The sequence below is a fragment of the Nothoprocta perdicaria genome, unplaced genomic scaffold (genome assembly GCF_003342845.1).
Source record: "Nothoprocta perdicaria isolate Ctin4 unplaced genomic scaffold, notPer1 scaffold_4, whole genome shotgun sequence".
NCBI lineage: Eukaryota > Metazoa > Chordata > Aves > Tinamiformes > Tinamidae > Nothoprocta > Nothoprocta perdicaria.
The window spans coordinates 7,567,033-7,639,121 of record NW_020455643.1 but is presented as its reverse complement, the minus strand read 5'-3'; the positions used below and the strand labels follow the sequence as shown (position 1 = coordinate 7,639,121).

The window sequence follows — 72,089 nt, the reverse complement described above, 5'->3', positions numbered from 1 at the left end:
TGCAAAAGCATAACTTATCAGAACAACTATGATTGCAAATATGTACAGTGAAACCCTGATTAACAGGCACACTTAACTCTTAAACAGCACATTTAATTCCAGAATTATATATCATGTTTTGTAACCAGCATGTCAAGAGCTTCCAGCAGTATATAACTCTATGGAAACTGCTAGGTTCCTTCAGTAGGCAAGATAAGTAAGGAAGGATCAGGCTAGAAATCTTTTTTCCTCCATTGGTCAGGTTTATAAACCACATGGATAGATACAAGTCATGCTCAGCACGTGTAAGAAGCCTACAGCATGGACTTGTAGTGATGGAGAGGGGAGATGAATCCTTCCCTCCCACCCCAGGCTCCTTGAATGGTGTCTTAGAGGAAGCTCTCCTGGCTGATAAATACTTGGGCTTGAGGGCCACACTAACAGAGCACTTTTGTTTTTACAGCCCACTTGACCAAGGGAAGAGCTGCTTCGAGTAACAGCAGTCCCAGCTCTTCGAGCTTAGCATGAAAGAGGTGCTTGCTTTCCAAGTCAAGCATGAGAACAAACTCAGCTGGGGAGGTTCAAGTCCAGGCTTGCAACCAACAAAAGACTCCAGCTTTTTGCTAGATGGAGACTATTTTGAATGAAGGAAAGGTCAGGCTTTTGGGTACAAGATAGAAGTTGAGAGAACTGGCATCTGTCCCTGTGCCCATCCCCAACAGAGACACCATTTAATATCCTTTTCAATAGTGCTGTTGCTCTGGGAGGGGAAAAAAAAAGTATTTTTCTTTAAAAAGAAAAAAGGTATTTGTGAAACAGTTCTGCATTGCTAAGGAGATGGCTTGGCAAGCTGTAATTCATATTCCCTGTCTCTAAGCAGCTCTGATTTCAACTCCTCAAAGCCAAACACAAGGTACGATGCATTACACACCGCAGTCCACTAAAGGGAGCTCCAGGCTCAGAGCTCAACAGTTGCTCCTTAAGCAAATGACACCAAAAACATTTATTTTTTTTCCCCGTCTTGCTACGTACCCGGGCACATATCCATAGAATTACTGGTGTGTTTACAGGGACATTTGCAAAATGCAAAACTGCTCCTTAACTTTGGGGTTTGTAGTTTTGGAAGCAGCCACCAACTCTCTGGGGAGCTTGGCACTCCTTGAGGATGCCTGAGGCTTATATAACCTTTCACTTGGTATTTCCTGGAATTCAGGATGCATTTTACTTTGGAGCCAAGCACAGCTGAATGTAGAAGTTGTAGAAAACACACTCCAGCTTGCCAGCATATAGTTAACCCCTGCCCCAAGCCCCATTCATTTAATCTTAAAGAATATTTTCAAAACAGTGCTGTGCAGCAGATGCAGCAATGCTTAAAATAGAGACAGGCAAAACTGAAATAAAGCGTCTTTCTACTGATTTGATCTGAAAAGTCTTTTAAGAGGTGGCATGGAACAGCTGAATATTTGAAAAATAAAAATTGATCAGTGCTCTTTAATACTGAAGGGCAAATAGCCCTTGCCTGCACAAAGCAATCCTGGATGCCTGACCACTGTCAGTGCCTGCTGGATTGGTACAAATATATTGCAACAGGTAAGGAGAACAGTGCCAGGAGAAGCATCCACTGGACACTTGTGTGACCAAGGAAAAAAAAAAACCCAAACAAAACAATAAATTAAAAAAAATGACCTGATTGGCCTTTTGCAACAGCCAAGTGATTTAAAAACCAAGCAGTTAAAAGCCCCAGGGAGCAACAGCGGCTACATGTGGCAAACGCAGCCTCATAATTTAGCTGGCCCCGAGGTAAAAATCAAAATCTGTTGAACAGCCGAAAAGCATCTCTGCAGCCAGAGTGATAGGTGGGAAGGGCCACTCCTGGGGCCAGGGAATGGAGCACAGAGTATTTCTCATTTTGTTTAAGTGTTTGTAGTGGGTGATGGAGCTATAGAATGAGCTGTTCTCCTGTTAGGAGCAGCAGAGCCCTCCCCAGGCTCCCTAGGCCCCTGAGGGAACTCTGATTAGCCAGTTTTGTTCAGTCTCTGCTGGAGTCAGCTGTTTATTAATAAATGAAACCCCGTTTTCTATATCCTCTTCAAAAAATAATTTTAAAGTCCCTGGACTTTTTGGAGGCTGGTTGAAAGAGGTGACTTGCAAGTATTTTGTGCTCTTTCTTTGTCTAAAGCAGACTAATGAGTGTATTGTACTTTTATTAACATTTTTATTCTAGTCCAAAGCAGCACATATAGAGGAGGAAGTCATCAGAGCAGGCCAGCAGCCTCAGCAAGAGCTGAGCAGCATCAGAGAGAAAGGAAATTCCCACCACCAGCTTGCCCACCACGTCAAGCCAATGTCCGTACAGATACAAAGTTGTGCGTGTGCCAGAATTTATGATTCACTTGCTTTCTTAGCACAGAAGAAGGAAAACAAGGGTTTTTTTTTCTTAATTTCACTGTTGTCTAACAGATATTGATGAGGTTGAGCTGAACTCTGATGCTACGATTTGCTGAAGCAAGGGCGATTGCTGTCCTGCTCCTCACACCAGAGGTTTGACCTGGAAACTTATTTTTACTCCCTTTTCCTGAGGAAAAGATGAGGAGGCAGTGGGGGGAAAGGAGCCACTTTGCCCTTGCATGTCCAAAACGACCTTTTTCCCAATCCCAAAATCTGCTTTAATTGGGAGGCAAGGCACCAAGAAGGTTTCTGTGCCACCCTGGGGAAAAGGGAAACTGCCCTCACCTCCTCTCACTTTGACTTCACACTGGAGCAATGGCAGTGTTGGGGACACTTCTTCATGCACATCCCTTTGCAGAAAGGCTGGCACAACAGCCGTGGAGACCCAAAGGCAGGTGTTAGGTGTCACAGGAGAGGTCACCATGGGGAAGCCTGCTCAGCTGCAAGGCTGAGCGCCTCCCATGGAAGGCTCTCATGGAAAGGGGTGACCACAGACCAGCCTGCTGCATGGGATGCTGCCTCGCAGCCTGGTCCTGCACCACTGCAGGGTCTTTGCCCAGACTCACGTTACACTTAGCACCTCCAACCAAACTGAATAAAATAAATAAATAAAACCAGACTGTGCATTTAATAAGACAGTTATCCTCTGCTGCTAACCCTGGCTGACTGCTCTCTGCAGGGCACAGGTAGATGCACCAGAGGGAGGGGATGTGGGGAAAGAAAAAACCCTTAGTTCACACTAGCGAAGCAGAGCTCATTACGTGCCCTGCTACCTATTGCTGCGAGAGGTTAAAAATGCTTCTCTTTCTCTCAGCTGCCCTAAATGCACTTGCTGCCTTTCCCATTCTGTTTATTTTGTGCCACCAAAGCGGTAGCAAATCAGGCATTATTCTCTAGCTGCCCTTCTCCGAGGTGAGCACGTTCCTGAAAATAACAGTGGCAACTTCCAAAATAAAAAAAAAAAAGTTATTGCCACATCAATTTCTATTCAAATTGACAGATTTCTCTAGTTCCTTTGCTGGAGACCAAGGTTCACTTCCAACTCCCAAGCCTTCAGTAAGTGCTGGCACAAACTGAAACCTGCTGACCTTCCTTTGAGAATATTAAGTCTTGCTGGAGTTTGCGAGGTTAATCGATTCTGCTCAGGCTGCTTTCATGAAATCCTTGGACAGGAAAGAATAAGAAGAGAAAAAGCCAAAGGAGATTTTCATGCAATTTTTGTAACTGCAAGATTGCTTCAATTTACAGTGGTATTTGTCTCAATCTCACCTCTCCTGGGTAATATTCATATTATTACTTAAAAAAAAATACACACAAACACGCACACACATAACAACCACCAAAATGTATCTTTAATTTTCCAACTGCCTTGAGGTTATGCTACCTTTGAAACACTAAATAGCAAGACATAAAGCAACTTCATAACATTATGAGAATATTATCAGCTTTTCTAGTGCTTCACAAACTCAGGAAAGAGATTTGCCTTATGTACAGTGGCATCCAAAGAGTCTCAAGCAGGGCAACTAGTTCAACTTGCTGCAGTCACAGCAAGATTGTTGCATCAAACACTGACCCATAGAGCCGTCCAGGCAACAAGCCCAATGAACTCGACAAATACTTTCCTCCATATTGCAGTTGCCAACACAACCATTTACATTGACCGCACGCTTGTAAACATCATTTTGTTACCAGAAAGCCACACTATCTATTTCTACCATTAAAGCAGCTAGAGTCCATCTTTACCTTTGTATGTAGGACCTTTCTCTACTCCTGCCAAGAGCCACTTACTGCCTTCCAGGCTTTCCTCATACTCTCCCTCCCAGTGATGTGGTGCCCACCTGCAAGCAGAGAGGGGCACCTTTATCTAACATCCCTGCTCTACATGCTGCCAGAGTGAACAGCCAAAACACCGAGCTAATATCCCCCCTAGCTTCTCTAACTGAACCAACATAAGACATCGAGATAAGCTGCAACATACCTGCAAAAGGCTTATTGAGGGCACAAGCTGCCTGGTTTGTGGGTCCAAAGTCCATCCAGAAGGCTGGGCTGTAGATCCACACACTTACAGCATAGCCAGGGCAAAGGCTGAAGGACTGCTGACCCCAGGACACACTGATATAGCACTCCTAGGCCCTGGGCAGACGTAGATGGAGATCGCAGGTGAGACTGCTCAGGGTCATTAAAGCCTACTGGGCTCAGGACCCTCAGGGCCCTGACAAATACTGAGCTGCAGAAGATGGGGCCCCATTAAAAGCAGGAGATCTGACCAAAAGGCTTTTTCTGCTGTCAAGACATCACTATCTCAGTGTCTGACTTCCTTCTATGGTCAACCCTGCATTCAGTTTGATCATGATCAAACTGAACAGGTCCCCAAAACAGTTGACTACTTTGAGTAGTATTCTTTTTATACATTCAACTTAAAAATCTTAATTTTTCCCCTGTCTTACAGACACTAATCAGGAGTGCTATATAATCTTTGGATTCATTTGTCTGACAATCATCTAATTAATTAATCATCTGATAATTAAAATGACCTCCTTTTGACTGATACCTGATCTCGGGATGGCTCAAAAGAAACTTGACACATCATGTTGTGTCATGTTCCAGCATAGCCTACTACAGATATGTTATCATGTTATGCCACATCTGCTTTTCTGAGAACAAAGTGAACAAGGGGACAAATTAAAGAAGGAACCAGTTGTGCAAGTATCTAATTTAGCCAGGGCAACTTATGAGAGCAGGAGAGCTTCCAGAGCACTTCTAAGACTATCATTAAGCCTGGGAATGGAATTATTTTAGGATATATCCAAGCAAAGGGGTTTGATTCACAGTCACCTTGCACCCTTGATATACTGGAGAGCTAAAAGCACACTTATAAAGAAAATCAGACTAAAATCTCAGCTAAATTGACTCAGGCATAGAGTGTTCCCCACAGGCAACAAAAGTCCATTTCCACTGAGTCTGAGTCATGTGGACTACAGAGGAAGAATGAGAGGGACCATTCATAGATGTGTCATGTATTTTTCTTATTCCTCTTTAATCTGGGAGCTGCAGACCGTCCAACAACTCCTCTGATGCCCTTTTGATTCGTTTTGAAGTGGTGGGAAGAGATTCAGGCTCCCAGGTGCAAGACAGCTGCCTTCCAAGAAGCCTCATCACAAAGGCTATGGCCAAGTATGTCATGAATCTCAGTTCTCCAACTACGATGGGTTTTCCAATTCAGGGGAAAGCTGCTACCCCATCCAGGGCACTTCAAACATCATGTTGTGGAAACACATGACTCAAAGATACAAAGTACTCAGTTATCATTTGCATTTTCTAAACAGCTGCTCTTCAGTAGCATCAACGTAGAAAAATAACTTGCATCACTGACTTCGCTATGAAAATCCACTAACTGGTAGTGACAACACCTTTCATGACTGACAAGCTTGCATGTTCTCATCAGGATATTTAATAAAAACAGGAAATAGAAGGCACAGGGGATGATGGCAAGTACCAATTCCACCGTGTCCTATCACTGAAGATGGCCAAGGACAAGTCTCAGCAGCTTTACTAGCAGATGTGTTACCTGCAGATTTGTTAGAAGAGGTGGAGATTAACTGGGGATTTTAGGTTTGGTCTTTTGACAGCATCCCCTTCTCTCTAGACTTTCTATCCATCACAGGGTTTCCAAGGCAATACTTCTCACTTCATGGAGATTTTGTCAGTTTGGGGAGGAAATAATTTTTTTGGAAACAGTATCAATTACAGAGTTGGTATCCTACTCTTCTCTCACAGCGGACTCATGCAGGAATATTTGTATTGAACTTGGAAAAGTTGGCTGGTGAAAGAAGAAACAAGCATTTACATTTATTTTATGCTGACGCTAAGCAGAAACTCCTTTTTTTTTTCTAAAAAAAATTAAAAATTATATAAAAAAGCTAAGGAGGCAAGGTTTAAGGGCAAAAGATCTATGGAACTATAATAAGTTGTGGGTCTCCTCCCAATGGGATATTGGTTTTCAGTATATAATTAATAAGAAGAAAACTGTATCCTGACTTTGGGGTCTGCATGAGCATCCTGGAACAAAAAGGGCCATAAATTAACATCAATTATGTATTAAAGTTCCAATTAACCTGGCTGACACTGATATACTTTAACAAGGTACACTTAGATAAAAGAAGCAACTCTCTAATTACTTGGAACGGGACCTCCTGACCCATTCTGCTCTTTTATCCCAATGCCAACCTAATGAGGAAGGAAGTGAGAGGTAGGAAACTGCGCATAAGGCAGGACTGTAGCACCACAGGATGCCCCTTGGGAAATGCTTTTACCTTCTTAAAACTGTCAATGATTAATATTTTATTGCTCTCGGTGCCTTTTAACTCTTTTCAAAAGTGTTTTTAAGGCTGAAATCGCTAATGCTCACTTTAATGTGGAATCCTGCCGCCTAATGAACATCTTGGTCACCTGTTCCTAGTCTGTAACACACAGTATTTGTGGTGAGGGTACCCAGGGTTCCTGTACACATATTTATATACTCAAAAGTATATGCTCCTTGACGTGAAAAATCTCAGTCCAGAAAAGAGAAAGAAAACCACAATTATTTTTATATATTAGTGGGAAGAATTGGTATAAATGCATTCTGCGTTCTCAAAATTTTGTGGAAAACAACAAAGTTGATAAAGGTAGGTCTGCATCAAATGTGTGCACTAGCTAGAGAGAGCTAAAACAGTCAGGGAAGTACATACAGAGTATCTAACAGGGCACATCATTTTTCCATTTTTCCTCTCCTTCCCCACTCCCCCCTGCACTCTTTTTTACTATTTTATTAAATGTTGGTTATAATCACATAAGCCAGGATGTATAGCGTGGCTGGTATAAGGGGAAATAAAACCACATGCATCTCCTGTCCCTTAAAAAAAATTGCAGAGCTTTTACAGCCTGGAAGCCAACCACGTCTTGTTCAGTAGCATCCAGGGATCACATCTTTTACCCTTTTCCTCCTGAATAGACTTTGAGCATATGCAATTATACAATGGAGAGAGTGGGCAGGGTTTTTTTTTTTCTAGTGTTCATTTTCTTTTTACAAATCACTTGAAACTGTTGTACTCTACTGTTGAATGAAAGTCCATCCGAGCAAAAGAACTCCTGTAATGGGAATGATGGGCAGACTGGCTTGTCCCTGCAGAACAGTCTTTTGTCATTTCCATATTGGCCACATTACAAACAGTTTCAAATTCATGATGACACTGTCCCCTTCTTTATGGTTTTCCAATGCAAATCCTTCAGCTTGGCTGTAGTTGGAGTCTCTTGGCTTTCACAGTCCATCTCCCACTAGCCACAAGTCTGACTTCTGTCCTCTAGGAGGAAAGGTGTTAGTGGATCCCATCAAAGGCACCTCCTAATTAAGGTCCCAGTCTTCAAAACTCAGAGGGAAGCAAGCTGAACTCTGGGATTTCAGCTGGATGACTCCTGCAGCGAGCACTTTCCTGGGTCTTCACAGCCAAAGGTTATCTTTCATGGGAAACACAAGCCATGTCAGAGTTTAAACTTAAACGCTTTGGGTCATGCTCTTGCCCAGATGGAATTTCCCTGCAGAGAGAGGAAGATTTTCTGCAGCACTGGGGAAACACGCAGCGCCGGGGCCCAAATCATCATTTCTCTCTGGGGCTAGAGCTGCTGGAAATAACATGCTGTACAGCAAAAGCAATCATCAAACAGTAGCCCAAATTATAGACACTCTAGCAAGATTTTCAATATTTCTTTGCTTTAGTTGGGAATTTTTCCTTTATAGCCTTCCCCATAACTTTGAGCCTCTCTGCAAAAGCCAGCCAAGAATGAAGACAGAAACGTAAAAGCAGCATTCAAGTCTTTCGTCTCGAGGGGTCAGAGCCGGGTCACTTGTAAGATTTGAACAGTTCATCATCCTCTGGAGCTCACGTTGCCACATACATTATTCTCCTCTCCTGCGTTTTCTGGAGGAATATATCCAGATCATTCAAATGGCTGGAAAGCGAGCTAATACAATCAATTTCTGCCTTATGTGACATCCTCAGATACTTCAGTAAGCCCTCATGGAAAGAAAGACACATCCGTATTTCATACACAATACACAGCCCCTTGATCCATCTCCCCTTAAACTAGGGCCTAGTTTAAACCCCCATGGGAATTGGATCAGGCCAGCGGACTATTACACAGACCAGAGGGTACTCGCTAGAAGTCTTTTGTGGAAAACACGCTACTTATGCAGTATCCCATTCAGCTAAGTGACCTACTTATTGGAGGCACGTTGTAAGCTGTTATGACGAGGGGAATGTGATCCTTGCTGTTCTGCTTTGAGTAAACTTTAGCCGTTGGGTCTGAGAAGAGGGAAGTTTGACATCCATGTAAGAGAGGATGGCCATTCGGAGAGGGATTTTTAGACTCATTCAGCTCTGGCCTGTAATCCAACATTGATAGGGTACCAGTGATCCCTTTAAAATAATAATAATTTTAAAATCCTGTCCAAGGTGTAAAACAATTTGTTGCAGAGCACTTTGGGGATCTGTGTAGCAAAAGAGTTGCCAGAAAGTGAGAAGCAAAGTCATGACTGCACATCTCTACCTCCACCCAAACACCCATCTTGCCATTACCAGAACCATATTTCACACACTACACATCATTTCAACTTGCTCTTTTTTCTGCTACATACACATCATTACTACATTGCTTTATCAAACCCATCAATAATGTTGGAAATATTTCTCTTACAACTGGATAGCGTTTCCAGAACATTATAAACATAAAGGGTGCTAAAGAGCAATAAGGAAAGTCTTCAGGCAGAATTAAGAGGGTGACTTGCAGCATGCAGCACCTAAGGGCTTATGCATATGCAATAGCGGTGCTGTGCAATAGTAGCATCAGAAAATGAGAGAAAAAATATCAATCTCTCATGCTTAAAGGGAAGCAGTTACTTAATAAATATCTTTATCATCTATTGTATTGATAAAAAATGTGCCATTTTTCTAGGAAAATACACCAAGTGCTCAGTCACAAGTAAGTATTAGAGGGCACTGCCACTTTCATTGGTTTCTGTTTGGACAGAAAAAGTCCAGCCTCTACTGGACCATCAGTGGTGTGAACAGGCAGGGAAGCACAGGGCTACAACGTTTTGCCACCAGTTTCCCTGTTGATGAATTAGATCCATCACCCTCTCTGTAAGAGACTTCACTGCAAAGCAAAAAGCACATTCAAATAATTAAAATATAAAATCATCTTTTGTAAAGACACAGAAGGAAAAAGATAGAGTCCTCCTTGAGATCTTATCTCTTTTCCTTCCAGCTTTACTTTTCCATAGTATCATTCTGAGGGAAGCATTACCAGATTGCAGGAAGGGCTCTCCTTATCTGCCTGGGCAGTTGTGCTATGCATCCCTCCATACAATTCATACACACACACATGCACCTGGTTCACATGGCCCTGTGCAATGGTAAGGAATATGCAAAACCCCTTCAAAGCTCTTCAGGGAGCCGAGCCTGACAGTTTACTCAATCTTTTGTAACTCCTCTGACCCTGCCTTGTTCAAAGGAAAGCATTTTTTAATTCCCCCACTGCCTCTGTTAGAGGGATGAGAGAAAATTTAAGTGCCCTGCTTTGACACTCAGCTTGCTGCTTGCACGCAGTCAGCCCAGCTGCCTCCCCAGATCTCCACTGCATTGTCGATGTGGTTCTTCTTGTGCCAAGACAAAATTTATAAATAGATTTGCCCAGTCAGTAAGCCCTTTCTCTTTAGAAATACAGGGATTCAGCCAAAAAGAGGATTATTGATAACATGCAATATCTTTATTATGGCAGAGACTGCTACTGCTACTATAGTTAAGGACCTGTCAGCATTTCCATTGTAAGATTTTTTTTTTTTTTGTGCAGGGGTTTAACTTGGCAGTAAAAATTTAAATATACTTGAGGCTAGACTTTTTTCTTGCAGGAGCTCAGCATAAGGGAGTCAGACACAGGGCTCTCTCCTCCACCTCTTCCTAATTAAGAATTAATTCAATGAGTTTTAGAGTTTCTCACACAGATAAACCATTTCTGTTATCTGAACGTACCTATCCAAACATGCCTACCCTACTATCTGTGGGGAATAATACCTGACCCAACATCAGGCAACACAAATCTTGCTCTCATTATTAATGATACTGGAGTAACATTTGGCCATTACGGGAATATATAGGCTTGGCTAACATCCCTTAATTTCTTCTGCTAAATAAAACAGCTGAGGAAGATGCTAGAGAGAGGGGAAAAAAAAAAAGAGTACTTAAAAAAAATAAAAGGAAATCAGGTAGCTGGTTAATTTTCCTTGCAGCACATCCTGGTGGGACAGGACTATCTGTCAACTGATGGCTACATCTTGGGAGTCACCATCCCTCCCACTCTATCCCCATGCTTTCTGATCAGCCTTTGGTAAATTGCTTATCTGCCTCAGTTTCAGTATTTGAGGATAAAAGAAAAAGAGGAACAAAAAAACTCATGCAAATAATTTTGCATGCAGAATTCATTCTACTTCAGCTCAAGCACTTCCTGGCAGGAAATAATCCGCCTTTCTTTGATTTCGGCGGTAATTAGCCTGAGTCCAGAGCCACGACTTGTTGTTGGAGAGCTGCTAGCATCTCTAGACATTCTTAACTCCAGGGAGTTGATAGTCTGAGGACAGAGCTACTGAAATACTGCTGTGGCGCCTACATAAGCTTCATCAAAATGGGGCCACCATTGCTTTCAGCTGTACTCCCAAACATACAGAAATAAGCACTGCTGTGATAAATTTTCTGCTGTCTTTCAGGCTAAAAAGGTCTATGTGGGTTTATTTTTTGCAAATAAACTCATAAGTAGGTTGGAAGATAAACACCTTTTTTGCATAGGCTTTTTTAAAATCATAGGTGCTAAATTTGCAGGGAAGAGACAAAAAGGGGGACTGAAAAGGTAGATGCCGTAGTGGTATGATTTCTTCTTCTCCATGTGTCCCCATGGGTACCGCGTATGCTTTTGGGCAGCTGACAACAGAACAAGCATTTTGCTTTCCAATTCTGCTTTCTGACTGAACTCATACCCTTAATATTAAAGGAACACAGGCCTTTTTTAGGGATGCTTTAAGTCCACTTTAAAGTATTGAAGGACCTTTACACAAATTGTATAAAATATTCCTTATCTATTGCATCTCAACATTTGTATTTGCGGTTAAGTGAGTAGTATATCTTGTTTTCTGTATTTTCTATTTTCTCTGTTGACATGATCTTCAAATCCTATTGTCCCTCTGACCCACAGTCAAAATTTAAAAGAGTATGTTTCTGTCTAGTTTTATTACTTTTTTTTATGATACAAGGATTTAGCTAAGACTTTGACACCATGGAAACTAGAAGCAGGATATGATCCTGTTCCACCTAAATATATCCCCCGACTTTCAATCTCACTCACCTCTTTTATATTTCATGAAAACTGCTCTTTGGCTTCCTCCATCTCTGCACCTTTTTTGGCCAGCCGGATCACCTTGTGCCATTCCTTGGCTTCCATCACCAGCCATTACCTCTTCAAGGGAGAACCACATGCATGAGTGCAGAGGAGGCAACTCAAGAAGCTAGGCCCTTATGAAACTTGGATGTAGAAGAGCAGTAGGGTAATTCTCAAAAAAAATTAAATGTTAAGTGGAATGCATTTTTTAACCCTCTCAACTCTGTGCTGAATGAATGCACATTTGACAAGAAAAGCAGATTGGATTTTTTCTTCTTATTTTAAGAGGGATAAGCTGCACATTTCCCAAAGCATCAACCTCACCATAGATCTTTGCTTGAGACTTGCTTACTGCCGTCCTTGGGCTTTAGGTTTCACAGCTTCTTATAGCAAGCAACTGTAACACTTATCTGCAAGGTTAGGGTATTACCATGTTTTTTAACCAAACTACTCCTTGCTTCCAGTTCATGCAAAATTTGCTTGAGGAAAGGTCAAGCCTGAAACACAGCGTGATGAAAACAAAAATCTCTCCTATAAGTGCGGATCTAGATAGGTTTTTGTCGTTAGAGATGTAGCTATTTCTATCTTTTAAAAAGAAATTTTGTCTTTAGAGAGATAGCTATTTCTGTTTGGCAAACTGAAATTCGTGGTAGGACTGATTTGATTTTTCATATTATGAGTATGAAAACAGGACAAAAATTGAGCCTGAAATTACAAGACTTAATACAGTTATCAGGCAGCACTGGTGCTAGTGTGGATACACGCTGTGATCAGTCTAAAAGACAGGGCTGCCTTTTCCCCTACAAGAGGCAGCAAATACAGCTCTAGCAAAGGAAAAAAAAAAAAAAACCCTCTCAAAATGAGCAAAATTTCTGCCCGCCATAGCCTGAAAGGCTATTTTTAAACAGCTTGTTTTAAGTGCCAACATGTGTTATTTTGCCTGCACGAGGCCACAGAGCTGAAAGCTTAATGAAGTAGGCAAAGACGTTCAGGAGGAGTTGGAACAAATGTCTTAAATTTTTGAACCTGTCTGTTTTGCCAGTGACCCATGTAGTGAGTGGCTGTGTCAGCTAATCACTTAGCTGGCCACTGCTGACAGACAAATACCTCGTGGTGACATCTGATGGAGTTGTTACAGAGCACCAGCCCTCACAGGGGCCCACAGGCTTTCAGCAGCTGTGCAGATTGTGCACGTTGGATGCAAGAACCTGGCGCTTGCCTATAGAGATATACCACAGCTCAGCCACACGCAGCAAACTCAGAAGAATTCGGATGAATTTTTTAAAAAGGAGGCGTTTGTGTTGACTTGGACATTTTTATTTTAATTGTGTGATGATAATTAACTGATTAATAATATCACATGCATCGAAAGAGATAGCATGCGTTCAAGGAGCACACAATAGCTAGTCCCTTTATGCTTTTAATCGTGAAAGCAAATAATTGCATTCTTTTCAAGCCTTGAGGAGAATTGCTTTCAACTATAAACACAAACTACTGAAAGGAAAATTCTCCAACACAATATCCATTTTTAAACGGCCACTTTTCCTAAAAAAGCTTGCAACAGTTGTGTTTCAGGTGCATATTTAGGAACTAATTACAGACCTAGAAGACACTCAGACTATCAGATGAGGCTAGGATAATTATCAGGGTATTTTTACTTATGGAACAATTCAGTCCATGTCATTATTATTATTATTACTATTATTTTAAAGTGCAATAGTGACCACACTAGGAAGAATGCAGAAAGCCTTGGGATTGAGACAATGCCCCTGCCATGATTCTGCAGAATGCTGCAATGCTGATTCATTTTGCATCTCTCCAAATCTACTGCCAGCAGTTTACAAATCATCTCACATTCTTTATGCTTAGTGAAATTGGGATTCATTGAGAATCCAGCACTGTCATTTAATACACAAAACTGTTATTTATATTCTGATAGAATCTATCCATGTATATGCTCTTAAAAGCATAATACAAATAGGTCAACAAGGACTGCTCAATAAACAAACCTTATTACCTTTACCTTCCACTTGACCTGCGCAATCAGCAGGGTTTTTATTTCTGCTTTATTCTGTCTTGCCTATTCTAGTATCCAACCAAATCTCCCCAAAATGACAGCAGAACTACCGGACTCAACTGGACAAGAGCTGGGAAGAGCTTTCTACAAGAATTGATACCCCATTAAAGAAATGAAATTAAATCTCAAAACACCAGTGCTGTGTAAGCTCACATTCAGTTGCTCACACAGAAATAGGTTTACCAGCTTATATATGAAGTATGAAGTGTATGCTAAGTGTGGTAGTAGACCAAAAGTCCCTTTCACATCAACAGTCTTGAGCATTCAGCACTGAACATTGTTGCTGTGAATGTTTCCAGCTCCTGAAGCAATTCCATGCAGACACACGGACAAAAGAATAATTTTTGCAGCATATGGCTGATCATAGCATCCAATTCCACCAGTATGAAATGGTCCCATAGTGCACACTAGCATTTCTGCATACAAGTGGAACAGATGCTGTAGAGATCAACGTATTAACAGTTTAATTAATTTTAGTGTCGAAGTCAAATGCTTCCTAATTTGCAGTTGACACATCCCTAATTTCAAGGTTGGCTCTGTAAATTCAGATGAACAAGGGGATAAATTTTATACCAGAGTGAAATACTGCAGAAATCCTGATGAAATGCAAAAGAAACTTTTCCATTTTCCTAATCTGCATAATCTTGAAGTCATAATAACGGCCACTATCCATACTTTGGATACCCTTTAACCCCTACCACGAACAGCCCTATTGCGTAAAAGCGTAATACAGTCATGAGCTCCAACTGAAGAACAAGGTCCCATTCTCCATGGGATACTGGTCCAGAAGTCAAGAGACTCACCTCTTGTCCTTGTTCTGCAACTGATGTTCTCTATGAAGAAAAAATACAGATAACAATGATCCCGTCTGTAAATTGATCAACCACTAAGAAAACCTCACTTCATTACAGCCTGCAGTTTGTCATAAACACTATACATCGCACAGATCCTGCTCCAGGTTACTGCAAGTGTTCAACAAATAAGCTGGAGCAGTTCTCCTCTGGAACGGGGAGAGAACAAGCCAACAAACAAAAAGCAAGACCTGCCAGAGCCATATTGCAGCTCACTGGCATCACCAAGCACTGTGTGCATGACTTGTTACTGAAGAGATTACATCCTGCATCTCCCATTACCACCCTTTACTCCATCTTCAGAGAAGATATAGGAAAAACAGGACAGTAAAACCAAATATATTTAATAGGCAAGGAATGCACCCTAACTTCTGGTGAAAGAAAGTGAAGTCAAGCATTTTATTAAAACACTTCCTTGGAGAGGTTAACATATTTATAATCTGGGTAGAATTGGGGTTGTCACAACAGCGAGAAGAGGCAGAGGGTGGCGAGTGATTGCTTGCTGTGGAAAGTGTTATTATGTTGAATTGTGTTCAGCAAATGTTTATTCCACAGGCAGGAACTAGTAGTACTTGTAGTGGTCACTTAGACCTGAAACCCAAGACCTCAGTGATTTCATCCGAATGCATTTGCTGAGCACTGGGTGACATTCACCGGTACAGGCAGCGTCTCAGGTTTCAACAGGAACAAATCTACCATCCTCCTGCATCTATCACTTCAAATGACCCAAACTAAAGAGCATCATGCACACCCCACCTACTCTGACACTCAGTGGGGTATCACCTCACAATTAGGACTCTTCATCCTGATGTATTTCATCCAGCAAGAAGAGACTGTGACCAGGACTCCACACATGTCATCAAACAAAGAGGGCGCAGATCACAACAGCCACAGGCATGAAAACCCCCCACCTCTCCAGCAATCACCTCCACTCCTGAAATGAAGACAGCTTGAGGGGAGAAGTGATGGGCAAGGGAAGGAAGGGACCCTTAGCAATGCTTAAGCAAACACACTGGAATGAGGCTTAGATTACCACACATGTCAAGGTGAGTTTTTCCTTCTCCCCCTCATCTTATTGGCAAACTGTTGATGACCATAGGCAAGGAGGCCTCCTCACAGGGGACCAGCAGAGGACAGAGGCAAAAGGAAGGGAGAGGGGTAAGGGTCATTTCACAAGGCACATTTGGCATGTGTGTTTTTACATCCCCTTGGGCTCCTTTTGTTTTACGGCTATGGTCGACTTGCAGATCCTGTTGCACTAAGATTGCAGGCTGCAGATATCCTGACAAAAACAAAACTGGAGCACTGCCTGCACATCCGAATGATCCCAGGGGCGAGCTGTTAACAGCAGGGTACCAAAACACCACGATCCTTAAGCTTCTGTGTGTGCAAGTCTGAAGCAACTCCTTGCACTAGGATATTGCACAAAGAATCCCACAAATCAAACATAGTAATACCAAGTGCGTGTATAGCATGTTTTACCTGCAGCTTTTGGAGCAATTACAAAGAGAAATGAAGAAGAAAGGCTCATTACCACCATTTCAGAGATAAGGAAACTGTGGCACAGAAAGGAAGTGATTTGTCCTGCAGACCAGTGGAAGAACAGGGCAGTCAAGTCAAACCTCTTAAGTCCCAGTCCGATGCCCTCTCCCCTGAACTATTGTAGCTGCCTCTGACCCTGCGGGAACTTCACATTTGTCATTATGCTTTACACCTTGATCATGAGGCTGGGTGTCTTCAAAGCACTGCCCTCAGCTCCTTGGCCAGGAGAGGAAAAAGCTCCCATGTACCTAATCAAATATAATTGCCATTCCTGGAGAAAAGAGATTCCTTCTCAACTCCTCTGGATGATAATTCACCCTGTGTTCAGGTATAAATGTAATGCTATCTGTGAACCAAGATAAAAGTAACTCCTCCAATCACTTTTAACTCAACATCCCTTATGCAGTAAATTTCATACATGCCTATTGAAATAGCACCAGGAAAAGGCTGTAATTTTGTTGTCTATTAGCACAACTTCACGTAGCAACTTTAGCATTTTCTTACCAAAATATATAGCCAAGGAACATCTCCTTAACGATAAGAGCCCTTCAAATTTAAACACACAGGTAGCAGAGGCTTAGCTTTGCTGTTGAGCTGCAGCTGAGTGCCCAGGCCTAGAGGATGAAGGGCTGGAAGGACACCAGTCCCCCACAGCTCCTGGGTACTTGGAGATGCAGACAACCACCCCGTCCCATTACAGCTCGGGATGTAACACATGGCAACAGGGAAGCTGTCAGGGCAGGAATATGGGTCAAAATTGGCACTTTAAAGTTAACCTGGAAAAGAATAAATTGCTGTGGAAATTTAAGAGCATGAGCACAGAGTGTGTGAAAACAGGGATGATGAACAAGATGTCAGCAGAGTATTGCTCCAGCTGTAAGCGATGCAGATTTAGGACATGAACAGAGTGGCACAGGAGGGATGACAGCATGCTGGTGGGTAGATGGAAGGTTTCCTTCCTGCGTTACTACTCAAAGGTTGTAACCATAACCAAGTCAGGCAGTCCACGTATCACACGTAGGAACAGTCAAGAAACAGGATCAGGAAGGAATGGCTGTTCTCCCTTAGACACCTTGTGTAAACTTGCAGCAAGCTCGGCACTAAAGGTGGCCATAGGTGAATTGTAATCCAGGCCAAAAGCCGAAAATCACAGGATTAAAAGTGGGTGGTCAGATCATTCATTTGACTTGTAGAAGGGGGGAAAAAGAAAAAGAAAGCAATACCCACTCGCAGACAACAAGCCGTTTTGCAGGGAACAAAGAAATCTCTCGCACACAGACAAAATTGGTCTGCCAAGAACTGAGCCCATCTAGCTCCCCACCTCCCCACCACCCTCCCCATATCTTCCCCTCTAAAAGAATCTTTTCTGGGATTCGGGGAATGTGTGTTTATAAAATAGTTCCATTCAATTAGGGCACAGAGTACAGCAGCTTTATATCAGAGGCAACCCAGAGCGCGAGCTCCGTGGAAGTGCAGGTACACGGTAATGATGACAACCCTGCACTGGTTGTAGTGTCATCACCTCTTATTCTTAATCAAAAGGCTTCCAATCCCTTCTCGACGTGTGCACTCGGAAATGAAGGGACTGCTGGAGAATCATTTGAATGTGGCAGCCCTAGATAATGATGAAACGAATGAAAGGCTTCACTTTTTTGTTTAGGCTGGAGGAAGAATTCAGGGTTCCTCTCGTGAAAAGGCAGCAGCTTAATAGCAGCGAGGCAGAAGGGCTTCTCGTTAGCTGCAGAGGCTGCTGCTGGCGCGGCGCTAATGGCCCCAGCACGGGCTTCCCCGGATGCTCCGCGGTGCCCTGAGGAAGGGGCTGCTTCGAGGGACTCTGCACGGGACCCCTGTGCTCCAGCACAGGGGCTGTGCTGGGGGGCAAAGGCAGGGAACAGCCTCCCTCAGCTCCCACAAGCGCCCCGAGCTCTGCAAACCCACAGCGGGGCACACGGACACCCAGGCTCCCAGCACGGTGGAGCAATTGGGATGCTCCATGCAGTGGGAGGACAACACGAGTTGTCCTAAGCTCCCTAGCAAGAGCCAATTCCATGGAATAAAGGCCTCAGGCACATAACATCCTGGAAACAGTGCCTGCATTTCAAAATTTCACCAAGCCCTACATTTCAACACACTGACCCTTAAAGACAATTTTGACATTGGATTTTGGCAAGAAGGATGCCAAGCTGCTGAGCTTTCTCACTAGCTCACATGCACCTCACAAGACAAACTTGTTTTAAAATCTCACACGGTCTTTTTGCGACATCTTTCAGATGCTCTAGGAACCAAGCACTAACTCATAGGTCCCTTTGGCTCCGGGAGGTCAAGGGCTGGGTTATGTTAAATAGGTGTTAAACCACCTATTTGATATCTATTTGTTTGATTCAGTGATTACCTTACCATTGCCAAACCATGCAGGAGAAATGGTAAAAATTTTTCAATTTTTTTAAATCAACATTTTTATTATTTACAAGCAGCATTTAGCTGCTTTTATTTCATTACTAGCCTCTTTGTCCAAAATTGAACTTTTCACTCACACCAGTTCCTGACATTTGCAGAACCGCGACCCACTTTAGTTCTTCACCAAGCCCTTGTTAGGCACTCACATTTACCTATGCCAAAACAAAACACAAGGAACAAATAAAGCCCAAACAACTGCTGCTTAATGCTTGTTAAAGTACTTGTCTATTTGCTGCAGTAACATTTGCCCCAAATGCAGAGCTAGCAAGGTCAATAGTTTCACTTTTCATGCTTGAGCTACATTAATATAATAGTTTGCCATTCCAGGCTATTACTCTATACGTTCAAAGCCTCGTAAGCCATCATGCGCAGCCTGATCTCTGACACACAAGACATGTTAACAACAGCTTTTGCCATTCAGAAAGCCAGCAAGAAAGAGAAGTCATACCTTTCAAAGTATGTTAAGTAACAAATATAAGATCTCCATGATGTCCTGCATGATGAAATACCTTACAGCAGGTTAGAAAAGGAAGTATGTGGAATCAATACATTTCTTCTCACAGTTGCATAGCTGCATACATCACTACTTTTAACTTCACTGTCTTCAATCTAGCCTACTGTGTCCACAAGTAATATCATAGGGACAAGGCTATAGAAAAGCCAAGGACATTATAAACGAACAATGTGGTTATTCAGCACGTACATCTAGGGTTAGGGCAGAATGACCAGTGATCTATATCTATACATATATATATAAAAAAAAAAAAAAAATACAAAACCCCCAGAACATTGTAGCAACATTTCTCTGCCTATCAATCTCTGTTAGTTTAAACATCCAAAAATAAGAAAAAAAAAAAAAAAAGAAGAAAAGTTTACAAAGAGAATGCAATAAACAGGCAGAAATGCAGAACAGAAATGTGCATTTTGAAATTTCCCCTTTCTCCACCATCCACGATACCCAAATGTTTCAATGAAGACAATAGAGTTTCCTACCTGATAAAGGACAAAAAGCTCCCCACAGTTCTCAAGAAATCAGAACAAAAGAAGTAAAACCATAGTGAAAATAAATTACAGATGAGAAGTCATATACTAATTTCTTTTTTCATTGCTAACAAATTAATTAAATCCTCCCATACTACAACTTTTACCAAATTTTCCTTTTTTTTTTCTCCTCTTCCCCTTTTCTTCCCCCCCCCCCCTTTTTTTTTTTCCTTTTCTCTTACCACTACCTGCTTCTTTTCCTCCTTTTATAGCTTCTCCTCCATCTTGGTGGGATGAAAGTTACTTCACCTGTGGGATAATAAACCCAGCAGAAAAGTGGTTTTACTATTGCTTGTTTTTTCCACAGTTGCTTAAAGCTCAGCCATATCAAGGTATTCTCTACCTGTGAAATATGCAGCAAGCAAGAATCAGGAGCTGTGTGTACATTTAAACTACATATTTTACAATCTACAAATCTGAGAAAATCTTTTAATTAAAAAAAAATTTTTTTTTTTTTTGGGTTGAACTTTTTCCTCAACTTTTTCCGTTGAGGAATACTTACCCGGGCAGAAGAAAACAATATTTCCCCATTTTTGAATACATTAACTCCAGTGAGCCCAGAAAATAGAAGAGAAAAACAACATCTACACTCCTATAGAGCATGATAAAGTCCTTCTTTTATAAAGTTGCTGTATGGGAGTATATCTTACCCAGGATTAATTAGCAACCTCGTTAACTCTAAATTATTTTAACAGTATACTCTTAAACAGCCTGCTTAGCGGTGACTCTCTCTTCATATTAATAAATCGCTCTGTTAATTGTGGCATTTGGATTGCTAATGACTGAACTGTAGTGTATTATACTTAGCCTGAATATGCACCCTGTAATTAGTGCTCAGCCACCTGGCTGCAACACAGTCACCTGCGGATGCCATGGGCTGGGGCTGGATGACAGTGGCATCGCAGGGCTGCCCTTATATCCACTTCGGTGGAAATTCCATTTCCTGGCTGTCTGAGCTTTCAGATCCATGGAAAGCCACTAGGCAGTATAAAGCGAAAGACATGTGAATATGTTTTATTGGAAGATAAATAAACTTGTTTACCCATCCAATATGCTCTTGGTGCAAGGATGTTAGAGGTATTTGTAATACCTCCAGATAAATGGCTGTTGATTTATTCTCCACTCAGGCCCAACATCTGGCCACCTCTGCCCTCCGATGCCCGTTAGTGCCTTTAATCTGCTCCTTTCTGCTTGCTTTCTGCTCAAGTGAAATGCAAGAATGCAGCAGCACGGGGAGAAGGCACCTAAGGGGTGGCCGTGTCACAGCTGAGCCCTAGGAAAGCCCGGCTGTCCAGCACAGGCTGTGAAACCCAAAGCCTGAAACCTCCTCCAAAGAGGCCAAAGGAATGAAAACAAGACATGCCACCTTCCACAGAGCACAGGGGCCTTAATGGCTCTATGAGGCCCAAGTGAAATTAAGCAAGCAGAAGTTTACAGGCTGATTTTTTTTTTAGCATACATTATTGGCATAATTGAACATGGGCATGGCTGACACTGTTCAAATGCACAGTGTTAGGGGAATGGATCTGCAGAAACAAAATGGAGTGAGGAAGAGCTTTGTATTCCCAGGGATGTTCCCATCAGGGCCACATTAAGAACAAGCAGGGGTCCACTATGGACAGAGAGTAGAGCCATGGGAAGCAGCTCTTCTGGTGAAGGTGTGGGACTCTGCAGAAGTGGCCTTAACATTTAGTTCCATCCCCAAAGGCCCAAACGTAGGCAAGACACCTACTCCCTCGGTTTCCCGTCCATGAGAAGTAGAGATATAACAATATCTCTTCCTCCCAACCTTTTTGTCTTCAATGTTTAGGTTGCAAAGTCCTTCAGGGGACAAATGCTGGGGAGGGGCCTCACAGTCTCAGCAAGGGGACATCACTGTCACTGGAATATAAATAACCAAATAATTTTGGTTGCAATGTTGTGCTGCTAGCAGTGTACACTAGAAGATTTTCAGTGTATTGTGCTTATAGTTTAGACTCAGACCTCAGAAAATGTCTCAGCTAAGGCAAAGTAGGGATGGAACATGCTCTGTTTTGCACCTCTGTATCAGTAGCTAGAAGAACGAGGGAAAAGGAGAAAGAAAAATAATCATCTTTGTGTAACTCCAAACTTCTCAGTGGGACTTGTTTAGCGTGAAAGAATGATTAGTAATTTTTAGTGATTAGCAATTTTCTCCCTCAGGGGGCTTTTCTGCGTGCCTGTAGAGCTCCCATACACAACAGACCTGCCAAATGGAAAGAAAAAGCTGAGGCTGAGAACAGCACATTGCAGTGAAAGTCTAGAGGGTGTTTAAAACAGATATATTTTATTCTTTTCAAGCAACAGGCCTAATCATCATAAGGAATAAAATCCCTGTTTCTGAAGCACTTTGTGTTTGTGCAAAATTCCTCCTAAAGCTCTCTAGGTCTAATACCAGTACCATGGCCAACTTGGGAAGCACAGATATCTATCTATATAGATATATTTATGATTTCTCCTCTTTCCTGTATTGTTTAGAACAGAGAAGAGATGAAAGAGACCCCTTGGTTAGGCCAATCTTTTTTTGCTCCATGACATGCTGAGGAAATTGTACTCTGGTGTCTAGAAAGACGGTTTTATCTGCCCCATTGTGCAACCAGAACTGATTTTTAATCTGCGTTGGAAGGGAGCTTTTTTCCCCTTCTCTTTTTTCCAATTGATTCTGCTGCAGGAAGGATCTTGTATTTTATGAGCAGGGAACATGGGGCCAGATTCACACGGGGGTAATTTTTACTGAAGCTGGTTGAGTTATACCAGGGATGGATTGACCCATGATCTATTATTTTTTTCCCCTAACTGCAGCTCTTCTGCAAAACCTCAGTCATTACACCTGGTTAGACTACAAACTTGACCACCTGTGTGGCCTCAGCATTTCCTTTTATGAATCATCCCCTATCTCAGATAAAGAAATCCAAGACAAGCTGAACATGACTGCTTAGTTTGATGACAATCACACACCTTGCCCAGCTCAGGGTTTTGAGTCTAACCCTTTCCAGGAGCTGGGAAAATATTCTTGGCTTAAAGCATCCCATTTAATGCTACCTTTAAAACATGAAGAAGAATACCCACTACATTTATTGTGAAGAAAAGTGCTGGAATGAAACCACTGCAGACTGAATTGCTACGTTTATAGAAGAGCTGCCACCCTTCACTTGGTTGCCTCATTAACGTGCAACCTTGGCAGTTTACAACAAAGAACAAAACAACGAGCAAATTAAGGTCTATATCCAGCCAGTCGTAAACCAATATCCAGTAAACCCCCCAGCTATGGGGAGCATTGCCATTTCATGTGAAAATGATTTGAGATTTACTAACATTGTGAAGATCCATTGATTGCTTCTGCTTCAGAGTCAGCTCCCAATCCTGTCTGTCTTTCTCTTCTGATTCCCTGAGGATCTTGACCATGTAGAGAGTGAACATAAGTGATATCAACACATCCTTCATTATCATCTCTGTGGAAGGATCAACAGAAGTCTGGAGCCTTAACAATGGTCAGATCCAAGTATCACAGAGGAGAGGCAGCCAGGAGTTACATTACTGAGGCTGACACTTCTCCCAGGAGAAAGGTGGGAAAGCAGACATGCTCCTGGCAGCAGGATTCATTGAATCAACCTGAACTGGAGCAGCTTGGACAAGGTTGGATGTACTGATCAGTCTTGATGAGGACTTTCACCTTCCTTGCTGAGCTGACACCTGAGAAGTGCAAAAATCCCTATTTTCTTCCTTAGAGAGGAGAGGGTTTAAGACACACTAGTCACTGGCAGAGGACATGCAAATCTGCATGAAGTGGACTTGGCAATTTTTTCCTCCAGGTCCTTCCCAGATGTTTTCCCATAGAGAAGTGTGGACTGCTTCAGGGCTGTATTTGAACTGCTGGCCTAGAGATGAAAATTTTCATATCACCCTTGAAAAATCTAAGTGTGGAGCTAGTGGGAAGGCTGAGCAAGTACAGAGTCTTTCACACTTCACTCCAAGCTCTCCCTTCAACAACAAATGGGTGTAGTCATTTTAAGAAAAAGTATTTGTTTAAAAGCAAGCACCCAAACTGACATTTTTCTAACATTTTTTATGCAGCTGAGAAATAGAACAAGTTGTCTAGGAACATAATTTTACCATTAAAAAAGACAACTTCAGTGAATGTTTTTGCTCATTCCAAAAACCCATTTCACATTAAAAGAGAACAGCAATGGAAAGTTTCCAAACCAGTTGTCATGTCTGTGTGCACATAGACAGAGTCTAGCTCCTCAGCTTGCTGCCTGTCCTAGGTCTGCATTCACCCAAGCAGCCCAATGGATGGATGTTAATGGGATTAAATGCTTGAATGTCTTTTCCTGGGCTGCCAGAGGTTGCTCATATACCTGGGCAATGCAATTTGCCTTTTTGGCACTGGCATTTGCTCATGAATTCCTCTTCCCCACCATTTGGCAAATGCATAGAAAAACAAGTCCAATGAGGGTCAGGAGCACCGGCATGTCTTGCTGTTGCACTGAGAAGGGAATTTCGTTCTCAGGCAATGGCACCCAGAGCTTTAGGTGGGCTGCAACCTTGAGCTCAGTCTCCTGCTGCCAGAGCCCACACGCACCGGAGCAGAGTGCTGCAAGGCCACACAAGAGCATCTCAGGGGGTGCGGATGGCCGGAATCCAACCTATAAATGTTGTTGTTTGAGCTGTCATTACATGTGGTTATGGGCATGTGCTAGCCCTTCTTGGACTGCACACCAGGTGTCCTTGACTGGAGAAATGATTTCTTTTCCTGTTGGAACAAGACTTCCTTTTTTTTTTTCTTCTCTTTCTTCTCTTTCTTTCTCCTCTCTCCCCCTTTCCTATGGTTAAAAATAAGACCCAGATTTTATCTCAACTGAAAAGTGAATTTTCATTTGATTAATATTGGACCTACAAGTTTTTTAAAGGGGAGGAGGCTTTACCTGTCAGCAATCCTTCCCTGTTGGGCATTTTACCCTTGCTCAAGCATATTATGCCCCTAATCTCTAACAGCTGCTTGCAAATAAGAAGGCACTTCAAGCCCTGTTCTAACTTTTGCTCTCTCTAGGCACCATTTCTCATAGATCTCCTGTCACATTATCCCATGATAGGGATAGGATGAAGGATTTTGCCATCCTCCATGGAATTTATTATATTCTTTTCCTCAGCATTCAGATACTTTCTGCCAAATTGCTCACCTTGTTGCTTTGCAGTTTTTATACTCCCTGCCCAGGAGCCTCATCTCACCACACAAATAAGCTGTTCTCTGTCATTCACTTATTTTTTATGCTGAGATGGGTGCAGCCAAGGGTACAGTAGGTGACTGTGGGACCAGCTGCACCTTTATAGATCCAGGCACTAAGTATTTCATGTTGTGCTGCTTTAACCTTTCACAATTCAGCCGCAGAGTGGAGAATCTGATCTTCCCTTTTGTGTCCACAGATGCAACTGGAGTCATGCCCGTGCACATTACTTGCATATTCCAGCTCAGTGCTGGCCATTGCACTGCTCATCTTCAGTTTTACAGCAAATTGGAGAAAATGCCATTCCTCAGGACAGTACTCTTTCCCATCTGAAATAACATTTTTCTAGGACAAAATGGAAAAAACACACAAACTTCTTTAACAGTTAGGAAAAATTGAGGCAATTTATCCACTAGGTGACACTGTTTACCTGCAGATTCTGTTCAGTTTGTGAGAAACCCCACAAATCTTTCAAAAGTAAAATACAATATGTTTTGCTCTTAAAGAAAAAGGAGAATGGTTGCAGAGAAGAAGGAAAATGGGCTGTCAGTGAGGCACAATTAAGGGCAAACCTACAGTTACGAGACTTTATGGTCTGGTTTCAAACTATTTACTAAAATGAATTTTTAGAAGCTGCTTTTTATCAGGCCCATTTCAATGCTTTAGGAAACTTTCTTATTTAAAGAAAAAAAAAGGAAAAAAGGCACTCACCATTAGCACAAATCTCAGCTGGGCTCGGATTTTGTCTTGGAGAGTGGCATGAAGAGAACTGCGTGGTAAAAGAACCAGGGAAGAAGGAGAAAACAGAAGAGAATTTCTGCAATCTCATCTGAGGACAGCTTGGTGGGAAATTGTTTTCCACTCTAAGAGGTTTCAGAATTTCACTCCCCTGTCTCAATATGAAATATGGCTGGAAATGGTTATCTCAATTTCTGAAGACTAGTAATCTGTAAGAAACAAAACCTGCTTGGTTGTTATTGCTATTATTTCACATTTAAATATCAATTTCTGACTACTTATTTTTTAATATAGAACTACATGGTTTTATTTGAAAATGTTTTTTTACATAATGCTTATAATGCTGGCCACATTAAAACATTTTAAAGCGAAAGTGAGATTTTTCCAAAATAAAGACTATCCCACAAAATATTGCATTTTTCATTAATATTTTCTAATTAGAAAAAAAAAATCCTTAATTGGGAAATTCCTAAGCTTCTTCTTAGGAATTAAGCTTCCTGCTTCTGAGGACCACTCAGCAAGGGCTCAATGCAGAAATGATGTGATTGGCAAGGGTGTTAGGGACGTCTGTTTGGCTTTGCTATGGCAGGGACTCACACTTGCAAGGAAAGGGGATGCATCCCTCCGAACTGGGCGTGCACCTTGGAAAAACTTGTACAGCAATTTTTGCATGCTACAAACAGGCCAAAAGAAACAACGCTCATTTGAAGCCCTTTACCCAGTGCATCAGAAATAGGAAACACTCACTGTGCCAAGTGAAACATACGGGCCTAAGCAATTTCTGGGTGCTTGGTAGCTCTAGGAACAGGCTAGACCTCTCTAAAGAGCTGGGAGAACTGCATGGAAACGTGCCCACCCAATCTTCTCCCACTGTGAGTCAGCCTTTTTTTTTTTTTTGTAACCACAACCCATAAGAGGCTTACAGCCCAGTTCTTGTTTAAACATGGCCATGGTTTTCAGAGAACACCTTTAATTTCAAGTAGAAACCAATTAACTATCCATATTCAAGTATAGCGTTTGGCTATGACTCCAAACGCTGCATAAAAATATCATTTTGGGGAATGTTTCTATACACTACTATTCACATTTGTATGGAAAGATCCTCTTCTCTATGGCGTGGTCATTTCGCACCTTGGCTCTAAAATAAACGGCTAGCTGAGACTTTGTTTTCTGAAGCCCTCTTCTCCATTTGATCCTCCATCCCAAAACGCAAGGCTCAGCATCAGCTCACCTTAATGGAGCAGAACATGAAGTCCCTGAGAGGCAAAGCACCCCTCCCACACCACCAATAACTTACCACTCTCCCTATTAAAGCTGGAAGACTGTCCACAGGTCCAACCAAAGTGAGATGTTCTTCATGCTCCCCGCTGAGCTCCAGTATGAGGCTCTCTCTCCTTTTCTAAATATTTGTTCAGGGGTTTTCTAGATGTCTGCAGTCATCTGGAGTTTCACAAGGGTGCACAGATGGAGACCAGCAAGCGCTTGACCACAGGTTTGGGATTGTTAAGCAGCAGCAACACATCTACCAGGGAATCTGCAGGGGTCTACTAAAAGGAAAAGATTGAATAGCACCAGCCATAGCTGGGAACATTCAGCCTGCTTGTTGTAATGATAAAGTGAGAAGAAAGACTTGCTTCAAAGCCCCTGCAATCAAAGAGCAGAAGACAGGAGAGCAATGGAGGTGCAGAGACACTCTGGGAATTTCTACCTCTGGCCAAGGGAGCTTGTGGCAGAGCCAAGCAGTGCACGGGGGTCACCCATAGAGCTGGATGAGAAGGAGCAACCAGGTTTCTGCTGGTGCTTCTGCCACCCACAACGTGGCCTGTGTTTCAGTCCCCGCCTTTCCTGAAATCCACACAGCATAATTGATAATTGTATGAAAAGACTTGGGGGCTGGACAAGATAATAGCAGTTTTACAAGAGCCTAAAAGACACTGAAAACTTCTATGGTGTTTTTAATGTAAAATTATTATTTTTCCCCACTGTTCAATGCACACAGTAGTAGCTGGAACAGATTCAATGGTTAGGTGGATAACACGTTATTTCTACTCATTTGAAGCAGTTTTTCAGCCCCTCTTGCACATATTTTGGGGAGAAAAGGAGATGCAGGGGCTTTTTAAAGAACCAGCTAAGTCCCTGCTTTGTCTTGTAAGGTGGACAGGACCAACCTGCGCTTAGGTTGTCACTCCAGATTAAACTACACCTATATGCTGTGCAAGCTTGTAACCATGTCACTCCTCCAGAAACGTTCATACAGTGAGGGGAAAGGCTCACACTGCCTTTGATGGCACTTTTCCATCTTCAGCTTTTATGACTCAACGATGAGGTTAAGGGCCCTGGTTTAAGAAGGCACAGAGCAAACTGGCACAGCAGAACCTTCTCCCACCACTGTTACACCAAATATTCAAGGTTGGAAGGGACCTCTAGAGATCACCTAGTCCTACCTTTCTGCTGTTCTTCAGTTCAAAATATTTCATGTATTCCAGCCTCGCTTAGGGCTCTCATTAGTCATGAGTGCGAAAGACAGCAAATGCACTGAACAACATGACAGTTTTGAGAGGCACACCAGAAAGAAGAAATCATGAAAAAGAAAATAGTTCTCCAGAGAGCTGGGTCTAACAAACTCATTTCACTTGTGACACAATCCAGATTTGAGACCGCACCTTTAGAAGCGAAGGGAAGGAGCTGGTTTGTTTAATTTTGGATATTTGCATATCTCTTTCTCTCGCTGCATTGATATCAGATCTGCAACAATCTATTAAAGCTTTCATTTGAATAGCCATTATATGCCTGAGAATGGAGACCAGGCTCCTTGGGGGTACTTAGGAATAAACAAATCATTTGTGGCACATGTGTTGTTCAAGCTTCAAGCAAGGTAAATGGAAAACACAGATTATGGTGCCTCGAGTCCTCTCCATTTTCCCCTCTTGTCAAACATTCTCACATTCTTCAAAAGGAGAATCTGGCCATATTATTAGCAATAAAATGGCTTATAGCTGAAATTTTGAAAAGATTTAACAATGTTCTTTGCAGGAATTGTGTTTCTCATTACATAAATCTCCAGGCTCTCGGACAAACGACCACCACAGCAAGCCATTATGTCCTGCTGTGGCGGTGTCTCCACTTTATAAAGGTAAAGATTCGGGGCTTTTTGACTTGTTTTTCAATTCTTCTTCTTTTTGAAGAAAACTAAATAAAACAAAAACCAAACAAACAAAAACCAACAAACCAAACACTATATTCAGCATAGAAAAGTCCCTTCAAGTCCATCTGCACTATGGCAGATTCAGTCCCTATTTACACCAGTGACCCACGAACCACTAGGGAAAGAGTTTAGAGAGGACACAGATGGATGGGGAACACGGAGGCACCAGGCTGCCTTTGACAAAACAGCCAGGCTCCTTCCTCACCTGCCCCAAAGGCGCTGCAGCTGCAAGGAAGGTGGCAAGAAAGGATGGGGTCCACAGTGTTTATCCCTGATCCTGGGGTCTACTGTGTTTTGACCAGGCATCTGACTTCTGGTGCATGGGTGTCTGCACCCGAGATGCACCTGGTGGATGGAGGACAGAGAAGCTTTCATTTTGGAAAGCAAATATTACACAGATTCACAGAATATTTAAGGTTGGAAGGGACCTCTACAGATCATCTAGTCCAACCTTCCTGCTCAAGCAGGCACACCTACAGCATGTGGCACAGGGTGGCATTAGGAACAAAATAAAATCAGGTAAGGTGAAACCCCAGCCAGCAGATCCTGGAGCTGATGAAACAAAATTTTTAAGTCTTCTATTGAAAAATACGCTGTCAACTGCTAGGCAAATTTCTCAGGTTGATATGGCAACTGCAAACACTGGAAATCAAAAAGCTGAGTGAATGTTCTTAAAGGAGAAAAATAGTCTCATTCCTGATAAGCAGGCATTTCCATGCTCACTTCCTGAACCTGCCCTATAAATTCACAGCCTATGGGAACAGCAGCATCATGAGATGATGCTGATCCTCTCTCCACTGTCAGAAGCCATCACTTGGAGGTGGCAGTTACATTGCTGGGCCTTTGTGTAACAGCTGGACAGCCACAGCTTATATCTTAGCCCTGCTGCAGCAGTAGCATCCATCTGCTATCAAGGACCAGCGTGTTTCCTCCCTGCGGGAGTGGCCCTTTGGGCAGAAAGCCCTTGGGACCAACCTCAATATTTAAGATCATGCTTCACATTAAATCAGTCAGTAGTCCCAACACCACTTTTGAATTTAAATCTGAGCAAGTTTTGCTGGACTTCTTAAGGTTTCTTCAAAAACATACGCATACACATATATATTATGACACTAAACCAATACTTCTGACTGGCATCAGAGACTAGACAGAACTCCTGGTTATCCAGCTTCTTGTCTGTATTATAACTCTATCATGTATCATTTTTCCTGATAGGAAGCTAGTAGGGTTGCAGGAGTGCTGATCTCTCCTGCACACATGTCCTGTGGCATGGCTCAGTGGGAATGGGTCAGTAGCCCACGCGAAGGAAATGGCTCAAACTGGGCAGAAGAATAGCCAGCTGGCAGGTTGGCTGGGAACAAAAGAATTAATGACCCGTAGGTGTCCAAAGAGCCTGCTACAGGAAGAACATAAACAGTATTTGCTTCGTATAGGCACTGCGTCTCCCAGGCCTAGCCAATTTGTACGAAACAGAAGAGGGAAATGGGCATTAAGTACCCAGCATAGCCACTTGAGGAGAAGGACTAAACGGGACATTCACATTCCTATGCCAGCTACTTACTCCAGAAAGGTTTAAGGTGGGGAATGTAGACGAAAGGAAAAGAGAAAGATAAGTTGAGAGATGCATATGCTCAGAATGGGTGTTTATATGAAATCTGATAATTGCAGTTCTGGCAGCTGTTATACAAAGAGGGGCCCCCTGGATAAAAATAGATGAGACAATTGGGAAGATACTAAGATTTAAAGCTAGACTAGCACTATACTATTTGTTTTTAAGTTCTCACTTTCAACCTCTTAATAAAAAAATTGTTTGTTTTACCGACAAACGTAGAAGTGACCGGTTCATGATGTACTCATACCAAGAAAAGCACTGAGTGCAGGTGCCCAAGATGGTGGCCAAAGGAAGAAGCTACTAGCTGTAAAATGCCTCAGATCCCACTGACTGCATCTTCTTAAACCAAAGTCTCACAAATTACACAGCCAACCAATATTTAGCAATTCAAGGGGGACATGAGGACCTTAAAAAACCCACCTCAGAAAACCAGAGGGGGTAATCAACTGTTATTTTATTTTTATTTTATCTTTCCTTTAAGCAAAAGGTTGCTATTCTTTTCTCTTTCCACAATGAAGCTAACAGATTTATGCATCAAGTTTTCCAAATATAGACATCAAACTGATGTTATTCTCCCACTGCTAATTTTATTCTTAGCAGCACTTACATAAAGGAAAGTATTGCAAGATATGACAAAAATATAAACCTCTCCTGACCTGGAATGTACTGGTAGGTAAAGTAGAGGGGAAAGTACAGGCAACTTCTCCACTAAGCTCTCCAAAACATTAAGTTTTAAAATGAGACTTTATTTTATTTTTTTTTTTTAATCTCTCTACAGAGGTGGAGAGACCATATCCAAATCTTGAGATCAATGGCTAATGCTCATCCTGATGCAGGGAGCTGGGGTTCTGGGGTTCATGGTCTCCTGGCCATGTCTACACCATCATCCTCTTCGTAACCGCTGATCTTCCTCCCAGCCTATTGCTCTATTAGACGTTGGCAGGAAGGAGGCTGCCTGATGAAGCCTCCAAAGTGCACGCATGCCCACACTGCAGTGCACACATGGGAGAGGGCACCCAGACAAACTTCAAAACATGTATTTTGGAGCAGCAGTAAACACCAAAGGCAGTTTCAAACCCTCCTAGGCACGTGACACACGCTTCCATGTCACCGTGCACTTTGCAGGGACATCCCCCAAGTTTGCTGGGCCAAACACACCCCGTCCCCCAGTAAGTACTGCAGGTTTTCACCCGCTCCTGCAAGCCGGGTGGGTTCCCATTGGCCCCGGCAGGGCCTCATTAGTTTAGCTTAATCAAGTGGCGACCGCAGCCCGAGCCTGGGGAAGGGCGCAGTCAATGGGGTCTATTCTCCACCGAGCAGACACATGTCACCCCCATTAGCATCAATGGGAGCGACAAACCCGCGGCGGGCGGGGAGAAAGGCCCCAATGTGTCTAACGCGCATTAGAGAGGAACAGAGGGGCCGATTCAGCTGCGGGGCAAGCGCCTGCAGCTCCGCGCACGCCAGCGCCATGGAGCAGAGCTGAAATCCAACTCACTTTCCTCCCAATGACAGGGCGACTGGGGGAAAAACAAAACAGGGAGAAGGAAAAAAAAAAAATCACCATCACCCGCTCCTCGGCTGAGTCCTGTGTCAAAAAATGCCAAACAGGCTAAGCATCCGCTCTGGGTACAGGGCACAGGTGCCCAAATATGAAATCCCATTCCCGTCCCAGTGCTGAACGGCATCAGGGCTGAAGTCTTTTGTCAAGGCAGTGCCAGGAAAATTCCCATTTCTGTGATGCCTCTGCGGGAGGGACAAAAAGCCCTAAGTTTTCAGGGTTGTCGGTGTGAGGCTTTCAGCAGGCCTGAAGGTCAATGGGGAGAGGAATGGCCTGGGAGCCCTAAGGGAGCAGCTGGAGGAATGGCCAAAGCAGGACACACGTGACAGAGGGGCAAGGGCTTCTTTAACACGTGTTTTCAGACCTGATCCTGACTAATGGGTAACTCTTCACCAAAACTAGCTCTGCCTTGCAGGGGATTTGGCCTTGTGTGAACTATGTCTGAGACAAAGCAGCGAAAATCATCTTCCCAAGCCTCAGCTTTAGAGCTTTATTAGCTACCCTTTTTCTTTTCTTCCCTACCTACCATCGAGTTCAGGTTGATGCTTTTCCCGTCTTTTAAAAAAAAAAAAAAAAAAAAAATCAATCTTAGATGCTTGGAACAAGTGTTTTCCCCTAAATTATCCTAGACCAGAGACTTCTCACCCATGCTCATACCGCAAGAGACATGCCAAATAAACACGTGTGCCATGACATGTTATTCAGTGGTGCACATACCAAAAATGTCAAGCAGTCACTGTAAACAGGTTTTAAAAATTTGCTTTTCAATTTGGGTTTAAATGAGCATCTGCCAGTGTTGAACGCAGCCCCATAAATATTATCATTGAACACTTGGGTCGTATTTATTCCTTGCAACACAGTTTCATATGTCACTGCATTACCTAGACACCAGGCACAGCTCTCCTTGCATCTGCTCTCCTTGCATCTGCTCTTTTCCCAAAGAAATTTCCCTTCTATCTTCAGCAGTGTTGGCCTTGACTTAACCCTTTGTGAAATGAGAACTTAGTCTTAAATTTGTAGTGTATATTAGAATATTACATAGCACCGGTACTCTTAGAGTTAATAGCCATAATATATATGCCAACAAATTGTCTTTAGCTTTCTCCATATGTTAATGTCCTCTAATCCTGTTATCAGTACAGCTAGTTGGACAAACAGTATGATAATAAAACAGTATTTATTATACATGTCCTTCAGTCCCAGATTAACCACAAGATTCCCCAAGCATCTAGGGATTTGATTTACCTACTGTGCACAAATTGCCAGTAAAAAGAAAAATATCCATGAAAAGATAGTTTTCTCCATACTGTACTGTTTACCATCCCCTTTCCTCTTGATCTATATGTGTGTCTCATCTATATAGCTTACTTATTCTAACCTTTGATGATAGTTTAATGCAAAGTTTGGGACCCTATCAATGCACTAGAGCTGTTTTCTGTAAGAACAAACATGCTTCTTTGTGTCCCCCCAGTGCTGCCCCCTTCATCATAACCAGAATTTTTTAAAAAAAAAAAAAGCTAGGAAATAAAAATAAGATCTCTTCCTGATGACTGCTACAGGTGCTTACTTAGTTCTAGATAAATACAACCCCCTTCCGCACAGCCCACCACTTTTTTTTTTTTTAATTCCTCTCAACGTGTCGTAGCTTTATATGAGGCTAATGGAGCAAGGCAATGCTCAAACGTCAAATTAAACTGCACAGCTCTGTAATCACTCAGACTGACATGGCATAAAAGGATAATTAGTAGTTCATTACATGGAACATTGTTTGTTCAGCTAAATTGATTTCTCTCAGCTGCCCATGTTTTCTGTTTACTTAGCGAGTGCTCCACTGCACATTCTTATTTGTGAACTAGGAAATCCCTTCCCCTGAACTTCCCCCCCGCCCCAATCAGCATTGGGTTTTTAAATATAGTTTGCTTGAGGTAGATGAACCTCCAAAATTACAGACAGGTGCATGGCAACAAAGGCCTGCGTGGAGTGATATGTCACACAAAACAAGCTGTGGTTAAGGAGAGCTACCCAAGTAGCCCTAGAAAGGGCCATGTGCATCCATCTGTTTTGTACATACAAGTTCCTAGCCTGGCTGTTTGCTTTTCAACTTACAGTGAAATTCTTTTCTCTCATAGTTGGAAAGAGAAAAAAAAGAAAAAAGAAAAATTGGGACTATGATCCTTCAACTTGGGGAGTGGAAAACTTGCAAAAAAATTCTTTGGTTCACTGGATCCCAGAGAAAAGCAAAGGTTGTTGTTTTGCACCTGGTTTTCTTTCCACTTGCAGTCAGGGTGGAGGCACAACTACACAGCTTCAAGTGTTTCTAAACTAGCTCCTCCGAGAAACCCATCAACTCACCCTGATTTCAAAACTTCTCAGTAGCTACAAGTAAATGAGTTGGAGCTAACATCCCCCACACTGTTACTCTCAGGCTCAATATACTTATATTTTTCTTAAAAACCTAAGTTCAGGGGCCATTTGGATTACCTTTTTTTAAAAAGTGGTCTTGTTTAAGCAGGAAATGTGAGTCCTAAAGAATCAAGAAACAGAAGAGAAGCAAATAACTAAGTGTTTTTTTTTTGAGGCCTAGTTACAGCCTCTTGGCTCAACGCTGCCTCCACTGTGCCCAGTTACCAGCAGATTCCCACAAAGTCCCACTTTCTCTGGACCCTACACATATCATATCCTGGTGTATGACTCCTCAAAGAGTTTTTTCAATTTGATTTCTAGAAGTGGTACTAAATTTGAGTTTTATTAACTCTAAATTCAATGACACCGAAGGACAAGTTTCTACTGTGGATGGCAATATCAAAACAAAATATTCCCATGCCCTGCTGCTTGTCCCTGCTTCCAAGGCTCACTTTGGTTTGTTGCCACAACAGCACGAAGTGGATCATAGAGCTGAAGCAGCTGAGAAAGGAAATCTTCCTTCATGCCAGGTTATTTTCCAGGAGGATCAGGCACCTTAGCCAATACACAACATGGATCCACATGGATCAGTGGGTGGGAGCTGCTAAGACTCAGTGTCATGAGCAAATGAGCACAGAGCTGTGGGTAAATCCACCCCTTGCAACATTTCTCCTCTTAAACAAAGAATAACAGCAGAACACCACCACCACCCCAGCAACAGCCACTGCCTCTCTGGACCCTAAAGCAGTGCCATGGCCAAGAGCACCTTACCAACCAAAAACTAACCAATTCTGCTCAAGTCATCCAAGTTTCTCTACATTTTGTTTTCCCCTCCTGTTTACTTTCAGGCACATAGAAGGAGTCCCTAAGAAACAGGTCCATTTTCTTTAGTAATTTTTTTTTTTCCTATCCATTGATGATCACCACCAGCATCCTTTGGTTGGTTTCTATCATCTCAACTCCAATCATATTCAAACATCATTTTTTTCCCCCTAGTATGATCCAACCATTTCCAAACTCATATTGAGGTTTCCACTTTGGGAATCACTTAGGTGCTCTGAACATTTGCTTGCTCAGTTAGGGCAGATACGCAATTAGCCTCTCAAAGAATAAGTCTGCACAGGGCCACACCATTATTGTGCACATGCTGTGACGTGCCTGGCCCCATGGCACCGGAGCACCACGCTCATTCCAGCCCCATAGCAAGCTCCCCCCAGCACATGTCACCCGGGAGAGCCACCCCAGAGACACTTGCTTTATACTGGCTGGGCCAGCAGCTGATTCTGCAGTTTGGCTGCTGAATTAAAACCTGTTTAGGAAAGGATGTTTGGGCAGAAGAGAGCGTATTCCTTTTCTCTTGAGAAAATGAAAAGCAAAGACATGAAGCTCAGCCTTCTGTGCTCCACAAGTTATATGGCTACTTCTGCCCCCAAACATAAAGAAATAAAAATATTGAGTAGTTGTAAGAAAAACAAAAGATGAAGAGATATCCCATAAGCAGTATCCTCCTTTAGTCTGCCAGCCCAATGACAGAGCCTGAACCAAAGGCATCAGCTACTCCGCTCCAATTCTTTCCTCAACTGAAACTATTTGAAAAAATGACTTAACAAATTTGTTTTCCACTTATGATTGCATTCAGTGTGATGGAATTTCATTTTTTGAAAGGAGCCATCTACTAAAAGAAAATCCTTCCAGGCTGAATCTCAACTGCAAACGTGAACAACAGTGACAAGGCTTCCCACAAGAGTGACAGCGCTTGAAGACCAATTCCAACAGCACCTCCTGAGATCTAACTCAGAAAAAGAAAGCGGAGTTCTCTCTGCAGTAAACCATCACTGTCTCAGGATGCTATATAATATTTGTGCTATTGCCAGCCCTACAGCACACACACTTTGGTGTAACTGTCTTGACCTACCTACAAATATGGAAGGAAACCACAGGCTATGCTGAGGGCTCTGTTTTGCCTCTCAAACACATTGCATCAATGGCCAGGACACGGTTTTCTTTTCCAGCAGCTGAACTCCAGAGAGGGAGCTTACTGTAGGGCTGGCTTCTGTGATGTTATTTTGGTTTGAGTCCTGCCCTGCCCCTGCTCAGAGCGGAGCCAGCAGCCGCTGAGCCACACTATCACAGCCTGATCTAACGTACCTTGCTCCTCAGCATGACCTGCTAGTTTCTCCCACACTAATGAAGCTTCTCGCCTGGAGCTGCCCAGCTCAGAGCAGGGGTGAATCACTGCCTGGGCCAAGCTGTGCTTCTCAAGATGGTTTTGCTGCTCCCCAGCTGTGGATACAGCTCTGCCCCAGATCCCACTAGAGCTATCACCATATCCTCCATGGAAGTTTTCTCTTGTTTCTGTGGGTCTCTTGCTGCTCATCTGAAATGTGGATTTGGAAAGTGGGCAGGATTTATTTTTGCTTCAGACCAATGAGAGTTTGTGCAGCTAAAATCCTCAGCAAATTGCTTGATCTCCAAATAGCTTTTAGTCATTCCTATGTTTTCTTTGCTGGAAAGCTCCCATAGCATGCAACTGTTATTACCCTCTCTGTCCCTGGGCAATTTGTTCACAGCAAACTAATTGCCTGCAAATCATTTGTTTTTATCCCAGACACATCTTTAAAGGGAGTTTCCACAGAGTGTTCCTGGCATTTAATACAAAGTTACCAGTCATAATGAAATCCAAACCAATCATTAGCTCATCTGCTATCTCAGCTATCCCAGACTTTTTCTTCCAGGGATCCAGATTTCCAAGTATTTGGATGGTTGCACCTTCCTCAGCAACTGTCTCCATTTAAGGGCAACTAGGTCATTTGGTTTTGGACATCTCACTGCATAGACTTCTTAATATGCCTGGCTCTGCTTGAGCCAGCAGCCACTGTCCCACGCATTTCCCAGATTCCATTGCCCATTCAGTATCCAAACTCCTTCTATGGTTATTTAGCTACCTAAAGCTGAACAAACATTTCTGCAGACTAACAAAGTTAATGAAGCCTCGTTTCCTACACAGTTACCTCTCATCATTGCCTTTGATGTCTGAGGATGAAGCTCCAGCTGAAGCATTTGACATAATTGGGCATTTATATGTTCTTTTTTCCCCTCTTTTTTTTTTCTCTCTCTCCTTTCCTATATTGATTTTCTAGAGTTTGGGCCTCTACCTCAGGGCTAATTGGACACCTCTTGAAGCCTGTAGGAAATTACTGATCTTTGAGATCTTTATATCCTTATCAAGTTGAAATATCAGCAAATGAATTCAAAAGTCATTAGCAGGGGCCACACAGATGGATGCAAAGAACACATCTGTATTAGTCTTTGGTCCCATGTGAAAACAGGAGAGCGGTGACCCTATGTTGAACAGAGGAACTCTTGCTATTGCATCTCATGCTGGTGGAAACTCTACCAGACTGGAAGAGGGATACTCACAGATACTAGTGACAATCCATCCAGACCTACCTTGAACAATCTTTTATATAGCACCTCTCACAATGCTGGCTTTTACTCCCAGGAAAGTGAGTTACTTCCCTGAGATATCACACTACTAATTGCTTCCATTTTACTAATAGAATTAATTTTTTCCTCCATTCTTTAAAAAAATACCTCAGCAGACCAGAATCCCCTTTCTCTTCACATGCACTTGACACAGATACACGTACTGCGCTCTTTGTAGTCATCTTCCATAAGGGTTGCTCTCGTCTGGTGCCTTTGTTGGAAGGAGACGTTGAAATTCCAGATTTTCTTGTGGTGCTTTTGGCCTCCTTTTCCTTATCTTGGTCTGCAAGCACAAGTCAAGCTAAGCATCAGTAGACCAGTGTTGCTTTATCCTACAACCTTTGCTATATCCCAGCAATACAAGTTTCTGCAAATCTTCTGCCAAGTCAGATAGAAAAGCCTCCATCTCTATTAATTTTCATCTGTCTACAATGCAAATTGATAACTGGCTTCATACCATCTATTTAGGACAACTAACTCAGACACTTTTTTGACGCTAAGTAGATAGGTATGTTAGTTCTGCAATTCCATCTTCTCCTTACAGATGGTGGATTTTTTTTAATAACACATTCAAACAACAGTGATATTTCTTAACTAGAATATAACAATCCCTTAAGAGTAATTCTACCACATAAATATTGACTGACTCAAGACATTTTGCCTGCAAATAGATGACAAGCTAACAAAACAGAGATCCAGATGCTGCTTGGACATCAGTGGAGCCAACCACCAGAAGACTCATGAGGTGGAATTAATCTATGCTAGAGTGTTCTCATAATAAAGAGTTGATTTTTGACACCTCTGCCAGACTTTAGCTTAACTGAAGAGATGCAAAAAAATATATATATAAAGCTTACTAATGAGTAGGTATTAAGCAACAAATGACTTCCCTCTCCATGGCATCCACATCTGTCCACTCATATGGAGCGTACTGCACTGAACAGCAATGCTGCTATGAACTATTTTTCCTGCGGAAGTGAACACATAATTTGAAAATAAGTGCAACTGAATCTTTGAGTGTTGCCATCTACCGTACGCAATGAAGCCTAGGTTTGTTAGTTAGGTACTTATTAGATAGATACTAATTCATCTGTTCTTTTTCTCAGTCCTTGTTACTTAGTTTGTTAGAAAACACAGCCAGAACTCCAGCAATATGTCCACACCATTTGTTCCTGTGAAAAAACTTCCCAAACTAAGACCTGTGAGGAAGCTACTCTTTCCCACTTCTTGTCCAGCTTACTGACGTGAGAGAACATGACTTCTGCCATGGCACAATGACTAATGAGGTGCTAGGGAGACAGCTCGCACTTGTGCGTCTGCTGGGGAGGCTGCACGAGGAGAAGCAAGTCTGGTGACAGAGCCAAACGAGCAACCGCCTCCGAGGACAGGGCAGTGGAAACTTGAGTCACACACCAAGGCTTGTTGGTTCTTTAGGCGTATTACAAGCTCATGCAAAGACTCTCACTGCTTAATGCCGTGAATGAAAATGGTCTCTCTGAAGCCAAGCAAGCTTCCCATGTGTATAGATTTTTTTAAAAAAATATGCAAGGACTCACAGACACAGAGCTTGAAATTCTTGTCTCTACAGATCTTCCTATGGACCTGTACAGTGCCAATTATATTCAAGAAATACCATCATTTTAATGAAGTCAATGCAAAATGCCAAAAAATTTGGAGGAGATGAGATTTGGGGGTCTTGTTATTTGGCCAACATAACACAAGTGGATTAAGCTTCAAATGAGCCAGATCACAATTGAAAGCTATGAAGGTTAGTGATCCTTACTTTCTGGATGGGGAAAATAGGTGTCTCTTGACAGAAGCTGATTTCAGCTTCTGACCATGGACAGTTTTAGCCACTGTATTTATTTTGGTCCAGGCCCAATATATAAAAGATGTTTGTTCCTATTCAGATTGCAACACAAGACTTTCATCCCTGATTTTACAAATAGCTCTCTAGGAGAGCGGGAGGGACTAATTGTTTCTCATTGTACTGTGTTTAGCCACAGACTAATTCAAGGTTACAATCTCTGGAAACTTAGAGAATAAGATATCAAAAGTACCCCAACAGACACAGTATCAACAATGGATTGAATAAATACACTTCCCCCTCTTGCAACAAGCCTAGCTTGGAAATGACCCAAGGATTAACTCTTTGTGCTCCCACCTGATTTCACAGTGCTTCACCTCTAGATCTTTTCTGCATTAATCACTGCAGGGCCACCGGGCCTCAGACAAGCCAATGGCTTTTGGGGGATGCTCTGCTGCTCCCCAAGCAACAGAGCCACAGCCAAAGGTTTGGATACAGCCCAGGTAGACAATAAACTGCAGTTGGGTCATCCCCAAAGTTTCCTTGTTTCTTGCTACATGAAAAATTCACTACAACCACTTCAAATAGGCAATTTAAAAAATGGCTCAGGTTTGAATTAATAAAATTAAAGCCTGCTAAAATTTAAGAGGAAAGGAAATGCCACTATAAATCAATGCACACTTGTAGAAGTGCTCTTTTTGGTCATGGAGAGAAAGATTAATGTTCTCTCCCTTTCTTCCACTGTGAGGGAAGTGTTTTCTTGGGCCCCGGATTCCTGGCGAGAAGATCTAAGGGAGGCGAGAGACAGGGCCATGGGAGAGCGGAGAAGGCACACAGGGTGCAGACTCCAGGAGTTAGGAAATGGGAGTTACGGAGCAAGATGGCCTATTTTCTATACTCTTTAATGTGAAGCCTGTTTTTTTTTTTTTTTTTTTTTTTTTTTTTTTAAAACCTCTCAGCAGGAATAGCAAAATTTTCCAAGTCATCACCTAGCAACAAAACCCAGAAAAACATTTGCAAAGCAGTTTTGCACCACTGCCATCCCTGGAAGAACTAACTTGAAGGCTGAATTTGCTATGGAGAGGAATTGAATGCTCTGTTCTCATTCAGAGTGCTGAGACATGCAGTCTTCTTTCACTGAGAACAGAAATTCATTAATGCGCACACACACATTTGGAGGTGGTCTCAGGCAGATTTTGTTGGACCATAGGGGTGTGGTTTCTGCTGAAAGCCAGTTGAAAACAAATGGGAACAATTTCTTTTTCTCAAGCAGGTCTTTTACAGCCTATCATCCAAATTACAGATTATGTTTATACATACTGTCACCACAGGGGATAACAGGCTCAATATTTCATCTCAGTCTATTTATAAAAATAGACAAATTTTAAAAATTTCAATTAAAAAAAATCCCTGGGTAGCAGAGCACTCCACCTTTGCTAGGTAACAGTTTCAAGTCAGAGCTAGCAGCCTACCTTATTACACCATACATTTCATGAGGTTAAATCATTTTTGTCAATACCTTTAGAAAGGCAGGAATCTGATTAAAGAGCATCTTTTTCTGATAAAGCTCCTCTCTTTCCTTGCCAATATACACATGGAATTTAATTTACAAACTGTGGATAATATGGTAGGCACGAAGCATCAGGCACTTTGGCACACCCTTTTCTGTCTTACTTCCAATAAAATGACATTCTGCATTCAGAAATCCTTCTGCTGGTAAGTTTTCAAGATCACTGAGCACTTTAACTGTCATGATAGATGACGGGAGCAAGAACCTACACGATCTGCTACAAAGGGTCTATGTGCCTAATGCAGACCTGTACCTTCTCAAAGGTACTCAGGTTTGCTCAGAGCATCATTAACAGCAATTTCCTCGCAGGACAGAGACACGACAGTTCAGAGTCCTATAATACTATAACTTTGTCAGCACAGAATTACACTATATTGATCAATGTAGGCTCTTGGTAAAGTTGATCAGTCCTGCTGTATCACTGTGCTGACTTGTGCTTCTAGTTTTGGTCAGCATCACCTCAAGTGTTTCTGCACCACTTAGCACTGCAAAGTGAAGGCAGATTTTTTTTAATTCTCCCTCCATACTTAGAAAGACTAGATATATTATTGGTTAAGGAAAAATCAGTCAATAGCTTAGCTGCTTAGTGATCATACTACTTATACTTAGATGGTTATCCTTCCTTGTCTATTACAATAGAACACTGTTAATGGACCAGCTCCTAGACTAGCATGTATACTGAGTGCAGAGCTGAGCAAAAGTTATGCATAGTTCAACATGACAATTAACCTCCAAATATCCCCAAACCAAGCTGTAGCACATTTCTGAGAGGCTCCAATTGTTATCCATAATCACGTTAGTCCAAGACTGTGAAGAGAAGAAGAAACTACCTGAGGATCTAGGTTTGATCCCACATTGGTTGTACATAGCCTTACAGTCTTCCTCTTGAAGGGCTGGCTACGTTCCCCCTCCTTGAAGAGGTTTTACCACAGCTTCTAACTATCCCTTGTCATATTTTCTGCTACTATGACTTTGCCTGTTTTCCCAGCTATCTTCCAACAGTGAGAAGCACATGGAACTCCACAGGGGTGGCAGTGAAAACAAAATCATACAGAAACCTGCCCATCTTCTTGAGGAATGTTTGCAAAGACAGAGTTCCTCTACTCACCCACCTCTTCTTTTTATGCAGCAAAATATATGGTTAATGCTGAGGTCTCAAAAATCTTCCCAAAGTGTTCCTAGGCCTTGGGGAGCAACAACATAATCGCCGGTTTGTGACCAACCCAGCAGGGGTTAAGTACTCCTACACAGTTTGTTCAGAGGACTTGCTGCTCGCTTGCTCCCAGCTTTATGCACTGAAGCCAGGGGGGTAACAACCATGCAAAGCTGGTGTAATGGAGGGAAGAATCAGGCCCTTCATCCCCACGTCGTTCAACAGATCCTGCTTTGTCAACTGTGGTTCCTTGCACAGCCAATGCCTGAACTTGCAAGCACAAGAGGGAGGACTGACCCTTAGAGTCCTCATTTCTCTCATTTGATCTCAGCAAACCTTTCATCCTGCCACTGCTTCCTCTCGTGTTGTGTCTCATCTTTTTAACATCTCTGTGTAACCTTGACTTAGCCACCATTCACAAGGCTAGCAAGGGCAAATGCAATCTATGGAGGGGTTGCTTTCCCCTCCCAAATCATCTTCGGCATTACCCTTCTCTGTTCTTCTTGCTCTGATTTCTTATATCCATTTTTTCTTCAAACCTGTTACCAGGTGGACAGTGGTTGTTAGCTTAAGATGAGAAGATGGGCCTCTTTCAGGAATTGACATTGCTGTGGAATACATGGCCCTGTCATTCGTGGACTGCAAATTTAGGGTTGAATGAGTTATGCTATCAATAAAATTCTGATAACTGCCAAGCTGTAGAGAAAACAAGAAGCATACAACAAACATCACACATAACCCTGTAATTGTGTTTTCTACCAGACTATTAACATAAAAGCATATGTCAGCATTTCAATAATGTGGTGCAGACTGTGGCTCCTGAATATATGGCCTTCACACGTAATAATAGTGACTGCAGCAAGATGCTATGTTCAGAAGAGCACGCTAGAGAAGCTAAAGCTATCTAATAACTATAACAACAGCCTGGAAATCAAGATGTTTGGCTATTTCTTGTCCAAGTCTACCTCTGCTCTTCATCTATTTGCTTGGTTTAGTCTTTAGATACTTCCTCATATTGACAATTTCTTCTGAATTTCTTTTATGAGAATATATTCAGAATGACAGTTTATACAGCTTCCTGGTCCTTCAAACTAGAGTAGGACAGAGCAGGAAGCATTTGTGGGCCATATTAATAACTTCTCACAATAAAGATGCTATCTCAGAGTCTCCGTTAACAGGGCTGCTGAATGTGCTTGCATAAACATAGATAAAACGTTTGTATGCAAAGGAAGGACACAGCATAAGGCAAAATAAAATCTATAAGCAAAAATATGTAGTCAACTATTTACTTAAGTCGAGAGAATTCCTCAAATGCTTGTGTTCTAAAGAGCAAAGGAAAGCTCTGAAAGGAAAACTTACTAATAATAACTTACTAATAAAAACTTTGGATCATGCATGGGACCATTACTAACCCCAGGCAGAGAGATGGTAAATTGTTTGTTTGGTATTTTAGTACTAGATGATCAGTGTCAAAGATATTCTTATTTGTTAGTGTTTTTGACATGCAGGAGGAATTGGTGGGCGAGGTATTTTGGGGTTGGGGAATAAATGAAAGGATTATGGGGCCAGTTGAAAAGAATTTATTGCCATAGGTTTCTTGAAATTCTGAGTTAAAAAATTCGGTTAAAGGAAATCTACAGTATATATTCTGAAGCTGGCTTTCTGACAGGTGAACTTTGAAGGGGGAACCACCAGCTAGCAGGACACTTTTAAAGAGATGCATGGAAAAGCAACAAGGTATTCCATTATGGTCCAGTAGTACTTAAAGATTTTTACCAACAACCTGGATGATCATATACTTTATCTTGCTGCTAAAGTTTCAGCAGACATCACCAAGACAAGTTACTATTACAGTGTGATTCGAATCTCCAGGTCAAATGATTGCAATTCAGTTTGGCTGCATTTAATACAGTCAAATGCAAGGTGATACAGCTGGGAACCAGGAGGGCAGATTACAGCTGTAAGGTGGAAAACTCTGTCTTGGAAAAAAAAAAGTGACCCTGAGTGGGACTGTGAAATCAATGAAGATAACAGCTTCAATATGAGCTCTCAATGCAAAGCTGCAGCTAAAAGGGCAAGTGTGTTGTCTCAGTGTATGAAGAGGGAAATATCAAGCTAAAGGCAGGGAAGAAATCCTGCCTCTGCAGGGAGCCACACCAAGCTCACAAGCCTACCTCTAATTTGGAGGTCCATGTAAGCACCTCGAAATAGCAGAAAAGCGTTCAGCAGGGAACCAAACAAACAGTATAATCTTGTTTTCCAGAGACCAATGTGGCAAGGTCTACAGAAATCCAAATATTCAGCTCTTTAAGAAGGAATCTGCGATGAGACTTGGTCACTGCAAAATGGGTGTAAAGAATGGGAAGACTTACTCTAGTCTTACTACTAGAGGCAAAAGAACCAGTAACTCAACATCAGAGCTAAACTGAGTGAATCTTGAAAAGAATGCTAAAAAACAACACCAATGCATTTGACTTGCTGTGGGAACACTTAAATGTATAAAAGCTTTTTTTTTTTTTTAACAGGCAGTAAGCTATCTGTAGCCTTTAAAATGATCTGTTTTTATATTGCATATGCTATATATAAACATATATATAAAAATATGTTCTGGGAGGAGTTTCCCAGTCTTTATGTGTGTAATGCAAGGGTCTTGTCCATTATCTGAATCTAGTCTCTTCTGGTTGTTTCCTTCCTCCTTGGAGGTGAAAGGGCAATTTCTACTCCCAGCATTTGTCTTGGCAATATCTGATCTAAACATGAATTGCATAGCCCTCGAGGTTTCCGTGGAAGACTGTACCTCCTGGGAAGGCATTACCTCTGCAAAAAACACACACTGACATATCAGTTTTACTCAGATTTAGCCTAACAGCAGAATCATTTTATCTTGCTGTAGAGAATATTCTCAAAAGAGAATATCACATTTATTCAAACTTGTAATCACATAGTCTTATACTGTCTGCTAAGGAGGCCATGCCTGCAAAATGCAGAGTATTCTCAACTCTAGAGGGATAAAGACTTTTTATAAAGACTTTTTAGTGTTATTCTTCACTTTTTGTTTTTGTTTTGTTTAAAGAAGCTACTTGGTGTCTTGCAGGTGGGATCCTTACACACAACATCACTCACACTGTGACCTATCACATTTCTGGGCTGAAGCCTGTCCTTGGCTATGTATATCTCTCCACTAGAGTAAACTATCAGAGAATTTGTTTTAATGGTGCAAATCTCCTTGTAACAGTCCTAGAGCTGCACAAGTGGAGGGAAAAAAATAATCTACTGCTGTTCTAACATGAAAATAGGCTGTTAAGGTCTATCATGCTGCTATCACTTTCCTTCTGCTCCCAGTTATCAAAAATGAATGGAAAGCCTCAGCTTTGAATGCAGATATTCCCATGTTTTCCACCAAATACTGCATCAGCACTATATACTCACTGCAAAGGTCTGCTCTCATTTCTGAGGAAGCCAGAAAGGCCCTGGGCAAGTTTGGGGCTGCTCACACAAACACCTTAAGCTACCAAAGCAAATCCACTAAGTGGCAGGGTAAGGCCACACAGCAGCAGCAGCTACTTGGAGTTCCTGCTAAGTGATGCTCCCAGCTTTGCTGAATAATTTGCAGCTAATCCTCAAATACTTGCACTGGTGTGGGGAACCCCACCCGCTAATTACCTGGAAGAAACCACGGGTCAGGTGCTGCTTCTGCACTAATACCTGGGAGCAAACAGAAACCAGACGTTGCTTCCTGACAAGCTGTACATGACACATCATGTTGCAATGCAAGGGAAGAGGCATTTTTCCATGATTACCACCCACTGCTCAATGCGTGCAAAGAAACAGCGTCTCCAAATTTGCTCAGCACAGCGAGGCCGCTTTCAGTCCTCGGCCTGTTCAAACATTTGTGGAAAACAGGTGATGGCTGCCTTCGAAAACACAGGCCAAATGCCTTCATAATAAACTTCCCACCTAAAAATGTTTTCCCCTACTTCTAGGGGGTAAAAGGATCCCTTCCTGCTCACACATTAAATATTATCTATGTATCTTACATGCTTGGAGCCATCAGTGGTGCCCTCCAAATCCCCTAATGGTAAAGCCTTCCCAGCTCCCCAGCATGCAGGTTTCTCTGATCTAGACTTGAGATCCATGCCCAGATCGCTGCTGTGCTTCCATTTTCATGCTTGGAGCATTTGGGATGCCTTAAATCACATCAGTTTTTGCTAGGAACGTGCCAAGCTGTGTTTATCCCCATGACTGAAGGCCACACTGGCACCTTGGGAAATTGCTGCAGTTTTACAGGGCTGCCTCATTCAGTGAGGGTCATCTGCTTTTTCTTGAAAACACTAGATGTCTCAGAATACGCTCATAAATTGCTTTTGAGACCATTTTTTCAGATTAAGGAAAGTGAATGTTTCATATACCTGCATTGGGAAACTAAAACTTTTATTATGTTTTAAAACTTAGGAAGGAAGGGAAATGCTACAAAGAAAAAAGAAAGAAAGAAAAATTGAGGACATTTTCTGTTTGTTGCCAAAAAGCCTCAGACCTAGCCCACACAAGAACATTTCTTGGATCTATTTCCTGCAATAATCCCAACTGCAGTTCAGTTGGTGAGTGCAAAAAAAAAAAAAACCTTCTCCCTATTTAGCAAAATGAAAGTTTCCTTCACAGCGAGTGCATCTGCATGTGCTAAAAATGGAAATACAAGAGCACTGGGAAGAAAAAAATTAAATATTTATTTTGGCTGGGAAGGGGCAAGAATCTAGAAGCACCAGGACTGAACCATATGAAATGAAGCACGCAAGGGACTGCCTCAGAAATTCCAAAGGACTGCCGAAGAGGTATGCACTCCGACTGAAAGTGCATGTTAAACTCTATTGTTGTACTAGTTAGTGTTAATATGAAGGTGCCTAAATATTCACACACACCCCAAAGCTGATGAGAGGATGCAGAGAAGACCTCAGAAAACTGAAAAGCACATTTCTCTAAATCCATTTCTTGTCTGAGCCAGCTCCCAGCCATGGGACAAGCTGCCAGTCCTTCCTAGTGGCCCAATTGCTTCCTTCATCTGTGTACAACTCAAATATGCAATTGGTAGGATGGCTTCCACACAGACAGAAAACCCTTGGAGTAGAGAAAGGAGATCAAACATTCAGAACTCCAGTGCTGTGACTTGTGATGAGTTTAAACATTTAGAAAACAAGTAAATATCCTCATTCCCTTAATGATCATATGGGCATAGCAACGGCCATGATAACATTCTCAGGTTCATCCTACTGCTTCTATCACTTGGAAGTTGTCCAAGGCTTGGTGAAGTCTTTAAGCAGACCATCATCCTAAGGACTCTTTCCTTTCACACTCCTCACCTGCCTGAGGCAACAACATCATGTCCCAAATCATCAAGATTCAGGCTTGTGGCTGAGGTAAGTGTGGTTCTACAAAGGCTAAAATATTTAAGAATAAACTTTATCTTGACAAGCTGGACTGCTACATACCTATGCTTTGGCAGGGGTATGCCAGGTAGATTCATCTGCCCTTTATGTTGGACACCTTCATTTACTCTGGTGTTCATTCAGAAAGTGTGGTTGCCTTAGAAACCACAAAAGCACAGAATAATTATAAGATAAACCTAACTGATAGAATCACTCATCAGTGGCTCAGATGTACGTAGCACTTCTGTAAATCCCAAAAGATATATAGAGAGCCGGAGGGGGGCGGGTGGCAGAGGCTCATTTCCTCACTGAAGGATGCGGTACAGAGAGGTGGCCGATTAGCCCGTTGGAAATGACAGATTGCTGGATCACGTTACGTGTCGCCCTAGCCTTAGCCTGGGAAAAGCCCAGGTTTGGCAGGTTAAGCCTATGGGAAAGGAGGAGACAGATGCTGGGGGAGCTCGGAGCAGGACATTGTCCCCCGAGTCTGAATCTCAGCACACCTCTGGAAGGAAGAACTGCCATGGGCATTTGGCAGCTTCCAGATGTTCCTTGGGGAAGAGGCTCCCTCTGGCTGCTTCTGCTGGAGGCATTTCCCCATCATTCCCATCCATGGGAAGTGATTCATTTCACCGGTATAAATCTCCCCACTCCCCTTGCCCCCCTTTTTCCGCCCTTGGTGCAGCAGTACTGAAACTTGTCTGCACCGAGGTGATGATTTCCTACCTGAGGGGCATAAAGTGAGCTCCCGAATGGAATGTGATCTCTTCCAGCTAGTAAAAGTTTTATAACTATGGATAAAAATACACACAATGAAGAAAAAAATAAAATAAAAAGCAAGGCACTCAGCTGGTGTAAATCAGGGCTGCCTAGCTCCAGCAGAGCTTGCCTCAGGCAGGGGTGGAAATGTGGAAGTATTTGCAGTATATGGATGGCAGGTTTATTAGAAGTCATTAAAACATAACTTTTACTCAAAAACAAAAGTTCAAAAAACTAAATATCACAGGTCCATCCTCTGTTAAGGTCTTTTCAGTGAATCAATATAAGCATTGGAGTAGAGGCTGGGCACTAGGTTTACTTGGGTATACTAAAAACAGCCATTCATAACCACACTAGTTAATCCCTGGTTTAGCATGTATAAATGTAATTTTTTAAATTATTATTATTTATTACTAGCGTCTGGTTCCCTTTCCCATGCTGCTACTTGTGCACTTGTTTTTGGCTGCCAGAATGCATTTCTTGCAGGCAAGACTGGCATAACCTTGGGGGCAAGAGAGGAAAACGGGTCCCTACAGCAACAAGCCCAAGTTTACACTCAACTTTATAGCTTGCCAGGTGTGTGTTATTGCTCTGATAGCTCCAGATGCAGCTGTATCATCTGAATGGCAAGCAGAGGCACAGCTGAAGGAGACCAGTGATGCCTCCAGGAGTTTTGGGAGAGTCACCTCTGCCCCATTGACAGACAGGCTGCAGGAAAGCCTGGCCTGAAGCACAGTGGAGTGGAGAGCTGCACCCTCTATTTTGGTGGGTGCTGAGGTCACTGCATTTAGGTCCAATTAAGCACATCATGAACGTGTGCCTTTGCTGCTCTTATTTAAGATTTACTTCAGTAACTCAAAATATATTTATTTCCAAGGCCCATCTTTAGCATATTTTTAACCCCACTGGACAACTTGTTTGGATAAGGGCTGCAGAGCTGGACTGTACAGTCAATCAGGACCTCTCCAATGAATTTATCATGCTGATTTTTCCCTTTGAGGGAAATTCCCCCTTTTCTTTTGCTTGTGTCACATTTAGCAACACTGCAAGCCACTACTCTAAGTCTTGTCTTTAATTTTTTTTTATAAGCAACATATCAGTCAAGACTGGTGCACCTTAACAAACAAGGGAGATTTTATATATAAAATATTTTCCACTCCCACCCACTTTTGATAGGTCAGGATGAATTATTTAAGCCACATTTTTAGGGGTATTTCTCTGGATTCAGTTCTTGGGACCTGCATGTTCACCTGATCTGCATCCCAAGATGTGCAAAATCCCACCAGTTTAAGTTGTTTCTCCAGCATGTTCTGTGCTCACCCAACCAGAGGACAAATCTAATATAACCCATGGTGGCAGAACGGTGACTTGCCCATGGCTTGAAGTCTGCCCATGAAGAAGAGAGGACTTTCCTCAAGGATGTGCTAGCTACACCACAGGGGTAGGTTTGTTGAGGGCAGCTTTCACAGGCCCCCAGAGCAGCGATCCCAATGAGCCCTTCTGATTTAAAGGAGGACAAAATCCCCAAATCCTGTCTACTAAAGGCAAAAACATGCTTGGCCATTATGAACACTAAGCCTTAAATACAAAAATATCAAAGCAGAGTCTATTAAGGAACTATATGAAAAAAAAAGTTGAGCAAATTCCAATAGAGCTTCATCTAAAACTAACAAAGCAGTTGGCCCTTTTCTTTGATCTTATCCACCTCTCCCACAAAAAAAGGTAAACAGGATATAAAGACTCAACCATGCCTGGCAGGAGAGAAGAAAAACAAAGCAGTAAACAAACCACAGATCACCAAGCTGTTCAGTCCAACACACAATGTTGCTCGATGTGGGGTGTAGACCCTCCCCCTGTTTGCAGGGCAGCCTCTCCACCAAGAGGCTCCACGATCCCAAAGCAATTCCCAAACTCTCCTATACTCATTTCATACTCCTTGAAGGCAGAGATGAGGAAATAGCCACATATTTTCACACTGGATCTTAAGGAATAACTTTCCTCAAGTACAACTAGGCACAGAAAGACATAAAAAGTCCTCAGGGAAGGTCTGGAGAGCAGAAAAATACTCCCTAGAATGGAGATGGCCTGCAGGGATAAAAGGTGTCATGAATCCACTTATATACAAGGCCTTTCTGCCAATCAGATAGTGTCCATGGGTGCAGTTTGCTCCTTTGGGGGAATCTGATTTCACACGTGAGATCACTGGATTTCCTTTTTCCTCACTACTGACAGTATCTGGAGATCAAAGCCCCACCAAGAGCTGGTAATGTATTCTCACTTTGATGCCCGAATGCAAACACAGCAAGGGGAGAATACATCCTTTATGCAACACTTCCCATGTTTTGCTGGCTGCTCATACTGCTGGCAAATAGAAACAGATTTAAAGGCCAGATTTAGTAAAGTTTCTCTCTTTGGCTTTTCCTTTGGTATTATGATGCTTTTCTGAGGGGGTTTGAGGGATCCATTCCTCTGCCCCTTCCCCCTTTTCTGCTTCACTCAGACCTTTCCCAAACCTGGTAATATATAACTCCATTCATTGTGATGCTAACGAGTTCTATTTAGCTGTATTTAACTGGATATCATGACTTCACGTGATGACCTTTCACTCCTGGGAAGTAGTTTTAAATTTGATCCACAGCAAAGGAAAATCCTTCCAATTCATTGGCTGTGAAAGGTCACAAGTGAAATGTGTTCTGATGGTATCTACTCGCAGTTCAGTTCTCAGTATAACTGAGCACCAAACTGGTCTGAATCACCTTTTGTCTTGCCAGCCCAAGAACCAGGCACCTCAGGAAAGCTGTGTGGAAGAAACAGCCAAGCATCTGGCTATATCACAGGTATAGAAAGGCCTTGGGGAGGATAGGACCCTGTTGAACTCAAAGCAGGACTTTGGGAAGACAAAGCATGAAAATCCCACCCATCTTGAACTGGAATTTTGACCTTCCAATTAAAGGAGATTTTTAAAGATATTTTAAGAAATTAAAAGCAAGTTATATTCAGCATCAGATACTAGCTCACAAAAAAAAATCTCATAAATGCATCAGACAGTGGTACAGTAGAATGCACTTGCAAATGCTGTTTCCAGGACAGAAACTGCTAGAGAAAAAAACACCCACAAAACTAAAACTATATGACTAGTGCAGTATAAACCTCCACCGGCACCTCTCTTCCCCTTTGCCAGCAAGTTGCTGCAAACCATTCAGCTTGGGATTTCAAATTAAAACACTGCAATGAAAGTTAGTCTTGCCCTTTCACCCTTCTTTATGACCATACTGAAGCATGAAGGCTTGTTTGTCTGTTCTTGCAGAAAATACTCCACACTGTGATAGGGTGTACCCTAGACAGGGCTGGAACAAGAGCTGTCTTGTTCATTTTGCAATATTTAATATCAGTGCTACAGTATGAACTAGAGGTACCAATAAAAGAAAGAAAGAAAAAAAGAAAGAAAGGCTCATGCAGTAACATACATCCTGCTAAAAAATTCAATTTAAATAAAGGGAAAAAAACCAGAAGAAAAACAAAAAGCACATGCCATCAGTTTGTGTTTACAGCAAGAATAAGGGAGACAGATGGCTGAAGAGACTTGCTTTATCACACAGGAAGCTTGCAACAAAGCTCAGATCCTAACATGTATCCCTCCAGGCTGAGTCATTCTTCAGAGTCAGAACAGGTGTATTAATATAACAATCACTAGAACTTAAAAAAAGAGCAAAAGCCACATTGCAATGGGAAAGCACACTGCCAGGAAAGCAGCAGCTTTTGTGGTTGCGCTGGTCAGATTTGTACAGCTGCAAACCTACTACCAAAGTATGAAATTATATTATCTGTGTATCTACAACATTGAGGTGTGCCATGACGGCAGTCTGATGAGCCCAAGGTGGATCAGAGAGGGACTGCTCCAATCTGCAGCTTTAGCAGAGCACCAGAGGAATGAGAAAGCACTGCCTGTATTTCCTACCTTGACGCAGCCACTGCTGAGGAAAAGGAAGAAGACTGCTCCAGGAGCTCTCAGGAATCCCAAGTTTGGTCAAGTTTCCACTTTTTAAGATACAAAAAAAAGCAATACACACACACACACACACACACACACACACACACACACACACACACACACACACACACACACACACACACACCAAGAGCTGATCCAAATGTAGCCCTACCTTTGTACAGCAGTCAGAGTGAAACAGTGCAAAGAGAGCACAGAACCCCAGACCTTAAAGTCTCTGACCTTGCAGAAGAAATGTATGAGGAGATGAGTTAATAAAACACACCTGCAATAACTTCTTTTGGAAACGTGCCTCAGCTGAGATACCTGGCTTCACTCCCAACACTTGCAAACAATTCCTGAATGTCACGGGCTGCTGTTTAACAGACAGTGCAGTTTCTAGGGGGTCCTAAGAAATAGTGAACTGACAGATTTTTGAAACACTGTAATATCTTATAAAGCTGTCAAAGCAGTTTTCCTTATTGCTATTTATAACATGCTCCTATGTTAAGTCCTTGTATGACAGATTTTAGCCAGCAGCTAATTTTTGAAGTGAAGTGATAAACTTCAGTGACAGGACTCCAACGCAGCTTTAATTACAGGGTTGTAAGTAAGTACAGGTAAACTATTAAAATATACTGAGAGATTTTTCACCATTAAAATGTCACTAACATTGTCACTTGGCCATTGACACCACGCTTTTATGCCACTGATCCGATACCTTTTCCTGATAAAAAGTTCAAAAGTAAAAGCATCCCAATGAATTCTTATCTGGTTTTTCTACCTCCATTCCCCTCTGATTTTAAACAGAGAGGTAAGTTAATTGAGTTTCGTTAAAGCACAGCTTTTCCCTCCAAGTCAAAACACAAAATACAATTGTGGCTCTCCTCACAAAACTGCCTCTCTACCAGTTTATATGGAAATGGCCAATGACAAGATGGTTTGTGCACTGAACTAAGCTGCAAGCAGTTCTTGCCTTTTGACCTGTTCTGAGTTTCTTCTTGTAAATATATGGAGTTTTTTCATTCCTTCATTGCTCCAGCTCAGACCTTTCCGATGGATCTCATCTTTCCTCTGGAATTTCTTTTCATTCTGTTCTTCCACAGAAAATCCTAATCCTTGCTTTGCTTCTGGCCTTCAGCCTTTGCAGAGGAATGCCTAGTCAGACTTTTGCTTACAGATTCAGAAATGGTCAGATGGTTAATTGTAAGGAGAAAAGAAAAAGGTGTGTTTTTTGTTGTCTTTATGGAAATATTAATAATTCCTAAATATAGATTTTGCTTTCCTCAGTCAAGTACTTCATTCTGCTTAAAATCCAAAAGCTCAAGTATAGTAACTGATGGATAAAGAGTGTGTTGAATTCTTTGGGTATGTCTGATCTGCAGAGCAGTGTAGAGGGACCTGAGCTAGCATCAAGTAGCCACCACATCAGCTGGTACCTCAGGTAGGTCCCCTGCATGTCTCTCACAGAGGCATCATCACGGCCATATTTCCTGCTGTCACTTGGCCATCAGCAGGCCCTGAAGGTCAAACTTAGCAGTAAAGTCCCGAGCTTTGACCTCATCCTTGTTCGGTGCTCAGCACCTCAACTCCCATTGACTTCAAGGGGGATTGAAGGAGCTGAGTGCCTCAGAGGGCTCAGCAGTATCGTGGGTAGATGTTTCTTGAAGCACTGGCAAATTCACTGAAGCCTCACATTTTTCTGGCAAATAAATGCCAATGGAGGAAGTTACAGCTGCCTGGGGGCTTTCTTCAGTGAAAATACTCAACTTGGGAAAAAGAAAAATCTACTGTAAGTTTTGCATTCATAAACTGATGTTCCCCTTTGCCTTCCTCTCTTGCCCTCTCCGACTTTTGCCCTCCTTCCTTGGCTGCCAAGAAAGTGCCCCTTTGTGTGTGAAACTGCCCAATGGTTCACAGAAGTTAACTAGAAAAGACACATTCAGTCACTTTCTGTCAAAATGCCTTGACACTCTCCTTTTTGCCCAAAAGACCCTTTCGCTTTGGAAAGGCCCTCATGGAACAGCTCCCCCCTTCTCCCTCTTGAACTTACTCTGCAGCAACAATGCAAAATAAATAAGTAAAAGAGGCTCCCCTCTCTCCCCTGCCCCAAGCCTTGGCTTTTTTGTTGCTGTTGCAATCTCCACTATGAATTTTCTCCAGGGCACTTGCAAAGTCTGGCTGAGTGCAAAATGCTGCTAGTTGTCATTATTTTCACCGAATCTGTATTCCTCTTTCATGTTGCCACTTCTGCCGTGGCTTTGTTTTTGCCATGGCTGGGTTTCTTTGACTGCAGGAAGGGATCCTGCCATGCTATGAGGCTCTCTGGGTCCACGTGTGCATTACAAGAAGGGGATCGTGTCCCATGTGCCTGTACGAGGACAGGGTAACACACGCTGCTCTCCATCCAGGAGAGCACTGGGAATGCAAGCAGCGCAATTCAGAGTGAAAGGGAATGGTTTTTCTTTGCCTCTGCAAACAAACACGTAGCAGACATTACTTCTAAATCAATCCAAGAAATTATTTCTCAATCAAAATGGCATTGAAAGTACAAACTGTGTCATTTTGCAGGATTTCAAAGTCCTTTGGATGCCCATCTTTAGTCAAAAAGGTACTAAACGTTTGGCACGACTCCCATTAAACTGAGGTGTGTTAAGACAACCACTACAACTGTTTTAAGTGAACCTTCGCTTTCATGCTGTATAAAACTTTCTGAGACTGACTGGGGAATAAGACGTGCGATGGGTGAAACAACAGATGTTAACCCAAATCCAGTGTTAACGGACAAATTTAGTTCTGGTTTCCCTTTCAAGAGAAATCGAGGGGCTCTATCCCATGTACATCATCGGCTTAGAAATTACAGGAGGTTTTACGCAAGGATGGGCTCTTTGGAATTTGTTGCTATGTATTTTTAATACTGTCAATAAACTACTTCCTTGAGACACAGAAGGGCAATAATGGGAGCTGTTAACAAAGTGTGAAAAGAAACGGGCAAGCAAAGGTTAATCACATGGCTGTCCACTAATGACCTCTCCAGCCCCGAGTTTAAACCCTCCGCTACTTGTAAAGACCAATCACGTGAATAATTTCCTGTCTGAGGTAGTCTTTATGGTTAAGAATAAAAGCTGAGCTTATTGTGAAAAGAAAGTGCTCAGCAGGGGACAAGGTTATTATTTTTAAGCTGATCTAAACACCTGGGTTTCTCAGTAGACCCTATTAAACTTCCTCCATTATGTCTAAATATTTCAATCATTCCTACCACAGTAGTAAATTAGTGTATTACTGCTTAAAGCAGATAAGCCGTAGCGATGGGGACATCCTAAGCTGATGCTGCTCACCCACCCTGAAGAGGGACCAAAGCAGACTGGAATCACGGCCGTTTCTTCCCCACAAATAAAGCACTGAGGCCTGCTATTGAGTAGCAGTGCCCGCATATCATCGCCTTCTAGTGTACTGGGGTGTGAGAGTTTATTATTATTTATTCCTACCGCTAATGGGACCTTGGCATGGATGATGACTAGGGCATGGGAAGCGGGAAGCGTCCCCTGGAAGCGGGAGGCTTTTGGGACAGGGATGTCCCTGAAGCTGTAGGTGTTGGGAAAGCAGATGGAAAAGCTTCCATCCTCAGCCTCACTTGTATGTCAGGATAACTGCATTTACATCACTTCTTTCAGGATCAACTTGCCACACTGAGCAAAATTCTTGCAGGTTCTTGCTTTTCTCAGCCTCACCACAAGACTCTCATCTGGTGTATCGAAATAAAAGAGGTCAGCAGGAGTTGCAGAAACACCATGAAATTTAACTCTGGTCAACATAAAGTGCCCAGCCTACAGTCTCCAAAGGGGATGATATTACGCTGTTTTAACCTGTTTAAAATGCTGCCCAGGGACTGCCTGATCCTGCACGGATGGTGGCATCGCTTTTTCTACATAATAAATGGAGTACTTGAGTTTTCCAAGCGAGTGCAAGAGAGGAACTCTTCTGTTCTGTAAACAACTGTGTGTCCAGTTTCCATGCACGGATACCCAATTTGTGCATGCAACTGTAGTTATTGTGCATTCAAATGGGGCACACCACTAGTCACGGGCCTGGGCTTCTTGCCAGTTTAAAAGTCAGCCCTTCTGTATGTAGAAAGAAAAAGCAGTATCCAATAGAAACAGTACTCTGCATGCACTCAGCGCTCTTATTCAAGGCACTCAGAACAATGCCTAACTGTTAATCTTCCCAACACTGCCGTGAGGCAGGGAATATTTTATCTGCATTTTACAGTCGGAGGAAACTGAGGTTAAGTGACTTGCCCAAGGTCAAAAGACAGATTTAATGACCAGTTCAGGATCTGTCCATGAGAATATGCTGCCCTGACACCAGGCTACTGTAGCTCGGGCTGGATGAGGAGTAAATGTGTCCTTCCTGCAATGTCCAGGCAGTGCCGTTTGCTAAAGGTCTAATCCAAGGAAGTTCAAACAAAAATCTGAGGTGGTGCCAAGATTAGGGAAATATCTCCTCTGTGGTCAAGCGCTTTTTGTGTTGTAAATGCAGAGGCTGAAATTTCCAGAGATGTGGATGCCCAATTTCCGCTAACATTAATAAGCTGATGTGTCCAAATCCTGTAGGCAGCTTTGAAAGCCTGTTTGTGCTTTCCCTCTTCCTACTATTCAAGCATAGAATAAGGTCAGGGCTTTCCCATACCCTCTCCCTTCTCTGCCGGTGGAAAAATTCTGGCCATACCTTCACTTTCTCGGCACTGAATGGATAATGTCACTGGGGATTGATTGATCTAATACCCACAAAAGGCCAGAGGAGAGATTCCCTTGGTTGCCACAGATACTGGATCAGGACCTTATCTTTTTATGGCATCCATATGACTATTTTAATATCTGAACATCTCATGTTTTTTAATATATTCCACTTCCTAAAGCAGCCACGAAATAGAGAGGTAGCATTAAATGCTTAATCCCCATTTTGCAGATGATGAAGTGGGGCAGATAGGAGCCAAACTCATTTTAGTCTGAACTGGTCAAACAGACTCTTGTCATAGCCAAGAGGAAGAGATAAGCACCTGCAGACAGAAATTGAGACACCATCCTGGCATGGAGTGGGCTGCTATGGAGAGGATGATCAGCCCTTTGGGAAGTGCCTGGCTGTTCACACTGATCGCAAAGGGAGCCCCGATGGCTTGGTAATCTCCATCCCTACAAGACAGCTAATGCTAGGGGAGATGAATCCCCTCCCAAATGATTTGCCCAATATTATGGAGAAAATCTGTGGCAAAGGAAGAAACTCAATTCCAGACATAACTGCTAGATTAGTTTTCCTTTAGACTGAGCTTTAATTTCAGTCAAAACTTTTTTTTTCTTTTAAGGCAAAAAAAAAGTTAAAAACTACTAGCTAGGCTTGGATTAGTCACTGGGAATCTTGGGAGCCAGGCTCTTGAGCTCTGGCCTCTTTGACTTTCCTATGTTTAGATGTTCAGGCCCTAATGAGTTGATCTCGTTGATCTTTAGGTGTCTATTCATATGCAAATCCTGGCATTCTACTTTTGCTAAATAGTCTTTGTATTAACACATGAAATAAATTTTTTTTAAAAAAAGAAAGTCAGCCTGTAGTAAATCCTCATACTTAGATTTGTTTGCATTTGGATAAATGATCACGGACCTTCTTTATATGATCTTGTTGCTGTACCTCTGCAAGGAAAAGGAGGAGAAAAAAGACCCGACCTTTCATCTCTTTCACATCATTGCAAATGTTTTGTCAAAACAAATATAGCCAAAGAGCCAACAGACAAAGATTCAAAAATACATTATTGGCCGAGCTTCTTTTTTTTTTCCTTAATCTTATTTTAAAATTTAACACAAAAGTATCTCCATTCCAGTGTCACTAGGTGGATACTTTACTCAAAATACTAGATCTCTTTATCGAGGCTCCAAAATCACGACTTGCCGCCAAGAGGACACCTTTGACTTCAGGGAGGATTTCTCAAGGCGCTCACAGTGCATGCGTGTGTGTGAGAGGCACGTACATTGCAGAACACACCAAGCAGATTTGAGAGTGAATCCTGACCCCAGTCATCAACAGAAAGCACTCAAAGACTTCAAAGGGTCCGGGATTTCACCCATCGTTTTTCAGACTCTGAAGCTTGCAATCATTAGTGGTTTACTCTGACTAGAAGTGGTGGCTACAGTGCAGGAAAGTCACTTGGGAATCTCCTCCAACTTTGTTACAAGTATCTACTATCCCTTTTTAATCACTTTCTATATACACAGTTTTATATATATATATAAGTCACAGAGAGTAACCTGAAACATCACACAAATCAACCAACAAACAAAAACTCAGAAAGCTGTTGCAAAATATAAAATATATATTAAAATATATCCTGGACAGCATGCATATGTGTATGTATTTACGGATGATGCCTCAGTTCATTTAAAGCTTTCAAAAATTCTCTTCCTTAGTTTGAACCCCTTGCTTGCTTGGAATTACAGCTGAACTTCACTTGCTGAAGAAAAGCTGTTTGGGGCCAAATGCAGGTTGCAACAAAATGTTAGGAACAAACTGTCCAGGATCCTCCTTCACAACAATCCCATGCACTTACAAATTTCCCCTTTAAGAATAAAGTGGCAGTGCAAACACCTAATTAAAAAAACGGCTTGCATTCGGAGTTACTAATTAAAAATCCTCATGTTCCCCCGACTTTTTTCCCCCTCTGTGGAAATCTGCAAGTTATTTAATTGAAGTCCCAGTTTGCCGGTGCAGATGCACGAAGTGTCTGAATCATCAAACAGATTTAGGGTGTTTTGATTGTTGTGCGCGCCTCATTGCTATTCCCAGAATGTCGAGCTGAGCTTATGCTGATCGGCAGGACTTAGAAGCATGAAACAGTAAAAGAGTCCTTTCTTCTCCCAGCCCCATCCCCCTTGCCCCCCTGGATTTACATTGAAACTTTGCCAATCTCCGATCGCGCCCTGTCTGCTGCCTCCGCATTAAAATGGAGCTGCCTCGCCTCTTGCGTCCGCCCCCGGCCCTGTCTCCGCATTCCCCTTCGCCGCCGTGAGACATCCCTCGGGTTGCGTTGCTGAAACTCCTGAAAGGGCTTAAGAAGATGATTTGATTTTCTCTCTCTCCCTTTTTCTTTATTTTAAAAAATAGTTAAAAAAAAAAAAACCCTTATGGTTTTGCATTTGTGCGTTATGTGAAAAGGAGGGAGATGGAGGACAAGAGGGAGCGAAGCCTGTTTTCGTCTCGAGGTGAAAACAGCCTGGTGAGCAGCAGGTGCAAAGCCCCAAAGCAGCTGCTTGCTGCTCTCGAGCTCAAGCGCCTTGGTCCCCCACCCTCCACGCCAAGAGCACTTCATATAATCCTCTCATGCAATTCACACTGTAATTGCAGATATCCAGACTACGAGGGCTCGTTTTATTATTATTTTTACTGATAACAAGATCTGCAAACAGGGGACCAGGCGTATTAATTAGTTGTGTGTCGCTAGGCAGCTCCTGCAGAAGCAAGTTGGATTCTTTCCCTTTCTTTTTCGTTCTTTGGGGGCTGGGGGAACACAACTATTTTCCCCCCTCCTACTTCTCCTTTTACCCGCTTGAAGGCCACTCAAAGTAGCACATGGGGAACTTTCCTGCTGGCTCTATAGGTCCTTTCAATATCTCGGAGGCCTCATTCAGTCCTTGAGATGAAGCCTGTTGGATGGGTGCTAGCAATGAAGATTAGTGTCGTGAGGGCCAGCTTGTTTTCTCAAGGCTCTGCTTGTTACATTGCTAATTATGGGTCTAGGGGATCCTTTGCTGATATCTAAGTGGCATGGATTACTGTGCAATCATTTCCCACTGGGGAGGGGGGATCTTTATTCTTATTATTATTGTTCTGTGTCTTTGGACAACTTTTGAGTAGCTTTTAAAGTAATTGCTCTTCCCTGTAATCCAGGATTTTTTCTTTAATCACATTATGAATTTCAACAAACATTAGTTAAAATGTTAATTACTCATAAATACACACTTCTTTTCCTTTCAGTTCAGAGGGAATACAGTTCCTAAGATCATGTTGTCTGTCACTTGCACCCTTAATGTGTTATCTCTAACAGAACAACATGAGTTACAGAGATAAAAGACTGAAGACGGACATTTGGTCCCAAACTTTAGATTTAGATCAAGCTTTAATGAGTTTATGCCTTTTCACAGTTGAATTTTCAAGCCAGAATATAAATGAACAAAAGTCACTTTGCTGACATTATTTTTAATAACTTGAACAGATTTTGCAGTGCTGACACTGTGCAAAAGCCCAGAAACTGGGATCCTTACTTTGGTAGCAGAAAGCCTGATGCAGCTGCCATGGAATAAAGACAAGTTTCACACTGACTCAGTGAAGCCCTTGGCAGTGGGGAAAACGGGACCAGATTCTCTTGCGGCATGGCAGGTATCACACCTTGGGTCTGAGGGACAAATGGGCCTCTTGGCAGAGGGGACTGGAGGGAAGATGCAATTCCTGCCATTATTTAGTGGAGTTATTTACAAAAATATTCAGCAACATATTTCTCAAAATGTTTTCAAATCGCTTTAACATCGTTTGTCGTATGTGCTAGCACATGTGTGACAACTGTGTGATTTTTGCAAAAATAGCCAGTACTGAGGTTTTCTGTTTATGCTGCAGCCGTGCTGTAGCTTATCAAGATCTTGGTGAGCAATGTCATAAAAACCGTGTATTACACTGCCATTACCAAAAAAATAAAAAATAAATTACACCTAGTTATAAATAAAAACAATCTCTGGCTGATTGAATCTGTGCCCTGTGATCTGTGATGGCAAAGGATCCTTCTAGCAATGGGCAGCAGCCAAAGCATTGGTGCACTCTGGGGACACCTGCTCCTCACAGGCCACAGCCCATATGTCAGGACATTGAGTTTCACACCTTTTTTCCTTTTTTTTTGGCTATTCCAAGCACACCAGAATTGATACGACATAAAACTCCAGGTGAAATTTGCAGGGCAAATATAGTGTTAGTGTTGTAAGAAGCCTAAAGGCACAATAATTCACCCAAAACAAACTATGCTGGTGCAAACCCCTCATTATTATTACATTGTCCCATAAATGGACCCTTGCCTGAATGAACATAACAGCCCTGAGGATGCTACGGGTGCTCGTATGTTGCCTAGGCAGTTGCATGGCTTAGGTCCAGTTTGTTTTCAGCAATGTCTTGGGCAGTGTCCTCTCAAGTTTCAGCCCAAGGAGCTGCTGGACTTGGAGCAAAGTAAACACACTCCAGTACCGCTTCTCAGCAGTTGAGCCAGAAGTGCTTTTCCCAGGGGGGCCACAGGGATGTCCACAAGCTTTCAAAATAAGAATAATTCAAGGTGACACTGGCACACCAGGACTTGCATTAAGCATATGTCAGAAGAAGTAAATTGCTGCCCGGCAGAGTGGGAGTGAGCAGGTCAAATGGTTTGCAGGAAAACCCCCACATCAGCTCATGTAAAACTTTCAGGCAGTTCAGCTGCAGCAGTGTAAGTGTTGTTAGCTGTCCAACTGATAAGAATTTCATCTATAATGCCTAAAGAGTTGCTCTTAGAAATATGGACATCTTAAAGACACTCTAGAAGAAGAGATTTATTAGGCTGAAAAATGAAAACTCTTGAATATTTCCTCGAGAAATGCATTATTCCATCTCAACTAAAATTAAAACCGATCAAGTAAACAGCTCTGAAAGCTGGAAAACTTAATTTCTTGCCCATCCAATTATGCCTAGCTGAAGCAGCCAGTACAATTTTCCATAATGGATGTTACGAACTGTGGGTGGTCCCCGCGACTGTACCGTACGAGCTGGAGCACTGGAGCACAATAAGGCATGTTAGGGGCTGTCAGTGCATTTTAGGATCTCCTGACTCCAAATAGCATTTGAGATGACCCTTTGAACAAAAAAACTGATTCCGGATACCTTCATCCTTTGGAAAAAAAAAATCAATCTGAGGACAGAATTGGGTTTAAACTTTTTTTGATTAGCCACAATCAAAACTGTGTGTGCTAATATATATCTTTCTTGCTGGACACAGGCTGTGACCTGACTAGGACTTTCAGGCTTTTCTTATTCATCTTATTCATCTGTGTTTGTTTATGTATGGATAAGTTTGTATTCCGGTCTGCTTTGTGCTGTAATCACCTACCCTGCATTCGCGTTACTTTGCTATAATTCATTTGTTTACTATTTCAGTGCTGCTTGGGTAGAATATCGTAAAACCTTCTTAAGTACCAAGAACCTCCAGCTCTTATAGAAGAATCTCTTTTTTTATTCAAATCAAAGCAATAAAACCCAGAGAGCTTTTCTCTGCCTCCCCCTCCCAGTGCACACATACTTTCCAGTAGCTACAGAACTATATGACTATCCAACAGAAAAGAACTCATATTTTCATCCCAGCACTTACCAGCTCTTTATTTGACAGCACAGATGAGCTGAGATAGCAATCCTTCCACAGCAAATCAGGAAGTTATGGTATGGTCTTGAGAAACCCGGCAAACAAATCAGTAGCACAAGCAGGATTTTCAGAAGGTGAGAAATCCCACATCAGGGATTGGGAAAATATTTTAGAGAGGTTGGCAACAAAGGAGCAGTAAATGTTAGGTTGGGCCCAGCTTGCTGCCGAGGGTCTGTGAGATGGTGCACTCCATCTAGGAGCAGGATGGGTCCCAGTGTGAGAGGTCTGTGGTGGCTGGGAGGGTACAGAAGCCCTTGGAGGTGGGAGCGTGCTCTGCCTCTCGTTTTGTGACACCACTGCATGTGAGCATGGTGCTTCATGGTGGAATGGTGGGAGTAGACCAAGATGGAAGGAATTACAGCAGTACTGCTGGATTGGACAGAAGGGATCCATAACAACATCAATTACAGTCGTCCCAGTAACTTCTTTGGAGTAAGATTGGCCTTACATGCCGGTGTGTGCAGACTAGCAACAGTTGGAGTTGTGTGCTCATGTGGGTTACATGAGGAAAGGGTTGGCCCCTCTTCCTTCCTCTACCTCACCCCCAGAGCGTCAGTGCATGTTACCCAAAGAGGTTTAGTCACATGAGGTGCTGCCTCCATAGCTGGTCCCTTTTCTCTGTATTGTTCTCTCATTAAGTATCGAATGGCCAGCCCACCTCCAGGTCAAGCCTGGTCCTTGTGGCCTACTTGTGATGATTCCAAACAGAAGTACCTTTGGGCTAGGCCTTTCACTTGGGAGGGTTCTCTGTAACCATCTGTAAACCATGTCCTCTTCAAAATTCTCCTTTGAATCTCCCACCAAAGAACTGAAAGACTGCACAACAATAAGGCTGTCTAGCGTGCTGACACCTCTACCCAACAGGATGCCAGGAGACCAGACAGGCGATTTGACTGCATCTCTCTGCTCTTCCCTACCATAACTGTAGCACAAGGTCAACCATCATCATCCTGAGCTTGCACAAATCCTTGTCTGTGCCTTAGATGGCTAGATGCTACAGTAGTGCTACAGGTACACGTAAAAATCTGCTTGTGACATGAAGACTTGCCAGAGGTCAGTACTAAGGTGTTTAGATTGCCAGTGCAATGACAGATCCATTGCACAGTCCTGCTACATACTAACCAGACTTTAAGACTGGTTTCCTCCCTTGTCTACACATGTTTATAACACCTACTAATTTTCTATTCTCACCAGTAATTAACACAAAGAGCAGATAACTAGAATTTGTTCCTCTGCTGTTGCCAGGTTTTCACAACACTATGGAAGCCTGAACAACACGGGTTATATCTAGAGTGCTAAGGGCTGTATTTTAAAGTGTTTAGCATGTGGCAGCTCCTATGGGAACACCTACCATAAGTGACTACTAGCCAGTGTTAAAAACAGTACAAGAGCAGCTTGTCGAGATCTTTGGCCATTTATGCTGGAGTCTAAATGGGAATGAAACAGTTTGGAGTCTGGTTCTAAATGAAGGGTAATATTTAATATAGATTTGCTTAAAGACCTAATCCTTTAGGTCTTGTATTTTAGGGAACATTCAGAGCTGAGCTTTGAGGCATCCAGATGTAAAGGACAATTGCCCATCAGAGGAAAAGGTAATGCTTTTTTTCTTAATAAATAGAAGTGCTCAAGGTCTCTGCCATAAGAAAAAAAGCCTTTTAATTTTTCTTGATTTTTTTTTTTAATTTCAAAATCAGCAATTTTTAGAGTCAAATTGAGGCCTCACTAACTACCTTTCCCCCACACTTTGGTAATGGGACACTGCCCTTTCTGCATCCCGCTCATCCACACAGCCTACAGAAGAGTGACCCCCAACCTTAGCAGAGCCCATGCTCTTTCCCCCTCCCACCTCAAACAAATCCGGTGGCTTGTAAGGACTTTTATGTACTTTTATAAGCCAAGAGGGGCTTGCTCCTCAGAGTTCATTATTGCTCTATTTTCCCCCTTCCCTTTAATTGTACGAGTGGGCAGCCCCAATATTCGAAACTCCTCCTGTCCTGTTTCTTTTCATTCTCTCTTTCTTCCTTCCTTCCTTCCCCCTCGCCTCCTCCCTCTCTGTCTCCAACTCTGTCCCCTTCAGAAGCCCCCAGGATGACACTGCTCATTGATGCTTCTCCTTCATTAGCATTTCAGCAACTTGGCTCAGTAGTTTCAGAGACAATCCGTCATGAGAAAACTGAAGAATGTGCCCCATTTGCATGATTCTGTGCCAGAATGCAACTTTTTCTCATCTGTTCATTGTATAATTTCCCCTTGAGCCTTCAACTTTCCCATGAAGTCCCAGAAATGATATTACAGAATTTCAGAGCAGCTGAAATGCTCCAAAAACTAGTTTTAGGGACACTTTTAACCAACCTCAGAGCTTTAAAAAGAGAATCAAATACTTAAGAATCATAGTTTTACTTGCTGTTCAGAAAGGCAATGTTCCTTGGAGGAATAAACTCCTTTGAAACTCCAAGAAGGAATTTATGCCTGTGATGAGAATGATCCAATAAGTGTTGTGAATCCTTCAGTGTATTTTTAACTTCCACTTGTCCTCCCTTAATTATTTTATTCCTCTTACAATTACATGTTTGTAATCCATTTTGAGAGTCTTTCCGAAATGAATGGATATGCAAACAACTTGATTGAAATGCTCAGTGCATATGACTAAAAGTTACTGGCTCTCACACATGAGCAGAACAAATCAAGCTTTTGGTTAGTTGGTTTTTGAAATCAAAAAGCGGTCTATAAAAAAAGGACAAGCAGATAAAACCTGCTTCTAATTACCTTCTTGAGGGCATCTGAGTTTGCAGAAATAAAGAGTTTATTATATTAAAAGTGAGCAAGAAACTGAAAACTCGTGTAAAGCAATCAAACTACTTTGTCAATTAAAATGTATCCCATTAGGAAAATTAGGCACCTGTTCCACCAAAGTTAAACAATAGACCATGAGAGGAGAACACGCCATTTTAACAGCCTGGTTGCTAATTAAATTCTTTACTTTTTCCTATGTACGCCAAGAACTATCATTTTTCCCATGTCATTCGTAACGTGCCAAAACAGAACTTGTTCTGCATCTGAAAAACATCAATTCCTGTTTTTCTTTCCCCTGTGCTTTCAGTGTCACAGCATGAAAAATACAGATATTTCAAAACACAACATATTCTTAGATATACCTTTACATATATATATATATATATATATGTATGTAGTTAAAATCACATCGAATTAAAATGTCCTAAGGTCAGAACTCCCCAGATAGATAAAGCAGAGCCCTCCAGATGCAAACGCTCAGTTTTTTGGCGAGAAGCTCACACGGTGATTAGAGTTCGGTCGTGGAAGATTTCATTAATTATAGGTGACCGCTTTTCCTCTCAGAGGACAGCTCAGGTCCCCTAGCTCCCCCTCGGCAGCTCATCTTAAATTGTTGTCTAACCTTCCCCTTAATTCAGCTCATCTTGAGCTGATGGGAACGGCTTTCAGTGCACCTCTTGTGGAGGTAATGAAACAATCTTCTTATTCACTTGGTCCCTCTGAGCCGGTGACACACAACAAAAAACCCAGGGCCCTGATTAATGGCCGCTAATTAGCAATGTTAATGACCAGGTGTCCAAGAGCATGGCCAGCTCCTCTCAGCATGGAGTGATCCCTCAATGAGGGCCCTGCAAATCCATCCCCGCTGACCCTTCCCCTCAGCTGCCAGTAATGAAGCTGAGCTCTCTCATTACACCCAGGAGAGGCGCAGGGGGAGGCCCGCGCCTTGAGAGCCAAGCCTCGTCCTGCAGCTCGAGCAGGCCTTCCATTAATTAAGGGCAGCATTTTTTGGTTCCCCCCACCACTTTCTCCCCCCAGCTCAGCTCATTTAAAAAAAAGAAGAAGAAGAAAAAAAAAAAAAAAAAAAAAAANAAAAAAAAAAAAAAAAAAAAAGACCTCTAAGGTAAGAGGTTTGGGCAAAAGGAAGCGCTTTAGGCAGCTCTTTGCAGTGATCAAGATGCTTTTGCCCAGTGTGCTCAGGCAGCTCTTCCTTCCCCACCTGCAGCTTTCCATCATATAACACTATGAAACGAGGGGAAAAAGTGTCCCCCTCAGCAGCAGACCCTCCCTGGCTAGTACTACCTGCCAGGTCTGATATTTAAGGAAAAAAGACCCCCAATGAAGAGTGCAGGAGGCAGAGTGATAATTGCAAGAGTGAAGCAAGCAAACCAACAAACACCCAAATCACGTGCATCAATGAAAAATCTAACATGCACTTCATACTTAATATCTTAGTTCTATTTGTTCTTCTGCATTTTGGATGCATAAATGTTGCCCCTGTGCATTAACACCAAGTGCACTTTGGAAAGTTATTTGGCCTCAGCGAGCCCCTCGGTGCCGCCCGGCGTTGCCTCCCTCCAGCTGTGGCCCGGGCGGGCGAGCTGGGCTGCCAGCTGTTGTGCGAGCCTGTGATCATTGTGACACGGGCCCGTGTCTGTCAGTGCAGACTGTGTACCACTACAATAGTCTGGAAGTTTTAGAAATCAATCTTTTTTTTTCTTCTTTTTTTTTCTTTTCTTTTTTTTTTTTTTTAGTGTGACGGTGATTTCAGGGAGGGGGAATTATAGCTGTGTGTTTGCACTGTGGAGAGAAAAAAATCCTTCTCTTTAAAGAGACAGATTTATTTTTTTAGCTTTGTTAATTTGGCAAATACAGCATTTAGCTTAAATGCTGGCAACTATACATGCGAGAGAAAATTCTACAGCATACCTACCTACAGCCTGCAGATGACGGCTGTGTCTCTTTTGCATTCAAAGTTTCTGGAAACTAAAAGTTAATTTTAGTAGCTCTGGCAACTAACTATTCTGATTGGAAAGAGCATTTCTAAAAGTCCATCTTTTTATCAGCAGTGCACTACAAACCTAGGGCACAAAAATAATATGTGCCTTCAGAGTGACTAGTTAAGGGAACTGATGGGAGATAGAAAAGCTCTTACCTCTAGGTCACATTTTGAGCTGGAAGTGGCAGAAAGTTAATACCATAAGAATGCCATTTAGTTGCCACACTAAGATAAGAGAGAAGCCTCCTTCATACCTTAATGTGTTAGTGCCTTTGGAAACACATTGCCAGTGTTTGGAGAAGTAGCTGGACACCACACTGCAGCAATTGTTTTCCTGGAAATCCCTAAAGGACTCATTTCTGTATCACTGTGAAACACTGTCTCCTCGCAAGTGACAATTATTCCTTGCTCTCCTGACTGTCTAAGAATTACAATCAGGGTTAATGTGACCAAAGAATATCTGGATGATAATGCATTTCTATTTTCTTTGTGAATGTTAACAGTCCTAACAAAGAACCCAAATAGAGACCAATAGAGACCCCAATGGAAGAGGTGACTCTCCACCACGAGCCCTGCCCTCCAGCAACCAAATTCCTGTGCCTAAATAGATAACTGCAACTTTTGCTTTTGCCTCCTTAGAATATTTTACCAGCACCCAACTTGCTTAGGAACAAATGTCCTACGGTTAACTGGTTCACTTTTCTGTTGATTAAACACTCTCCATGGGATCCCCAGTGTATCTGAGGGAGCACAGACTTGAAATGGGGCTACCTCCTCTTGCACACATCAGGTTATTCCTTAAGGATTGCCCGGGCTCTTCTTGCATCACCTGAAACTTCTTTTAAAAGATGCTTTTGAATCTGACACAATTTTTAGATGCAGGTCTATAACCACTTCCAATTCAGAGGTGGGCATGAAGTGTCATTACAGACAAGCAATTCCGGGCGTCACTTCTAACAGTGACCCCTGGAGCAATTTTAGGTAAGTTTCTTATGGCCAACAAGCAATGCTGATGGAAAGATAGGGAAAGCATAAAAAAATAGTGCATAATATATAAAGCTTTTTGAGAAATTAACCTCAACAGTAGGACAAGGATAAAAATCTTGCTCCTCTGTACCTGAGCTCCCTGCATATAAAACAGGTGTAAAACCACTTCCCTTATTTCCCTTCACGTGCACTTCTGTAGCATCAAAATTCCAGGGAAAAGCAGTTGCAATTGAGGGCATTAGCCGCTATGACATAAAGATTAAGAACTCAGTTTTCAAATGATAGTTCATTCGCTCATTCTAACATCATTTCCAGCACTGTGCTGTTTACAAAGGCACAGGTAAACAGAAAGCAGCTCCTGCGAACTGTGAGAGCTTTTGTAACTCCATCCTACGCATCTAATTGATCAGCTGTGCCAAAAAGAACAAAAGTCTTTCTATAGCTATAGTTATTCTATTACAGGTTATGCAGCTAAGGTTACAGCGAGAGCCAGACACACGTTTTCAGATAAACCTCCTTCACTGAGACACGCACACTCAGGATGATCAAAAAGATCTTGTGAACGGATATTGAGTTGATATTTTTAACCAGAAGATTCTGAACACGTCTTCATTCTAAATTTACTACTGTTTAACGAAAAAGTTTTAGAAAGCATGAAAATGAAATATTTGAAATATTTTTAAAGTGTTTTAAACAAAATTTTGGATAAGTATTTTTTTTTCAGGCCTTCATCTCCACTATTGCACACACAGTTAGCTGAGCAACAGGTGACTTAAATGGCTTTACTAACAATCCTTCTGCCTTCTGGATATTTGTCCTTCTTTCAGGCAAGGCTATAATACTTTTAAAATGTATTTTTAAAATATTTTCTCCCTTCCTCTGCAGCATGGATGAAGTCCCTGCTTAAATAAAACGAAAGATATCCTGGTTGCTCATAATGTAAGTTCATTTCTGATGAGAATAAGACTCAAGCCCAAATTCTGCCCTTCTCCAAACTTTGACAGTCCTTTGGAAGTACCTTCTGATTCAGCATCCTATAAGGAAGGAAGATTAGGCCTCTGAAGGTTAAAAACTTCCCTCTAAAGAACACTGCTGTGGCATCTAGCAATAGAGTGCTGTAAACATAGAGTTTGGGGCCAAATATGTTAATTGTTGAGTTTAACTCTTGGCTCATCTGACAAATTACTTTGTGACTACAATTTATCAAAATTTTATGAAGGTTTTTTCTCACTGCTTTTTCTACTCACTTTCTGTTACCTTCCTCTGCCTTAGATTTGAAAGGGACATGTCACTATTTTTCAAAAGGATAACACGCAACCTAATTTGTTAATGCTCACAAAGCAATTTGCAATGATTGGTTTGTAGGTGTGCTAAGCACAATGTATTATTAATACACTAAGTGGATAGAAATAACAGCTAAGGAGAGAATTATGTGAATTCTGGTAAGAGGTAACTGGTAATGAAGCAAGAACTTTGCCTGTTATTTATAAGAGAACTGAGCTCCGTAGGCAAATTAAAACTGGGGGCTCTGTCCTCAGAGTTTTAGGCAATGCAGGCTACATAATTGATTTGAGAAGAGCTACTCCAGGCTACTGGGTAATTACAGAAGTATTCACTCCTCTGGCTCCCCCTCTCCTCGTCATGTTCTACCTCACTGCCCTTTATGCTAAAGCCTTTGTTGATGAGGGGCGGAAGCGGTGAGGACAAATAAAGCAATTAGCAGGTAGGGGGAATGCTACCACCGCCTAAGGACAACACAGAGCCTTTATTGGGACATTTCCTAAGGAGAAGTCTAGAGACTGGAAAGGAGTAATCCAGAAAAAAAGAAAAAAAAAGAAAAAAAGAAAAAACACAACACAAGCAAAGATTAAAAGCACCATTTCTCATAGTTATGTTGTATTCAAGCAGTTTTGGCAAGAGGGAAATATTTTCAAATAATTTGCATCCAAGATGTGATGATTTTGCTTTAAGTAACTATATTTTTAGTGAGAAAAACACCTCTCACTTTTTTTTTTTTTTTTTTTTTTTTTTTTTTTTTTTCCATCGTCTGGAATCTCAACTTCAGAGTGTTTTAGACACTCAACCCCAACATCTTTTGGGTGTGAATGGTGCATAGGCAGTAAGTAAACACTGGCATTTTTAAGGGCTAAAATATCGTTTTAGGTTGCTGCAGAACCAGCCAGGAGAGGGAGCCAAGACCCTGGACAAGCCTTTCTTCCTGGCTTTCCGATATCCTGGGAAGGAAGCTGAGCCATCTTGACCATCTTCTCCACTGTGAAGGCAGGACCTGACTTGGTACTAACCACTCAGGAATGGACAAAAGTGACTGGGAAACAAAACAAGACCTGATGCCCTTAAGCTAGAACACCAGCTGACTCATACGGTGAGTGGAAGAGAAATAAAATAAAATAAGGAGGAATAATAGAAATTGGGAAACTACTACAGTTCCTCACTTTTGATGCTTTCATTTGCTTATCCCCAACTACTCGAAGAGACTGTTTTACTCTGTAGCCTCTCGTCCTCTCTCTACCTCACTACTATTTTAATTGGAGATAGAGATGCTAAAAAGCACAGGTTCGGATGCTGCAGGCTGCAGTAGCCTGGGATGAGGGGAGAATCCCAACTTGGATCAAGATTGTGTTGCTGAGCCCTGAAGCGCCTGGAAGATACTGCTCCTCCAACAGCACCCAGTGCTTGGCTGAGCTTTAGATCCTCATCTCTGGAAAAATGTCAGAGTTGCCCTTTACCTCCATAACAGGCCAATCCAAGGTACCTGGTACAGACATGTCTCAATTTTTGGCAGGCGTGAGGCCAGGTTCAGATGTGACCTGAGAAGTGCTGGGGTGTTTGTTCTTTCTTAGTAAATGTTCTTTCACCTCCAAATGGTCAGCCCAAAACCAGAGAGAGAGAGTAATGTAATCTGCATCGAGTATTTTGAAGGTTTTTTTTTTTAGCAAACTATTGTTTGCAGTAGGCCTTTTTTTGTTCAAATGTTTTCACCAAATTTAATTAGTGATCTGTTACAATCATTTATTTT

At 42.2% G+C, this 72,089-nt stretch overlaps 1 long non-coding RNA gene across 4 annotated transcripts; it reads right to left on the bottom strand.

The window, feature by feature from the left end:
- Positions 1-25,147: 25,147 nt before the first annotated feature.
- On the bottom strand, positions 25,148-53,029 carry LOC112952301. Of its 4 annotated transcripts, none has more exons than XR_003250356.1 (5): positions 52,978-53,017; positions 38,270-38,388; positions 27,136-27,385; positions 25,812-26,047; positions 25,148-25,445 (listed from the first exon to the last, which is right to left on the bottom strand). It is a non-coding gene; the product is annotated as an uncharacterized LOC112952301 (long non-coding RNA). The 4 variants fall into 4 exon arrangements; XR_003250359.1 differs by having other exon boundaries at positions 25,812-25,869; XR_003250357.1 differs by lacking the exon at positions 38,270-38,388 and having other exon boundaries at positions 52,978-53,029.
- Positions 53,030-72,089: the final 19,060 nt, after the last annotated feature.